General features: G+C 28.0%; 8 protein-coding genes across 8 annotated transcripts in view; 4 read left to right on the top strand and 4 right to left on the bottom strand.

Moving 5' to 3' along the window:
* Window positions 1-13,156: 13,156 nt before the first annotated feature.
* Window positions 13,157-17,783, top strand: LOC124936634 (transcription factor BIM1-like). The gene is made up of 12 exons (XM_047477147.1): window positions 13,157-13,403; window positions 13,624-13,790; window positions 13,947-14,024; window positions 15,031-15,420; window positions 15,909-16,032; window positions 16,118-16,245; window positions 16,340-16,448; window positions 16,532-16,601; window positions 16,683-16,772; window positions 16,860-17,218; window positions 17,298-17,430; window positions 17,515-17,783. The coding sequence occupies exons 2-12, from the start codon at window positions 13,754-13,756 to the stop codon at window positions 17,584-17,586; spliced, it is 1,590 nt and encodes a 529-aa protein (XP_047333103.1). The 5' UTR covers window positions 13,157-13,403; window positions 13,624-13,753; the 3' UTR covers window positions 17,587-17,783.
* An 8,717-nt stretch (window positions 17,784-26,500) lies between these two features.
* On the top strand, window positions 26,501-27,438 carry LOC124936722 (dof zinc finger protein DOF5.4-like). Its single transcript, XM_047477242.1, has 2 exons — window positions 26,501-26,994; window positions 27,057-27,438. Exons 1-2 carry the CDS (start codon window positions 26,625-26,627, stop codon window positions 27,338-27,340), a joined length of 654 nt encoding a protein of 217 aa, XP_047333198.1. The 5' UTR covers window positions 26,501-26,624; the 3' UTR covers window positions 27,341-27,438.
* Window positions 27,439-29,029: 1,591 nt separating this feature from the next.
* Window positions 29,030-31,403, top strand: LOC124936816 (protein MICROTUBULE BINDING PROTEIN 2C-like). Its single transcript, XM_047477338.1, has 5 exons — window positions 29,030-29,259; window positions 29,375-29,458; window positions 30,170-30,421; window positions 30,496-30,717; window positions 31,102-31,403. The coding sequence occupies exons 1-5, from the start codon at window positions 29,104-29,106 to the stop codon at window positions 31,261-31,263; spliced, it is 876 nt and encodes a 291-aa protein (XP_047333294.1). The 5' UTR covers window positions 29,030-29,103; the 3' UTR covers window positions 31,264-31,403.
* Window positions 31,404-32,408: 1,005 nt separating this feature from the next.
* Window positions 32,409-38,291, bottom strand: LOC124935895 (truncated transcription factor CAULIFLOWER A-like). Its single transcript, XM_047476329.1, has 8 exons — window positions 37,997-38,291; window positions 34,811-34,889; window positions 34,650-34,714; window positions 34,349-34,448; window positions 33,532-33,573; window positions 33,396-33,437; window positions 32,842-32,960; window positions 32,409-32,755 (listed from the first exon to the last, which is right to left on the bottom strand). Exons 1-8 carry the CDS (start codon window positions 38,179-38,181, stop codon window positions 32,632-32,634), a joined length of 756 nt encoding a protein of 251 aa, XP_047332285.1. The 5' UTR covers window positions 38,182-38,291; the 3' UTR covers window positions 32,409-32,631.
* Window positions 38,292-48,305: 10,014 nt separating this feature from the next.
* On the top strand, window positions 48,306-50,053 carry LOC124936919 (zinc finger CCCH domain-containing protein 29-like). Its single transcript, XM_047477450.1, has 2 exons — window positions 48,306-48,410; window positions 48,493-50,053. The coding sequence occupies exon 2, from the start codon at window positions 48,508-48,510 to the stop codon at window positions 49,963-49,965; it is 1,458 nt and encodes a 485-aa protein (XP_047333406.1). The 5' UTR covers window positions 48,306-48,410; window positions 48,493-48,507; the 3' UTR covers window positions 49,966-50,053.
* On the bottom strand, window positions 50,029-52,714 carry LOC124936920 (sm-like protein LSM8). The gene is made up of 6 exons (XM_047477451.1): window positions 52,457-52,714; window positions 52,203-52,253; window positions 52,068-52,108; window positions 51,900-51,974; window positions 50,436-50,488; window positions 50,029-50,347 (listed from the first exon to the last, which is right to left on the bottom strand). The coding sequence occupies exons 2-6, from the start codon at window positions 52,237-52,239 to the stop codon at window positions 50,257-50,259; spliced, it is 297 nt and encodes a 98-aa protein (XP_047333407.1). The 5' UTR covers window positions 52,240-52,253; window positions 52,457-52,714; the 3' UTR covers window positions 50,029-50,256.
* Window positions 52,715-61,224: 8,510 nt separating this feature from the next.
* On the bottom strand, window positions 61,225-63,275 carry LOC124936090 (cytochrome P450 78A5-like). The gene is made up of 2 exons (XM_047476548.1): window positions 62,262-63,275; window positions 61,225-62,067 (listed from the first exon to the last, which is right to left on the bottom strand). Exons 1-2 carry the CDS (start codon window positions 63,240-63,242, stop codon window positions 61,471-61,473), a joined length of 1,578 nt encoding a protein of 525 aa, XP_047332504.1. The 5' UTR covers window positions 63,243-63,275; the 3' UTR covers window positions 61,225-61,470.
* A 7,539-nt stretch (window positions 63,276-70,814) lies between these two features.
* The window catches only part of LOC124936249 (cytochrome P450 78A5-like), a 1,768-nt gene continuing 493 nt past the window's right edge, over window positions 70,815-72,089 (bottom strand). Inside the window, exons 1-2 of the mRNA XM_047476733.1 lie at window positions 71,592-72,089; window positions 70,815-71,427 (exon numbers count right to left, since the gene is read on the bottom strand). The exon at window positions 71,592-72,089 is cut by the window's right edge and continues 493 nt beyond it. Of these exons, the coding sequence (XP_047332689.1) occupies window positions 70,831-71,427; window positions 71,592-72,089 (1,095 nt within the window). The 3' untranslated portion in view covers window positions 70,815-70,830. The remainder of the gene's footprint in view (window positions 71,428-71,591) is intronic.

Genomic DNA, 72,089 nt, shown 5'->3' with positions numbered 1-72,089 from the left:
TCTTGTAATCTCAGACCCGCGCACTAAAAGTTGTTTATTTTATTTTTATAAGCTATAAATTAAATTAAAATATAAATCTTGTAAGCTCCTTAATCTAATCCATTCATCATATAATATTTTATAATACCAATATAAAATTTGCATAATTATTATCAAATCCATAGAAATGAGTTGTTTAGTCCATATATACTTATCCTATCCTAATTCAAGTTTGAATTATTAGAAAGAATCATTAAAATAAATATTTAACAAAAGACAAAGCCGAACAAGTCTACCACAAAATTTGGAAATACTACTACCAAGCTCATCAAACTTAGGAGTGGGTGGAAATATTTAACTATTCTTGTTTTGTATTCTCTCCTGAAAAGTTGGTCATTTGTAAAAAAAACCTTAAAAGATTAATATTTAATTAAAACAATTATTTGCTTAATAAATAAATAAATAATATTTTAGTTAATAATGGAGTGATTTACTCTTATAAAGAGACATATGAGAGTATAGTGAATTATTTAAATAACTCAACCAACGAAAGCATATCAATAAAAAAAAACATTTGAAATCATATCGATCATCACGATGTTGTCAGATATTAGATTCAAAAAAGTATCTCCTCTTCTAATCTAGCGGTCACATATAATGTGGATATTCTCAGTCTTTTTAAGGTCCTGAGTTTGAGTTTGTCAGTCGACAAATTATACGCTTGATTAAATGTGTTTGCGACTCATTCCTTTTTTTAGAAACTTCGAACCAATTAATTATTTTTATAAGATCAATCGTTTTTATTTTTAGATATCATCAGCCTATAAAATTGAATTAGTCAACACCTCAACATGGTATGGTATGAAAATGAACTAATGACCAAATAAGGGGCAAATACTTGTTGAAAGTTTTCTATTAAGAGATAAGTCTAAATATCAAACCAATATAACCTCATCATCTATTTATTAATATCAAAACTTATGAATGAGAAATGTGCATCTATTTTTTAATTCTATTCTCTATTATACATGTTTTTAACATCTCTACTCTCTATCATTGGCAATTATATAGAACCCTTAATAGATGACTTGATTTTATTATTCTCTAAATTCTTTAATGGTTTGAGGAGTTGAAGCCTTGAAAACTTTTATTAAATTATATTTTATTAAAAATGTTGTGATATTCTTTGCAACTTATGTGTACTGATCTTTATCTTTTAAAACATCAACAACCGAGACCGTCGAACCAAAGACAAATTTATTGTGGACATGTTATACCCAGAGGAATAGAGAAAAAGTAACAATCAAAATATTTGTTAAGCTCTTAAAATTTGATAGTATGATGATATATTTTAGCTAGTTTTTTTTTTGTTTAACATAATGGTAGGTAAACCTTGATATCATCATTATCCTCGATTGACTAGCTAATTGACCAGTTGGATTAAAGAGATAGCTTGAGCATTGGAGGGCTGAACAAGAAAGAAATATTATAGTATTATTGTACTTTTATCCTTTTTTAAAAAAAAAAAATAAAAATCACTTTTCATCTACCATAGCATGTTAGCAATAAAAAATTACAAAATCTCTCATTTTATTTTGATATTGTAAATAAGAATTGGTTTGAGGCTTATTGTGATAAACAATTTATACTGATAATCATATTACAATTCAATAGTTTGGCATCATGTTTTTTGCAGTTGTAAACTACAAATTTCATTTTTTCAAACATGATTATATTTTATTGATAACTAAATCGGAAATGTTAGGTCAAAACATACAAGAAATCTTCTAATTCGAGGTTGTTAATTACCGGTTCAACAACGATAAATTTTTTATTTTTTATTTTTTATTTTTGTTAAAGTTGATATGGTGTGAGCAAGTATTATCCTTCTTTATGTTAAAAGAAAAATTGAAGTGTGGCCTAAAGAAAACACCATATTGAGAATGTGATACATGTTAAGTTTTCTTTTTTTCAAAACATGTTAAAGTTTAAATTAGAGTTTAAGCGTAAAAGGACATTTATTAGTGGGTCTTTGTTAATGGGTCTAGGCATTAAGTTTGATTAATATTGTTAATTTAATATAAATAGTTATATCTAGTTTATAATGTCACTTTAATATGTATGAAAATATTGATATAATATATGTCTATCCTCTAAAGAAACATATCTTCTATCTCCTTCTTTATTGTTCCTCTAATATCTTACTAAATAGATAGTACTAAACCCTAAATCTATAATTTTACATGTATCAAAATGCTCCTTATACCCACTCAAATAGCTAATCCAATTCATAATATTTTATCAATAGCAATATTATAATATGTCCTAACCTATATAAGTTTATAATCTCAAGCCAATAAATTTATTTTTAAAATATATCTATACAAACTGAGTAACTGACTATATAAGATTCATATTCAGATCATTAATTTGGTACCCATATTGTATCAAAAATCAAATTAGTTATTAAATATTAAACTTAACAAATTTTGTATAATGTTTTAAAATGTTAATTGCACAATTATAAACAATATTATTATAATATATATATATATATATAAGATTTGGGCTGATCAAAGTTAAAGCCCAATTTTAAAATCCAAACCCGTTAGTCAAAATAAAACCCACTGTGAGTCAGAGGTTTCAATTAAATGGAAAAAGTCCATTGAAAATTCATTACAAGTTTTATTGCAAAATTATTTATTTTTATTTTATTTTTAAAAATTTCAGAGGTTTGATAATCTTGACTCTTGTCACTTAAATTAGTTATTGAGTTATAAAATTTCATCGTCCCTACTACCTAGCACATTTTTTTATTTAGTTATTTAGTTATTATTCTAATTTATTAAATTAATAGTTTTGCTCATATAAATTAAATTTTATGTAACTAGCCTTACACTTATTATTTACGGATTTATTTCTAGTGTTTCACTTAAATCTGAATAAATAATTCCAAAAATATATATATATATATTTAAAAAGAAAATATCAAATATCTTAGTTAATTTTATTTTAATTTAATTCTATACAATTATCAGGTTAAAATGATAATTATAAATAAGAAAGATTACAAATTAAAAGGTGGATCTGCTTGCTAGACTTGTAAGCCAATCGGTCAAGAGTCAGACTTTAAATTGACTTTATTCAAGTTTGAGTCAGACTCGAACTCATATAATAATTTTTTGATTTAATCGGTCAAAAATTTGACTTTAATCAAGTTTGAGTCAGGCTTGAACTCGTTGGATGGATTATCTATCTTTTTTTAACCGGATAATAAATTATATATATATATTTTATTTATTTTAATATTAAAACTTAAATTTAAAATACATATTTTTTCTTCACAAATATTTAAAAATTTAATTTTAGTTCAAGTTTATTTAGTCGAGCCGAGCTTGTAGGTAAATAGTCGAGACGAGTTCAAATTTATAAATTTGTTCGAGCTCGAGTTTAAGCTGGTTTAAGCTCAGCTTAATTCGTTTGTCGTCCTAGTTTGACACATAATTTGTGTTAGAGAAAGGAAAAAAAATGACAAGAAAGTGTAGGGAAATGATGTGTCATTTCTTGAGTGATTTAAAATTTAATAGGAGAGAGAATTTTCAAATTTTCAATCCACTCATGAAATGACACATCATTTCCGTACACTTTCTTGTCATTTTTTCTCATTCTACCGTTACCTTGTTATATATTTAGGTATTTTTCCATTCACACATAAGTCAGGTCACTTTATAAGTTTAAGCTATCAAAAAGTAAATATATTTATATGTTTAATTGATACATTTAATGTTAGTCTCAAAATTGTCTACGAATAACTCTTTCTTTTGTTGGAATATAATTCATATATAGTTAATTTGATCGCGCGTGTTAAGTCTTTCACGGAACGTCAACTACAAAATAAATTGGTGTCTAGGAATAATTTTTGTGGACCACACTAAATGGGACCATGGAATCACCTCCCTTCTATCGCGAACAATATTCCATGTCAATCCCGAGTCAAACCTGCCTTAATTTTCAACACTCCAAACTCGAGAATCCTCACAATTATTAAAGTGACAGGAAGACATAATATTGAGGATCCTCGTACTTTCTATAATTCTCCTCAAAATGTTATTTCATTCGCTGTTTTTGACTTTTGAATAGTAGTCATTTTAAATTGTTTGACAACACTTTAAACAATCATGTTTTTGTCATTATATTTAAACGATTTCTTATTTTTATAATAATTAATAAAACTTTGAAAAAAATTATACATAAAATAATAATTAAAATGTAAATATATATATATATATATAAATATAAATAATTAAATTTATAAAATAATAATTTAATATATCAAAATATAAATAATTAAATTTAAAAAATAATAATTTAAATATATATCAAAATATAAATAATAAAATTTATAAAAATAATAGTTTAAATATTTTAATAAAAATAATAATTTAAATATATATAATTAATAATGATTTTAAATGTAAATAAATAAATTTTTAAAAAAAATAAGAAAACAATTGGTTTTTGACGAATATGTTGATTATAAACTGAATCAAAATTATCTAAGTTAGTTTTCCACATGCTATTTAGCAATAAAATGTTTTTTCGGAATTACCTAAGCCCATAATAAAATATATTAATCGTATTTTTATTTTACTCACCCAAAATTTTAAATAGGCCCATATTTATTAACTTTGCTAGAAGGACTTTATTCTCTCATTAATTGGGCCTCTTGATCCATACAAGAGTGAAACGAATCATACAGTTCACAAAATTGAAGGTTATTTGAAATTGTAAAATATATTTTTTTAAATTATTAATTATATATTAATATTATTATTATATATAATTATCCCACTAGGCTGTTTAAATGATAAAATTCGGTGTCTAAAATAAAAATAAATTATATAAAATTAATTTATAAAATAATAATAAACAAATGATAGCAAGCTCACTACGAAAATTATTGCAATAAAATATCAAATAATGGTAAAAAGATGTTTATAATTTTAAAATAAAATATAAATTATTAAGTCAACTCGTAAACAATTATCTTAGTTATGTATTTTAATCATGCAAACTTTTATAAATAAAAAAATGATAAAATTGTTATTAAATAATTTAACATTAATTATATACTCATGTCACCATTACCAAAAACAGTTCTCAACTTTTATAATAAAAATTTGGTAACCCTTGTGTCATTTTTGTAAATAAGTCTCAAACCCATAAATTTTCATAAATACATAAAAATAATAAAATTGTGATTTAAGGGTACAACATTATTTAGAGGTCTGTGATCAATGTATCTATTTAAAATTTCAATTTAAACCTACATTTTATTTATAAATAAAATATCAAAATTGTAAAGAGAAATTTAATATCCTACACTAATAAAACTTCACTTTTTATAAATAGGTTTAAACTTCATTTTGAAAAATGTCAAATTCATATTGAAAAAAAGAAATTGAAATAAAACTTCTCATTTGTAATTCATAACATGTGTTACTATTAAACTACATCTTGCAATATTTTATAATAGGGGAGTGAACCCCTTATTGAGATAAATGCTGATCCTTATTTTAATTATTGTTTTAAATTTTATTAATCTAATATTTAAAATTTATGTAATATTTTAGTTTTTTTTTTTTTAACTTTACGGGAAGAGGCTTTTACCTGAATCATTTAAAAATAAAAATATATATTTTGAAGACACGTGTGAAGGAGGACATAAGCCACGTTTAGGAAATGAAAACCAGAGGAAGAAAGTGCAAGCGATGCCGACAGGTAATATATGCCACGTAGGATTAGGGCAAGGAATCCGAACCTATGTCATTGACAGGTCACTTTGTAAAACGACAGCACGTGCCTCTCTCCCTCCTTCCACCAACTCTATATGTGGGGCGGTGAAAACTCCACGTGACACCGTCATTATTTGAATTTCCTATTTTAACCCCACTTTCAAAACACGTGATCACGCATTCACGCTTGTTAAATAATTGTTTTCTTAAAATGGGTTTCAATTATTTTCGTTAAAAAATAAATAAATAAAATGGAAATGAGAGTCGCCGTTAGGTTTGACGGTTTCCGTTAAGAGGATAATAAATACAGAAAATGAAAAAGGGTCCCCACCGCACGCGAGCCGGCAGTCAGTTGTGGCAGGGGATGGGAGCACGTGACCTGCTGCCTTAATCTCTCTTCCACTCACGTGCATCCTATAAACTTCCGTCGTTTCCTGTGACAGTCACTACCCACAATCCCCTATTTCCCGTTTTCAGTAAATTTTTATATTCAAAAAATATTTCAAAGATAAAATTAAATTAAGTACACATTCTTCTAGGAAAAAATAAATTTATTTAAAAAAAATAAAATTTATTTGTGTTTATCTTGAACTAAATTTTTGGCCCAACATGACATAAAAATGATCAAACAACTTTAAATCAAACTTGATAAAAAAAAATTTGTTTCTAAAACATTTTTTCTTTTATTTTATTATATTTTTATTCTTATTTTAAGATTTTAAAGATTTTTTTCTAACAATAATTTATTTCCCCTAACTTCTAATGATAAAAAAATGTCAATGATTTAAAAATGAATTTCTTTTAATCACTATTACTTAAGTTATTAGTTGGTCATCAAAAATTGGGTTGGAACTTGGAAGTAACATTTTATTTTAGGTATTTATCAAACTCTAGATAAATTATTTATTTTCTAAAACAAATGCTAACTAAAATGTCTTTATCTCACTATTTCATTAGCTCAATTATTATTTAAAACTCGAACTTCGATTATTTTTATCGAATAAGGCTTAAAGTGAAAATATAAGGCTTGAATAATGATTTTTTTCATAAACAACTAACGTTTGACTTTTAATTTAACATATTAGTTTTATTTTCTTAATTAATTCATCACATTTATATCAACAAACAATCATTCTTTTTTTCTTCTAATTGTATTATATTTTCACACATTACACATTTTTTTAAACATTCAAACCATATTCGGTAATATTACACACAAATTTCTCAAAAAATTATTAAATTTAGATCATAAATACGTTCAAATTGAAAGACCGTAACACAATGTTACATCGTTATAAAATTATTTAAAATATATATATTCAAAATATCTCAAATCTCTCCACAAATTACACATTTTTGTAGTCATATAAATCAACCATAACAAAATATAAGGTATAAAACTTGAAAATAATACGAAAACAATACTTAATTTTAAAAAATACGTCCAAAAAGTCTTTAAATATAATTTAATTTAAAAACGTAATAAATTAATTAAAACATTAAAATAAAATATTAAAATAAGATAACATATATATTTTTTTTTAAATACGAAAGGATTGATAATTCAACACAATTTAAAGTTCCAATTTTAATTAACAATTGGGAATATTAAATTATGTTATTTCATTTTTAATATTTAAAAAATAATTTTTTTTAAAATAATAATTAAAAAAAAGTAAAAGAATAGTGGGAGGGAAGAGGAGGAATGGGATAATGGGATGTGGGTCCATGGCGTGGAGTCATGAGTTGGCCACGTGATTTGGTAGGTGGGGCCCATAAAGAGGGACCCTTTGTGGTAGGCAGACGATTTTTAATCACGTGATGCTTCCCGCCTTCCACGGTAAAGTTGACACGCGTCAGCTTTTTAGCAATTTGGATTAACAAAAAGCATATTAAAAATTAAAATTAAATAAATGGTCTCCGTTCAATTATTTGAGTGACACTTTTATATTTTTAATACAATGTATGTACTCTAAACAGATCATAATTAATTAATTATTTAATTAATTAATAATTAAAACAATTGTTAACTGATCCCTAAACAGATACCCTCTGATAAAAGAATGTCCTCATACAGGGAAGCTTCCCTTAACTATCTATTTTTAATCATATCCCCTTCATTATTTAATTTTTATAAATTTTTAACTATAATTTATTAATTAATGAGAACTTTTATTTAAAAAATAAATATAAAGTTATTAGTGGTGAAAGAGAGTGCTGAAAAGACATGTCATAACAGCATGCTGTTCATGAACCTGCGTGCGTTCGGTGCATGTAAATTATTTTCTTTTATTTTTAAAAGGTATTTTTTATTAATTATTGTGCCTGTAAATACCAATTTTTCCTTTTTATTTATTTTAAATATATACATTTTTTTTTAAATTGGCCAGTGGAAAAATGGAGAGCAGATTTGTATTCTATAAAGTTAAATTGGAATGATAAAGCTTATTAAACATATTTAAAAGAAAATAAGATAGACTGAATAAGTTAGAATAAAATATCACTAATTAAACATGTTTTTGTTATGAGATCACATTTTCATATGTTATCTATTTCAACTTGTATAATAAGTAAATTCAGCTGACTCATCATTAGTACAATTAATATTACTGAAAATTTGACCCCTACAATTAGACTATTTTTAAAACCAAAAAAACCTTGAAAGTTAATACAATTAAATAAAAAATAATATAATCTTCATATGCAAACTAAAAAAACATTTACACACTTAACTTAAGATCCTAAAGAGAGGTATCAATGGAAAAGAACATGTTTCAACAAATTGGTTAACTTAATACAAATATAAGGTAAGGTCAATAAGGCGGTAAGGACTAGTTAGGCACGCTTAGAGCTTCTCAAACACGAATACCCGAAATCAGAATAATAGAAAATAAAAACACTAACAAAATTTAATTGATAGGCTCTATATTATTATCTCTATATATTATTAATAAAAATATTTAACTAACTAAATTATATTATTTTTTTTATTAAAACTAATACAAATATATTATATTTATTTAATAAAACATAAATATCACTATAGAATTAAAAAATAATAATAAATTTTTATTTTTTTATTAGGCACCTCAATCCACAAACTATTAACGATAAGTACATGTCTCAATTTTAATTATCCCTAAAACAAAGCATATGATTTAAATAAATTAATAACTTGAAGGATTATATTAGTCAATAGAAGAATAAATTCGAATAAAAATAAACAAATATCACAATCAATAATTATAATATATATAATGAAAAAAAAATGAGAAAAAAAAATTATTGTACATGATTAAAATAACATAAAATAACAATTTAAGAATAATCTTATTCCATAATGTTGTTACAATAAATTGAATTGTTTTGAAATGAATAAAAATATAAGTTGTAATTTAAAAAAAAAATGAAGATTCTAAATCAGCTTGAACAGTATTCTCCCGGCAATATGGTTTTGGTAGTTGAGGGTACAACAAAATGCCCTAAACAAAGAGCACGTGACTCGCCCAAGGTCCCACCCACCGGACTTTGAGTTGAGTTAAAGTGATTTAACAACAATGTTAGGAAAATTATTATTATTATTATTATTTATAAAAATGTAGTATTAAGTAATGACCAATTTTAAAGTGACATTATTAATCATAACTATTATTTTTTTTTTTATTTTTATAAATGACTTACGCTGTTAATTAAAAAGACTCGAAAATGGTAAAAAGAGTATTAGAGTTGAAATTGATCTTACAACAATTTGTTCAAAGTCAACACACGATGGCTACGAAAAATCCACATTTGGCTTAAGAAACGCACACAACATAAAATCAAAATATAAAATTGAATAAGGAATGAAACTAGCCATTAATCAACTAAAACATGACGATAGGAATTAGTTTCTATCGGACTCGAATATATCTTTATATATAAACATGGTGAATAAAAATTTAAAAAATATATACAACAATTACACTTCAAGCCATATTTGTTATGATGTTTTCAAATCTTGTTATTATGTTTTTATTTGACAAAAAAATATATCTATGAACTTGTTTTAACTGATTTTTTTTAAAATATACCAATTAAATATTATTTGTTATTTTATCATATTAATCACGTCACTAATTTTATAAATTAAATTATTAAAATACCTATTACATTTTTCAAAATAAATTATTTCATATCTTTTAACTTATTTTTCTAAATATATCATGATTTATTTACATAAATTTCATCCTAACACACTCGATTATGTTCCTCAATGTCTAAAGTAATTGCACATTTTTAAATTTTTGAAGTTATTACTATTATTGTGATTGTAAATATATAATTAATATGTTAAATACTAGACAACGAGTTACTCAAAAGTTTGAATTTATGTGATTAATATTTACTTAATTATTTTAATTATATTTTTATATACTATTTAGCTGAAAACATTTGATAGTTGTGTTTTGGCCATTGATGTTATATTTTATTATAAATCAATAATTTTCAAAAATATATTATATCTTAATTAAGAGTGATAACTCAAATTAAAAAAAAATACCTTAGATTTTTTTAAAAAGTTTGCAGTTGAAGTGAACCGTGTTCCTATGTGGATTAATTTTTAACAACAAAATAACTCTAATTTAAAAACAGTTATAACACTATATACTATATGTAATCAAGATATTTGTTAAAAATTGTCCAATTTTGAAAAAATAATATACATCAATATATATGTTGTCACCAATTATTATTGAATCCCACTAAATTTTATATTTGTTGAGCCTGTTGGTAAGCAGTTATTCACCTAAACCAGATTCTTCCAAATAAATTAAATTTTAGTTTTGATAATTTATTTTGTGACAAGTCGATTTTTGAGGCTAAATTATCAAAATGGGTTCATCCTTTAGAACCATTTATATCACTGTCGGTTTGTCACTATCTTATCATGTTGTTATTATGCTAGTTCAAGGGTGTTTTAGTAATTAACAATTAAAAATGTTAGAAGACTGTCAGAAGACGGTTTCTTTCAAATAGACAAAAACCAATATTTGTTCTACATCTCATCAATAGGGCATATCCAAACAGTTTTGTCTGAACAGTACATTGAAAAAAATTACTTTATTCCAACATTTTTTACTTATTATTTGACTTATAATCTATGTTCAATTTGGATATTAATTTAACTGATTTTTTTTTTAAAAAATGTCAGATAAAAAAAAACTTAGCACCCATATAACTTGAATTTAAATTAAATAAAAAAAAAGTTATAAGTCATTTCAAACTATAGAAGTATGATTTTGATTTTATACATTTTTGTTTTATTGGTTATAATTTTAATGTTTTTATTGAATTTCATTATATTTTAAATTAGTTTCAAACACTTATGGTTGTGAAGCTGCAATTGTTTTTTTCTTAAAGTTTGTTTGGTTGGAGTTAATTTAAAAAAAAATGTTAATAGATTGTGATTTTGAGAATATGAGTTTATTTTATAAAAAGATTTAAAGTTATTAATATATAATTAATAAAATACTATTTTTTATTTAAATATAGAATATTTGATTAATGTGATTAATAAAAATAAAATGAATAATATTTGATTAGAATAAAAAAAAACAAACAATTGATAAGGTCTTTTTCAAACATGATATTTCAATTAAACATCATTTCATTCGTTCAATCATCAAATCATATTATATTGAATTTATTAATTAAAATATTTTTTATTTAATATATATATATATATATATATTATCATTTAAAAAAATTATTAAAAGTTTTTTCAAAATATTATATTAACTTAGTTATTTGAAAAAATAATTATTAGTAAGAATTTTAAAAATTATTTTTTTAGTAAAAAAATTTACAAGATATTTATATAATGGTATAATGTAAAAAATAATTTAAAATATAAAATAATTTAATATTTTATTTAATGAATTAAATATATAATAAATGAGATTCAAATAACCCAAAATTAACAAGCCCAACAACTTTTTAAATAAATCATTAACGAATACCTCTACATTTCACTTATTCTTTAAACGTAAATTAGTACTGTTCAAAAATAAATAAAACTATAAATTTCAATAAACTATAATTCCTTCCAATTCTCTTAGGCCTTGTTTGAGGAAGTTGTTTTTTTGATTTTGTCTGGTTTTATCTGAAAAACCCTTGTTTGATAAAAAGTAAGAAAAAACTGATTTTTAAAATTTAAAGACTAATTTGTCCTTTGACTTTAAAAAATATGGTGTAAGTGAGAGAACGATGGTTTAAAGATAAGATAAAATTAGTGGGTAGTTTTGATATTTAAATGATAAAATTATTTAATTTAATGATTGATAAAATGTTTGGATTTTGAGATAAAAACTGAGTTTTATCCCAAAAATCCCTTTATCAAACGAGGCCTTAAAGAAAACAGTTCTCCAAAACTATTGTTTCTAACATAATAGGTAAACATATTAAATATATTTTACCATAAACTCCTCTTTAATTTATCATCAATTAATAGTATCTCAATTACTCAAAAAAGAATCTCATTTCTAAAAAATTTAAAACATCTCCCAAATAGACATGTGAGGTTTTGGTCATCCCCAGACTATCATACACAAAAAAAAAGTAATAACTTTGTTAATTTTTTGTAATCAAAAACTGAATTATTTAAATAAAATAATATAAAGAATTCGTATTTATTAATTATTATGAGATATTTTGAATAAATTATAATTGTCTTTTAAAATTTAACTAATATAATTTTACGGTGGGTGTGAAAGGCTGTTTGAGAGAATCTGGACAGCACATGGGAACTTGATATTTCTAGAGAGAGAAACTAGAGAGAGAAAAGACCCGCATTTCCCGATACAGGTGAAAACACGTCACCATCGTTGTATAAGAGAGAGACCAGCACGTGACCTCCTTTTACAACCCATCCCAACATTTATTTATTTATTTATTTATTAATAATAATATTAATTATAATTAATAAGGATAAACTCGGGATCGGTGCACTAATCATATTACTCAGATAATTAATTTCCTTTAATTAATTAATTAACTTCTTTTTTAATTACATAAAGTGTATTCATAAATATTTAAATAATTCGGGACGGCTCGATTTCCGAGAAGATAGTGGATCGAATTAATAAAAAAAGAGTACTAATTTATTTATATTTATTTATTTATAGGGATCATCAAAAACATTTTTTATATAATTATTATTTTAATTGATAAAAACAATGATACATTTCATCTGGGCCCCACCTCATGCGCCGTTAGAAAGTCAGTTTTCCTTCTTAACGGCGTTACTGGAACTGAAATCCAACAGCAATAAAGTACTCTCTCTCTACAGAAGAGAGAGAGAGAGAGCTGTAATATCATCTATGGAAGCTCTGTTCATTTCTCTGTATAACATATTTATATAGTTTCTTCATATATATATATATCTAAATCTAGTGAGAAAGAGAGAAAACAGAGTTTGCGTATGATGATAATGGCGGTTTGAAGTGAAATACTAGTTTTGGATCCCACAGGACCTACCATCGGTCATCGAAGCTCGCTTTTCTGGATCGTCTTTGTTTGCTGTCAACTTTTCTAAATTCACTTCTCTGTTTGAAGAGATATATATATAGTGAGCGTGATTCAGATCGGAAGGTATTTTGTTCATCTAATGCAAGTTTTTTTCTGTAGATCTTACTTGTTCTTATTGAATCATACTTGTTTGCGACTTGCGTGGTGAATGACTTTACTTAAATCTGAGTTGAAGTTCAGTTTGAAGTGATTTTGTTGCAATTGAATTGGAACTGTTCATAATTCTCATAATTCTTGTGGCGACGCAGATCTGATATTCTCTTTCGTCTGAATCTAAACGCAGGAACGATTCGATTATAATTTGAGTTGAGTTGGAGAATTTCGAGAATCTGAAGTGGAATTAAGAATATCAACACAATTTTGTCGAATTGACGAGGAATTTAGCTGGAAGATCTATTTATTATTATCTATTAATGGAGCTTCCTCAACCACGTCCTTTAGGAAGTGAAGGTAATAATAGTAATATACGATCATTAATTCATTATTCATTCATGTATATATTAGGTTAAGGATGACGAAAAGCTAGGTTTATAATAGTACACTAGATTTAGAGATGGAATTGTGTTGATGAATGTTGAAAGTTGTTATTTGACTGATCGTTTACAGGACGGAAACAAACGCATGACTTTCTCTCTCTATATGCACCTGTTCAACAAGATCCAAGAACACCTCCTCCTCCACAAGGTAAATTGTTTAAATTTCTTTCTTTTTGATTCAATTCTTTCCATATTTTCATTGTTTTGATTCAGTTTGAGGTGATGCATCAATAAATTCTGTTCAAATTCCTTTTTAATGGAGTTAACAAACTTACTTGATATATTGTTGTATCTAGATTCAATTTATTTTCAAATCATATCACAAATTTATCTTGGATCTAAGAACTTAATAAGGTAATCTAAGGGTTTATCCTGTTTAGTGATGAGTTGAAACGGGGATCATAACTTGATGATATCATAAGAAATTTATGAGTACTGAAATGGTACAAAATTTCTTTTTCAAATGAAGCTTTTGGTCTGGTTTTGATGTTGAAGGGTTTTTATGTGCATGTGACTATACAATGAATTTATTGGGTCAAATAAATGTAAGTAGGAGTAACTATTGGGTAAGCATGAAATATGTTTTATTTTTTTTTTGGTATGAGGCATGAAATATTAATTAGTTGTACGTTTTCTTTTGGGTGCCGGGTTCTAGATGCCATGTTCAAAATAACAATATTAATTTATAAAATAAATAGAAGTGGTAAAATAAATACATCTTTACACGTGACTCCAATATAGTCGTGTGGGATTGGGCCATGTGCATAGGGTGGACCCTTATTTTTGATTAGGCTGACTTTACCGAATCCGAAAAGGGCGGTTTAGGGCTTAAGGGGCCCCCGCACCATCAGATCGGGATCGGGATTTGGTATTCCGGTATTCGGCATCTGGGTTGGGTGTTTTCTTAGTGGGACCCAGATGAGTTAAGGCTTTTGATTCACGTTGAGAGCCAACCAGTCAGTCATATATTTGAGCATCAGCATGAGGGCCCATGAAGGTGCACTCGATTCAGGTTTTCAATATATTATTTGTGTTGTGTCCCACCCTTTTCTCTCTTGAAGACTTGTTAGTTATAATAGACTTATAATAGTTAAAGGGTACCCTTTGATTGATTGATTATGCTGAAAGCTTATACTATTTATAATATGCAACAGGAAATTTCCTTCAAACCCATGACTTTTTGCAACCATTGAGTTCAATGGGGTTGAGTAATGGTAAGGAAGGGACTACTTTAACTACTACAGAGAGAATATGGGAGAAGCCCCCAATTATACCAGGTCCTTCTCCCCCTCCTACGGGAGAACACTTTCTACCTGGAGGGATAGGTACTTACAGTATAAGTCACATATCCTTATGTAACAAGGTACCAAAGGTGGAAGGAAGTGTGTTTACAATGGCTCAAACTAGTAGCATCAACAAAAATGATGTGAACTCAAACTGCAGTTCTTACCCTGGAAATGGTTTCACTTTATGGGAAAGATCTGCAATGAAAAAGGGGAAGACAGGGAAGGAGAATATTGCAGGAGAGATTCCTGTTACACCAGGTACAAACAAAAAGAAGTCTTTTTGGTTTTGGTTTAACCTCTATGCATATTAGTCAATAATTGATTTCCAGAAAGAAAACATGCTCTTTTTTCTATTGATGTTTCTTAATGATCATTGAGATTATTAACTAAAGCATTACAGGGTAAATTTGATAGACACAACAGTAGAATGTTTCTCATTTATCCAACCTGATGAATCATGTAAATAACTGAAGCTAAATGCTAATATCTAATCCTTTGTCTTCATGCAAGAACAAAGTTACTGTTTAGGGACATAATGGAGGTATCCCCACATTTATCTAAAGAGCTTCTTAGGGACATAACATAATGACATTCTTTAATTGCAAATAACTTTATCTTTATTCTTTTGAATGATTTTGGAGAATAGGATATGCATCAATAAAACTGAAAATTAAATGTTGAATGATGGGTATAATTATTTATTACTATAAATGTTTATAGTTTTCGATTCATTGAAATGTTATCAGAGGCTGGAATTATTCTGGGAGAAGGAGAATGGATGACATCGGAGCGACCTTCACAATCTTCTTCCAACAACAGCAGCAATCACCATCTCACCAGTACCACCTACAGCTCTCTATCTTCTTCACAGTCAGTCTTTTTCTTGCTTGTTGCTTAATTATTAGTTATAATAACCTTGAGGAACAAATTGTTTTAATACTTCTTTGATAAACAGGCCTTTGTCAGCCAAAAAGAATCAAAGCTTCATGGATATGTTAAAATCTGCACAGGTTGCCCATGAAGAAGATGATGAAGATGAGACAGAGTTTCTCATCAAAGAGGAACCTTTATCTCATCCTAGAAGTACATATATCTCCTTAATTTCATTCTTCCATTCATTAACTCTGTTACACAGAAATGACAGAATCACTAAAATACTCCTTGTTTCCGAAAACAGGTGATTTAATGATTGTTGATCATGGGAAACGAGATGATCAGAAACCCAATACTCCAAGATCAAAGCACTCTGCAACTGAGCAACGTAGAAGAAGCAAAATTAATGACAGGTGAGTAAATTATATCTTCATCCATTTTTTCATCGCCAAAGATTTTTTGATAATAAACAATATGGAGAATTTGGTGAATGCAGATTTCAAAGGCTGAGAGAACTCATCCCTAGAAGTGACCAAAAGAGAGATAAAGCATCTTTCTTATTAGAGGTATATGAACATGAAAAATGACAGACAAGAGACAACCTTCTTAATTTCTTATTTACTAAACATCTAAAATATGATCAACAGGTTATTGAGTACATTCAGTTTTTACAAGACAAAGTCCAGAAATACGAAGGACCATACCAAGGATATGAGCCATCAAAATTGGGGCCATGGGTAATCATCACATCTGTTTAGTTTTAGTTTTGAAATTGTTTTCGTGTGTTTCATGCTAATCAATAATAACGGTGGATAATGAATTAGGCAAGCAGTCATAGGCCTCCTGCAGACGAAGTAGAAGTTGCAAACAGTAGCACATCTCAATTGATGTCTGTTTGCAAGAATGATGCTTATAACGAACCAAAGTCATCGTCAATAAATAATAATCCACTAAACTCTGGTTTACTATTGCATCCGGATGAGAATGAAAGTATGGTAATGTCTACAATGAAGACAAGAATGGGAGTTAATGCATCTAATAGTTCTCCGCCATTAGCCCAATTATGGACAATGAAAGAAAGTTTAACCGACTCTCATCAAAAGCACAAGGGTCAAGAACAACAACAACAACAAAATACCGTTGAAAGTGGTACAATTAACATCTCCACTGCCTATTCTCGCGGGTTAGTATATCTCATCCATCCATATTATTATTTGAATTAAGATACTAGAATCATAACTTGTATTTCTTTTATTGAACAGGTTATTAAATAACTTGACACAAGCACTGCAGAGTTCTGGAGTTGATTTAACGCATGCAACTATATCTGTTAAAGTTGATATTGGAAAACAACCAAATGGTATATTAACAATCCCACCAATACCAAATTCCAAGGTAATTAATAGTTACTAGTTTACTATAACATGATCTAGGGGATTGAGTTATTAAGCACTAAGTTTCTATTTTTCGGCTAATCAGGAAAATGTAAACCGACGTGCTAGGGTTGAGGGAAACGAAGCCACGAAGAGACTAAAAACAAGCAACACTTAGAAATTGAATGCAGTATCTTTTTCAACACGTCTTCTTTTATCAATCTAATGTAATATGTTGTTATTTTTTGACTGTCAACGATTGGGGTGTCGAGGGGTATACCTTTTTGTACATGCGACAACAACAGGTTCCGGTTTTCTTATTTTATTTATTCAAGGTATTTGTCACTTTTATATTTTTATTTTAGAGCCTTTTTTCATTAACATCCTTCACTATGAAGCTAAGCTGCTTTTTAATTGATGGCTTCCATTAATTATGTTATATGTAAGATAAGTATATGGTTTTCATGCATGTAACAAATTCATTGAACAAAGACATTTATTTGAAACACTCATGTTTATTATTACTATTATTCATATGTGACATATATCTAGACAAGAGTGAAATTTGAAATAAATGTTTGTAACACATAGAAATGAAAATGAAGAAATTTCTAGAACCCAAGAAGTTACTAGATCTTGTAATAGCATTTGTCTCCAATAAGAAGAATCTGATAGTTTTTTCCACATTCACATTTGAAACTAACGTCCTTGGAACCTTCTTCAACAGTAACCGCCGCCTCTGCATGTTCTTGTTCTTGTTCTTGGCTAAAGCTCATAACTTTATCGCACAACAGCAACATTTCTCTCATTCGTTTCTTCATTTTCTTAAGAGTGTTTAAATCATGACAATCTCTAGTTAAACCAGACCCCCGACGTCCTCCTCCTCCGGTAGATTTTACAGTCGCCGGAGAACACTGCAAGTATGCTTGAGTAGGATCGGAAAAAGAACGTTCGAGATTACTCCGGCCAGAGAGCGGCGCCGGAATTGAGATGGGTTTGTTATCGATCTTGGTATTTTCCGGCGAGGGGGTGATGGGGATTGGGTCGGAATTCCAACGGTGGAGATGAGGGAGGGGGAGGGAATCGGGCGGCGGAGGAATTGGATGGTTCTTGAAAACGGAGCCGCAAGAGGTGCAGGGATGAACGGTGGTGACGCCGGAAAATGGTGAATGGAAGTTGACGGCGGCGTGATCTTGATCGGTGGTGTCGATGTATTGCCGGAAACTCTCCATTTGTGAATTCTGTTGTTTTGAATTTTGTATAAATGGAAGAGCGGCTAAATGGGGTTGGGTTTCTTGTTTTTATAACTTGAGAAATTTATAGTGGTGTTTCTTTAATTAATCTTGTAAGTTTTATTAATACTTTATTATACTCTTTATTTTTAGTGATTAGCTAAAGAACTAAGATGATTTTTGTTTTGATAAGAAGAAATAAATGATTGAGTTTGTTTATTATAATAATTTTTTTATTTAAAATATAAATTTTATAAATAATAATGTTTAAATAATTGATTTATAAATTAAATAATTTTATTAAAATTATATTAGTGTGAGATAGGGGTAACTGCTAAGCAAAAACGATTATAAAAACCGACCACAACCATGACCAATTTGAATCTTAGCATTTATTTATTTTAATTTAATTAATATTCTAACATATTTATGGTAAGTTAAATAGTTGTTTTATTATTTAATTTATTAAAATTTTATTAAATGAATATTTCTTAAATATTATTATTTTATTATTCTTTAATTTGTTATGCATATATATATTTGTTAATTTTATAAAGTAATCTAACCAAATTGAGCTGAATTCATCTGTCAACCGAAAGATAATTTAAAAAAAAAAACAACCGCAACTATTGAGATGAATTTTTAATGGAAAATATCGACCAAAATACTTACACACATAAGATAAGATTGTGGGAGGAACAAACAATGACATGCATAGGAAGAAGATGCACAGGTAGAAGAGTAAATAGATTAGGATAATATAAATATTCAATTATTCAATTTTTAAAAACCATTAAATTATCTCACTTTATTTTATATAATTTAAATATTAAATATAAAAATATATTATAATATTGAACCTAAATATATATATATATTTTTGAAAATAATCCACTTAAACACAACGATAAAAAAATGACACGATAAAAGTTATTTACAAATTGATTACATTAGATTAATTAATTGTCTCGAAGATCTTCAAAAAGGCAATAAGATCTCCACACGAATCTACAAGTTTTTCGGAATCTCCGACATCGTCATAATAATGACATTATGAATAATCCTTAACAACATACCTTCATTGTTAAAAGTTCTCCGATTTCTTTCCAACCAAATAATCTACCAGAAAATTATAGGGATATAAACCCATCTTCTAAGTCTCACATTTTTAGTCGCCCTAATTCATGTCTCCCAATAGCCACTGACAGTTTCCGGCATAACTCACAGTTTCCGGCATAACTCATTGTATTAAAGTCAAATTTCACAAAAGATTCCATATACTTGCAACAACGTACAATGTAAAAGTATATGAGAAATTGTCTCAACCTCTTTATAACACATACGACAACGACTCACAATAATCATGCATTTTTTAATACATCAATCGTCAGTGAAAATTCTGCAGTAAATAACACTCCAACCAAAAAAGGAGATCTTAGTAGAGATCTTAGACTCCTATAAATTTTCCCAACAAAGATCAATCGGGCTAACCATATTGAACAAAGTGTAATAATGTCTCACGTGAAAGTTATTTAGATCACGTCATCGCATAGAATCTCGAGAAGACGGGTTTAACCCCTTATTTCGAACTATTAATAAAAGTCTATCATTGGACATGCTTTCCTCACTATTCAATCTACTTCTATATCTGATACGATTAGCAAAACCACTAGACCAAATGTCAAACATATCATTGACTGGTGAATCTCTACAAATAGAGATAGAAGAAAGCTCAGGGAAAACCTTTTCCAGGCATATACCACCACACCAAGTGTTGTCCCCAAAACTAATCGAACTTCCATCACCCACAATAAAAATCGAATGCTTCCGATAACCTTTCACATGGTATAAATACCACCCCAAATGTTGCAACCCACGGGGGCTATAAGAATTTTCGGTGAACCAACCAGACTTAACCTGACCATATTTACATTTAATCAATTTAGCCTAAATACTATCTTGCTCAGTTGCAAATCTACTACACCATTTGGATAATAAAGCTTTATTAATAGAACAAGATCGCAGATTTCCAACCCTCTGCTCTTTTATTAATTTAACCTTATCCCAACTCACTAAATGAGAAAATGAGGAATCAAACGATCCCCATAAAAATTTACATATAATTCTCTCCATATTCGCGGTCACAGACTTAGGGATGACAAATACTTGGTGTTTTTAGCACCTTCCCGCAACCAAATCGCTCTATTGCGTTGTCTCGCCACAATTTCCTCCACTTTACATAGTTCAAGCAACTCGCTCACTAGATGAATTCGTGTAGAAATTTCCGTACTAGAGAGATCACAAACTTCCTTTGCGCCATCAATTGATAAAATTTTACGACTTAGAACATCAACCTTGGAGCAAAACAATGCACGATCCCCCACAATCCAACTCTTTAGCATCTTCCGTAGATTTTTAAACTTAATAAATAGTCTAGAGGATGGGGAACCAAACACGACCTCCCTCGTCCACCACCATTTCACTTTCAAGATAAAATCATCTCTAGTGAACCACTTGTTCTCGAATCTGAAAGGTCAACTAGTTGGAACCATCTCCTTTCGCTCAATGAGGATAGGACGATGATTAAAACAACTCCACGGTAAGACCTTCTAAAATACATTAGATACACCACGGAAAATTGAGTTACTCGCAAGAAATCTATTAATGAGGGATTGCACACTCTCACCGTGTTTGTTACCTCTTCTAAATGTGAATTTCCCTCTTTCCAAAGGTAAATCAACGAGCTCCAAATTTTTAATTGTCTTAGAAAACTCACGCATATGCCTTGTGAGCCTTCGTGCCCATTTTTTCTCGGTAGGAACCATAACTTCATTCATATTCCCCGTAAAATTAATAGGTAGACCCCAAATACTTGTCACCTCCAAAAGCTCATTAAAAAAACTAGACTTAAGGTTAGAAAAAATATGTCCGTACATCGCAGAAAACACCCAACGAAAATTATTCTCACGGTTACGAAACTAAATACTAACAGAAAATCGACCTATATTAACGTCAATTTTCTCAAATAAATCCTCATTCTAAGTTACCAAAATCCCACCTGATGCCCCGATAGTATTAAGAGACTCTCAACCACAAAATCTCCAATTACATAAGTCACGAATAATCCATTGATTCATATGATGCATCTTAGTCTCGCTAAAACAATAAATATCACAGTTGAAAATGACAACCAAATACTTTATCATTTTGCGCTTTGCATTATCGTTAATCCCACAGACATTCCATGCCACAAATTTTCCAATCATTAAGATAAATTAATTAGAATACGCCCTATTAGGCTTTGAAACGCGTTTTCCATCAATAATCTTCTTCATTTCACTTCGAATATAACAATATGGAAGTGGGGGAATCTCACGAATCTCTGTTCAAACCTCATTCTCACACCTCAAAACTTTTTGCACCAGAGATCTATTCTCATTCAAAATAATATTATGAGTTGTGAACTCTGCGCAAACCTCCTCCTCGACATCATACTCATGATCACACTCAACGAATTCTTCCTCAGAAACCTCATGAATGACCACAGTCGGCTCATCAATGAGATAAAACGATTAGACGTACTAGAAAAATGAGGACCAAATATCATCCTCAAACCTTTCAACATTATCCAAATTATCAATTAAATTTGAGATTGGATGTGAGACTGGGGGCACCCTAACATGGTATGAGACCAAATGTAGATCATTTCTCATAGGGGAACTAACGGGAGAACCATGGTTAATAGTCTCAAGCACGTGTAAAAGAATAGAAAAATGCTCGATATTTGACTCAATCGTGTGCATCTCAGACGAATACTCCATAACATTGACATGACCCTTATATAAGGCGGGACACTCATGAGAATGATGAGTCGAATATAATGGTGGAATGACCTAGGATCCAACCTCATGACCGACCTTTTCGCATAAACACACTGTGACATCCTCGACATATAAGGCTTCAAGACTCAATACCCGCTTATTATCCTCCACAACGGTTAACCATTCAACATTAGTGAGCCCAACCAAACGAATCTGATCCACATAGAAAAGAGTTACCACTAATTCCTTAACATCTGCTTCTAATATCATGAGACTCGTAGGATGAACTGTCGATAAATGTTTAATATTGGTATCATTGTTAAGATCATAACAAGAACTAGTATTCGTCGTTATTAAAATCTTAATAGAGCGTTCTGGCCAACCCATAACCTTACAATCATGTGTTCCGTTATCCATAAGAAGGACTTCCAAATATCTAATGTTCGGCTCAAGATGGGCCACGAGAATTCGGACTCATCCTTCATCGTTTCTGCTTTGATAACTCTCATCACACTCAATAAACCCACTAAGATCATCCCCCTGCTCTGGGAGAAGATTAGAGTTCCATAATAATGTAGACATTCCAAACAAACGAATCCAGATACCATTCTGAGTTGAACCTGGTTCAGACCTCTTAGCCACATATTTTGTTTCATACACTTGTCTATTCATATTCACAACATTAGAAATGTCACTCTTAACCTGTAATTTCTTAATAACGATCGATTGACTATTAACAAGTCGACGAAGTCCATCCTCCACCAATGGAATTACACAATTTGCAATCGGCATTATAAATATTGTTTTGAACTCACACCATAAAATAATGTACCTTCCATGTGAATTATAGCTTGACCAAAATTCTCCATTATTAGAACTAGAACCAAGTCGCTCCTTGTTCCATGATGATGATCGAAGAGATTTACGGATCAACTTCAAGTGATTCTCATTCACTTCATTCGATCTTCTTTTGCTCATCTTAAATTCTGAAATAACCATAACTCCAAGACGACCTAATAAAGTTTGAAATTTGAAACACTCACCACCAACCATTATCTTTTCTGTCTAGTCCAACCATATAATGCGCCTTACTAAGTCAACCTGAATTGCATATGATGGTGCATTGACGACGTGAGAATCCGACAGCGTGCAATTAGGAATTGTGTTGATGCGAACCGACATCTTCTCCACCCAGTATTTTCGGATTGGACGGGTTGGACGGACTACCAAATATTGACTCCTTCGACTCTCGTTAATAATATTTTTAATTCTAGTATTTGATTGTCGCATATTCACTCCAAAACCAGATCCGACATGCGCCACATACATTAATCTATTTTTCAAAAAAAAAATCTTGCCCACCCAATTTCATTCAATTCCTGAATCCTTTAATGCTAGTACTTAAATTCAGATTAAAAAAATGACAAATAAACACTTAATTGATGAACAAAATAAACTCCAAATAGCTCAGAGATGATATGACCGACAATTTGTGAGCAGTTGTTACCGACAAATCAAGCTTTACTCCTATAATGACTTATTAAATGTACCTAAACTAACTAGCCTTATGGTTTTTAATCAATTATTATATAAGTAGATTCATATTCTTCGGCTAGAGGTGTGTTTTTACCATAAAAAATAAATAAATAGATAGATAGAGACAAATAAACAAATGTTAATTTCTATCTATGTCCAGTCCTTATCCAATTGTGTTAATGACAAAGACAAACTCTGAAATACGACCCCATTTCTCAATTCATGTCGTGGTCTCAAACACAGTACACCATCATGCTCTTCACAAGAATTGTCGGTTTTAACGTTCTTAACTTATTCTTGTTTATTTCCGATAAAAGATGAGTATTCACACCGAACCATTTTCAAAAAATAAAAAATTAAACTTAATCTGAGTAAATCAATTGTGAATTTCGAAACAACAACCCGAAAATGCAGGGCATTAATCGATTTGAAACCAAACCAGCGGTTTTTAGATGGGGACGAAGTCGATGGATTTAATTAACAAATGTATAATTCAAGATTTTAATACAAATTGGTTCAACAAAGGTATAGTTTTGATTGATTTATTTTCCATTGTAGCTGTCGATATATTTGAATTTGTTCAATACATGTCTTTTCTTTAAAAATAAAATAAAAAATTAAATGTATATTGTTTGTATTCATAGTTAGTTATCATATATAATAGCTGGATTTTATATTAGTTTTGTGAAAAAAAATTATTTGATTTTTTTTTTAAACTAATCTTTTAAAGTTTTATAAGTATTTTATTCTCTAAATACTTGAGAGAAAAAATAAAAAATATTTTAATAAATAAATTAAATAATAAGATAAATAAAATTAACAAAATATTGAATATTAAATAATAATAAAACAATATTAAACAAGCTCTGATATCTTAAACACACATAATGATTTTATTAGTCTTATAAGTATGATTTATTTGTAATAGAATAATATAATATTTTTTATAAGCAAATTATCATGTATATATATATATAAATAAGAGTAATACTATTTTTTTATATTAAAAAAATTAAAATAATTGTTTTATTATTATATATAAATAAAATAATATTTTAATAATAAATTAAAAGATTTGAGAGAAAATAAAAGGATAAATTTAAATAAATTCAATATTAACTATTGAAATAAGTTAAAATATTATTTAATACACTAAATTTCAATAAATAATAAAATTAAATCAATAATGATATTAATAATCTTGTAATTATTTATATTTTAAAAAGAATGAAAAAGCAAGGAAACAAAATCAAATCTGCTGACAGACTGTTAACCAATGAAAAGAATCAACGTGGCAACCTCTGAACCATATCAGGAATTCCGGATTAGGGTGGCCCACAAGTATTGAGTAATTACTAACTACGAATCATCCCCCACCGTTGATCTATCCACGTGTCGATCATCTAAACCCTAAACCCTACGACACGACAGTAACAGTCAACTTCCATCAACCACGTCAACTATCATTTACTAAGGAGAGAGACTACTTGTAGCCCTGTTTGTTTTTTTTTTCAGATATTTCTTTTTATTTTTTATATTATTTATTAAATATCTACAATTATATATATATATATAAATAATAACGTTTTTTTTTTATCTAAATTACTAACTATTAAAATTATTAGTATAAAATATAATGGAATAACTAATATTAATATATTTTATACTATTTTAATCATTTCAATTTATATTTTATTTATGATTATTCAGTTTATTCCCTAAAGACTATAATATATTTGATTTAATTTACACGCTATAATTTATTCACTAGAGCTTGTTTGATCTGAGTGAGTTTTAAGTTTAAAAAAAATATAATTTTACTTAAAATTTAATCATCACTTCATTCATTTTATTATATTTTTTATATGTTAAAATATATTAAATATTTTTTATTCAATTATTTAAATTATTTATTCATACTAGATAAATACAGAAATTAATAATATTTTAGTATTTAATCTAGAATAAATTAATTTTTTTAAAAAGTTTAATCAAACAATTTTGTAAGATTTTTTTTTTTAAAAACTCAAAATCAAATCAGCTTTACAACAAATTTAACAACTTAACTAATAATAGTGATTTATTCCATTTTATAAGCTGAATTAACTTGATTAAGTTAGAAATGATTATGTTTTAAAAACAATAAAAAATATGACTTGTTTTATATAACTTATTTATTGAGAAACATTTTATTATTATTAGCCTGTTTTACAAGAATTGTTAGAGAAGGTCATTAGGAAATTAATCGTTATTCTAAAAAATTTACTCCTGAAATAATAATCGGTTACATCCTTGAACAAATTATTTACTTCTTTCTTTCTTTATTTTAATTTCCTCTCATGTTGTCTGTGTAATGTCTAAACAACATTCACTATTTTTCATTATACATTAAATATTAAGAAACTAAATTATATTAACAAAAATAAATAATATTCTGTTTGGAAATCCAAACAGGCCTTAAATTTGAGATAAGCACACTCTTCTCGCCTAGAGAGAGAATGATCTGTCATAACAATAATTGTTTCTCTCCCTCTTCTATAAATTACGACTTTCAATAAAATAACCGCTTCACACGCCACCATTTTCGATTCCTTTCACACTCATCATCAATCTCCGGCCATATTCCGATGCAAGATTTCATCTCCGGCGACGGAGACGGCGCTCACGGCCGGAGAATACGGCCGCACCACCACCAAAACGATCATCGAAATCAGGTTATCAACTGTCCTCGTTGCGATTCCACCAACACTAAGTTCTGTTACTATAACAATTACAACTTAACTCAACCTCGTCATTTCTGTAAAAACTGTCGCCGTTACTGGACTAACGGCGGTATTCTCCGTAATGTTCCCGTCGGCGGCGGTTGCCGCAAATCTAAACGTTCTTCCTCTGCGTCCAAACAGATCTCCGATCTCTCCTCTGCTGCAGATCTCAACAGAGCTTCTTCTTCTTCTTCAAGTAGCGTTCATCAAATCGCCGCTGAAACCGCTTTCTCAAGTATGTATATTTTTAATTACTTATTCTAATTTATTATAAATCATAATGGAAATGTTGATCAGGTGAATCGAGATCTTGTGATTTATCATCGGCGACGGAGTTTATGTTTCCGGACGTGTTTTCCGGCGGTTGGAATTTGAACGAAGAGAGTGATATTGGAAACAGAAAAGATGATTGGTTGTGGCCGTCGGATATGAGGGAATCGACGGTGAATATTACGCCGGAGATTACGGCTATGGATCCGACGACGGTTGATTTAACTGGAACCGTTGATGAAGAAGCTTACTGGAGTCAGTTGCAGTGGACTTATAGTGACGGTTCAAACCAGTCATTTTATCTCCCTTAATAAAAACTTGGAATTAGAAATATAAAAGTTTTAGCGACTATAGTTTTGTTTGTTGGTATATTGCTTCTATTGATGTATATAATTGTGTTTTTTTCTCGAATTGAATTACACATTGCACATTTTTTTTTTGCATTTAGTTAAAATGAATGTTCTTTAATATAGTAGTAACTAGGGTCTTTTTCATTAAATGGAAGATTGTGTAGCATAAGGTCAAAAATTATTAAAAAAATTAGTCTAAATTAAATATTATCTAAAGATGTTTTAAACTTATATATATATTTTTAAATAAAGTAATGTTTTCAAATTTTAATTTATTTGAGTCACTTACAAAATTGTGGAATATTATAAAAGATTTTAACAATTTATACCTTATTTATTTATTAATTTTAAATTAAATTTTTATTTATTATTTTTAAATTAATTTTTTTTTATTATTTTTTTTATGATCTCAAAATTGTCAAATATGTAAGAAAATAAAATTAATTACGAATGTGTTAATTTAATTAAGAAAATAAAAATATTAGGTTAGAATAACTTTCTTTATTTCACTTTTAAAAATAATTTGTCATATTTTATAAATAAAATAATATTTTGACATGATTTATAAGTTTATTTAAATTTAGAAATTTTAATTTGTCAAAATTAGTTTTAAAAATTAAAAAAATAGATTTATGTATAATCTAATCATTTAGACTATATTTTAATTAAATATATTTTCAAGATATAAAATACTCAAGATTTTTGATTTTATATTTTTTAAATGTCTACGAGTAATAAGAAAAATGGAAAAAAATGAATTACTATTTTATTTTTTCAAAGTGCTAAATTAATTGAAAAATATTGTATTAATGTAAAATAAGAGTGTTTGTAAGAAAATATTAAATTATTAAAATTTTGTTAATTTGTTAAAAATAATGGAACCCAATTAATAAAATGGACTTAAGTTTTAGACCCAAATTACAATTGGGTTTTAGTTCTTTTATTTATATTTATTAATTAAAAATATCATTACTAAAACCTAAAATTTTCTATTATTTTTAAGTTAGATAATGTTTAGTTAGAGGCCATTAACAATTGATATAGAGTTATGGACAATAAGTGAATTAAAAATTAATATAACTTATTAATTTATATTTATATTTTTATAATAAGTTATAATTTCTTTTTTTATAATTTTTTAAATATTTTAAATCTGATATAAAAACATATTTTAAAACAAATATTAAATTAGTCCTTTTTTTAAAAACTATTATATATATGATTACTTTTAACAATTGATATAGTTTACTTTTAAAAACTATTATATATTTGATTCCTTAATTAAAATTGTGAGGATGATTGAAAATTAGATAGATAATTTTTATACTTATTAATTTTATAATTTTAAATTATATATCAATTTTTGATAACAAGAAAGAAGAAGAGTAAGATTATGAGAATATATTTTTTAATTAAAGTTGTTTTTTTATATTGTTTATACTTATTTAACTCCTAGTTTAAATAAAAATACGTTTATTTAATATTTAGTAATAAATTTGAATTGATAAACGAATACGTTTTTAGAATTAATTTATTAGAATTAATTAAGTTACCTTTTTAAATTACGTTAGTTTTATACCATATATGACAATTTTAACCCCCCAATTGAAAATTTGAAAACAAATTTCCCCCCTTTCTCTTTAAGTTATAGCCGAACGGCGATTAGATAAGCTAAAGCAAAATCACCGGTTACTGATTCTGTTCGCCGGCGACGGCCAGTAGAAATGTCGGAGTTAGCCGATTTACCGGAGTCCTGTCTTGCCGGCGGAGACAATTCGCAGTTGGCGGATCTTCATCGGAATCTGTCTTCGCTCTCCAATGTTGATCATGCTCTATACAATGACCTAGTCGGGATGGTTCCTATGGTTCAATCTCTAATTGTAAGTCTTCGGATTCAAATTTTAGGGATGTTTTCAATTTGGGTTTTCTCTTTGTTCTTGGAACTGATAAAATTGGACAACATTTAACTTTGAACTGATTCGATTGTTTATGCAGAATCAGAAAGCGAATTCATCGTTTACGCGTCGTGGATCTGTTGTATATACTAAGATGCCTTCAATTGAGTCACGTTCTAAGAGGGTAAGGGTTTTTTTTTTCTAGGGTTTTTGTTTGTATGCTCTTCTTTCCATTTTCTGGTACCCTAATTTCTTGCTTTTGTTTATTTTTGAATTGTTAATGCATCAGAAGTTATGTTTTTGTACAAGATTTGAAGATGCAATTTTAAATTCATTTTGGTTATCATGACTCTGTTCTTGATATTTCACAAGATGATGAATACAGTTAAACCAAGATTTTGTTTTGCATAAGACCCTGAAAACATGAAAATTTCCCATTGTTAAATGCTTCTTCTTCCGAATGTTTGATGGATTATCTGTGTTGGAAGAAGAAATAGAGAAAGATAACTTACTCTGGATCAACAAGTCCTTTATATGACTAATTGTTTGTACTTAAACAAGTCACAATTTCTTAAAGATGATCACATTTGGTAACTGTGTGTAGATAAATTAATTGTCTGTTCTCTCTCAAATTTGGATTGAGATTCTGAAACAAGTGTTACCAAATAGGGTTTGTTGTTTAGCTTCATTTGGAAACACTGTTTCTGGAACATTCTCATTCAGATGGGATCACATTATGTATTTGAACTTAGTCATGCCTAGACTCATAAATTCATTGAAGGTTACTCTGTTAGATCCAGATCTGGATCCAAATCGATATTCAGAAAGTAACAAAAGTGTTTCCAAATAGGAATACATGTTTATTATGATTTTGAGTTCCTTGTGATTGTTTCAGATAAGTAAATCTTTTCCAAGTAAAAAGGCATTAGATGAGGAGAAGGAGAAAGAGGAGTTAATAGCCCTGAGGCAAGAATTGAAGGAATTGCAAGAAAAGTTGTTGGAGAAGGATGAGTTGGTCCTGAAATCAGAGGAGGATGCTAAGATGGAGATGAATTCTCTTCAATCAAAACTTGATGAGATGAGAAAGCACGACATTGAGAAAGATTCCATTATTCGATCTGCTAAGCAACAACTTGTTGATACAAAGGTTGGAAATTTGGAATGAAGAGAAAAATGAAAAAGTGATTGATTTCTACATTATTAACTATTTGGTTTGTTTAGCTTAAGTTGGCAGATAAGCAGGCTGCAGCTGAGAGATTACAGTGGGAAGCAAAAACCTCAAGTCAAAAAGTTGTGAAGCTTCAGGAAGATCTACACTCCCTTGAAGAACAAATGTCATCTTTTATGTTATTCCTTGAAAACAACTTCTCCAATAATCTCCCTTCGATCATAAATCCCTATGACTTTGATGTTTCTCCCTATAATCCGGCTGATCCTTATCAGGTAACTAACTATTTCGCTTTGTATCTCTTCTAAGCCCATTTAAATCTAGTAATTTTTTTACATACTATTATTTCAGATCATGATCTAAATTATAGGTGTATTTCATTTGCCATACAATTATGTTCATGATCTAAATTATATGGCCCATGTGAAAACACTTTCTTGGACAAGATTCTAATCTAGAAGAGAAACCATTAATCAGTTTATTTAGAACCATTCTTTTGTCTATAGTTTGAAAACAAACTTAATTAGACATAGATTCATAATTCTTTTGAATATTTTTCTTTTAGATCCAGATCCAAAAAGTGATTCTATGTTACATCATTTTGAGTTTTGACAAACATAGTAATGTAGATTTTTCATATGTTGGTTTTGATTTGAAAGGATTTTGACGATGTGGAAACACGAGAAATGGAGTTGGCACACAAAACTTATGTTACTGCGGTCGCTGTTGTGAAAGAAAAACGAGACAAAGAGTCTATTGCGGCTGCAGAAAGGGCGAGGTTACATCTTCAATCATTTGTTTTTAGATCCAACAATATGTAAAGAAAGGTTGTGTTATTTAGTTTTTCTGGTTATGGAATGATTCCAATTGATTCAACTTAATTGGATTTTTCCATGCTTTATGGATTTATAGATTATTGATATTTGGAAGATAGTGGATGAGCTAGGTATGTTTAAATTCTTTGTTTTGGAGAAAATAGTGGTTACAAGGAAAAATCCAATTTGATATAGATATCAGTTTGAAAAAGTGTTATTTTGTTATAATCTAAATTATTTTTTTAAATGTTCAAAAATAGAATTGATTTTATTTGAATTTGGTACACAAATGAGATTCAACTCTTTTTAGTTTAAAATATATTAAAAATTATAATTTTCTTTTTATTATGCTCAAAATTAGTTTAAATCTAGGTATTCAAAATAATTTGTTTTACCTAAATTTGGTTGTCATCTATCAATTTATCAAATTGAAAATTTTACTATACAAATTGTAAATGTATTTTAAAATAATAATATTTGTATATTATTATTATTAATTATATATATAATTAAGTATAAAAATAACACATTAAGATAACACAAGTGACAAAAATGGTTCTTAAGAGACTAAATATTACGAGTTCGATAAAAGTCATTTTAACTTCCAAAGTATAATAATTTAAAATAATAATAATAATAATAAATAAATAGCACAAAAAATAAGACTTCATTTATATGAATAAGTGATTATTGTTTTTTAAGTTTGTAAATATATATATATATATATATATATATATATATATATATATATATATATATATATATATATATATATATATATATATATATTATTTCCTTGTGTAAATTCTTATAAATTTGTAAAATCGAAATAATTATAAACTCTAGTTTTAAAATCACAAAAGTCTAACTAATTTAAAATTTTAATTAAATCAAACGGACAACTTTCATTAAAATTGTAAAATTTTAAAAATACAACTCAAAATTTTAACTAATTTAGATCATATATTTTCGACCAAATATTGTCATCACACTCACACCACACCTTAAACAAATGATTTATTTTCTCGAACCCATCTAATAACAAGCGAAACAAACTGTCACATTTATAATCATGACTTATAAATGGATACTATATAAAACCAATTAATATATAGAAATTAAAAAAAAAAAAACATATTAACATGCAGTTGTTATTATATAGCAATATTAAAAATATATGAAATATTTGCATGAATGTAATATATATAGTGTTCCATTACATGATCCAGATTAAGTTTAACATAATAAAAATTATAGACATGACCAAATATACATACATACAAGACATATATGCCTGATCTCTCTATATCTATATATGTATAAATATATATGGATTAATAAGAAAGATCTTAATTATTTTATAAATAATTTCAATTAATTAGTGGTATTATAAGCATGATGATCAATATGAGTGATCATCCAAAGTGGAATTCCTGAGTTGTTATTACATTGAGGAGCTTCTGTCTCACTTTCTTTAGTATTATCATTAATAATATTACTGCATTATATTAAAACTCGTTTAATTAGTCAAGTGAAAAATCATAAATTTTAAATTAATTAACAATCTTGTAAAATAATACTAACCTTGTATGATTAATAATAATGTCGTTGTAATTAGGAGGTGGATGCATCATTTGATCATTAAGGCCAATTGGGTGTTGCCATTGAACTACCACTTCCCTCTCCTTTTCCTTTTCTTTTATCTACAAAATAAAATACATTTTATTAAATCATAAAATTAGCAATATAACATGAAAATTCATTAAAAAAACGGTTCAATTCAATAAATTATTCATAATCTATTTAATCTAATATAAAATATCATAAACATTTCTGTCTAAAAAAAACCCACATACATCATTTTTATTACGGAGATTTGATAATAGCTTCCATAGAGAAAAACAAATGCAATATACATAATTTTCAATAAATTAATGGGTTTGTTTTAATGAAAATCTGTAAAAATTACAGACCCTAATTCATTTAAGTCTAGGTTTAGAAAAAAACACTATTTTTAAGTAGACTCAATAACTAAAAATAAATAATGGAGCTAGCAACCTATAAATTAATTATTGTTTTTTATTCACATTCAGCTTTTATTTAATAAATAAGAATTAGGATAAATTAAATTTAATCACCTTCTTGGTAAGTGAGTTGTTGTGCTCCTGCAGTGCCTTATCCTGTTTAATGCCAAGAAAATTAAAACTGAATCTAATTAAACATGCTTATTTTATTAAATCATTAAAAATAATGAATACCTATATTTTTTCTTACCTTCTTTTGGAGCTCTGATATTGACTCAAGCATTAGCTGATTCTGCAATCAAAATAACCGCAAAAGCTATAAAAATTATTAAACCGTTATACCGACTCAATCCTATCCGAAAAAGATTTGAAATATAATGTGGGATATATGATTTTAATATAATAAAAAATGATATATTAGAGTTGCATATAAAATTTACAAATCACTAAACTAATTCAATCCAGATTTAATATTTTCCGTCCTTATTAATAACAAAATTGATTGAAATTGTTAATATTTGTGTTTTTAAGTTAATTTTGTTTAATTAATAAATTGAAATTAGTTTATAAAAATGTCAAATATATGTATGATTAGATGTATATATAGGGTTGTAAATCTAAAAATTATCGAAAACCAACTCCGTTGCATACAACAACCCACTTGATTTTATAGGTCCGTATGTAGAATCTTGGTAAAGTATAAACACAATAATATAACCTAATTTAAAACTATCTAAAAACCAATTCAATTTCATGGCGACCACCCTAATCCTTTGTAATGATAGTGTTTTTTCTAAGATAATGTTATTTGAAAAACAAAAGTTAGAATGAAATTGAGCTTATATGAAAACAAAATGTGAAGTTTTGTTTCACTAAAAAAACAAAAAGAAAACTGTCAATTTTTTTATTATAGAAAATATGTATTTTGTTTTTAAAATCACATGCACCAGTTATTTTGTAGAGTAATAAGTCTGTATATATGACCTTATGTCTACTTTTCCCACACTAGAGTTATTTTAAAAATGGTTTCAATTAATAATAAAAAAAACCTAAATATTATTCATCACCTTTCTGGACCTTATAGTCTTAAGTCCACAGTCCATCTGATTTTCCAAGCTTTGAAGCTCTCTTAAGCTCAATGAATCCAGTTCTTCTCCCATGAAATGCCTAAATGAAGAAATACTCCATTATATGTAAAATAAATCATTTGAAAAACAACTATATACAATTAAGAGAATAAAGTAGAAACAAACTTGCTAACAAATTATTTAAAACCGTTTCGAAAGCTTCAACCCTTGAATAGACAGTTGACATGGTTAATAATTATTCAATTATAATTTTACCTGAAGAAAAGTAAGTTTTTCTTACCTTAGGTTTTTTTGCACAATCTCTAGTCTTGATTTGAGCTTAGAATACTCAAGGTTCCAGCTTCCCTGCAATATTGAAATTGTATTACAAAAAACAATAACCTTATTCATTTGTTTTGTGATAACATTATAAGTTTAAAAGGAAATGTATAACAATAGTACATGAGACTCTCGATCGATTGCATGTAGTTGTCGGTCTGCATAAGAGCACCTCTCGTGCCTTTCAAGGATCTTTTCCATACTGAAACAATTATTTTTCAAAGAACTGTTAAAAAATACATTAAAATGGAGACATAAAATGTAACATAAAATGCACATTGACATTAACATCATATATTAAGTATTAAATATATATATTAAATTTGGATTAATTTTTCAATCTCTATAAAATGACCTTATTTGAAAATTCTTGTGTATCTTTAAAAGAAAAACTATTTTTTTTTAATTCTTATATTGTCTTTAATTATGATTTTAAAACAAATCAAAATCAAAATATATATTAAAAACTACAATGTATTACATTGTTTCTATATATAATATATATTAAAAAAAATTGAATCAATATTATAGACTATATATATAAGGATTTCAAATAAATGTGTATCCTACTTCTAAAAATGAAATGGTTAAGGTAAAACTATAATTCTAACCAATTTAAATGTTGAGATTGGTAAAATTATATCTAAACAATCTAATTAATACAATTTTTATTTAAAATATATAAGAGAGAGAAATAATGTAAATAATAACTATATTAATGCATATAATTTTATTTGTACAAATTTTTGTGAGGCTATTCGTTATCTAAATTTAATATATTTTAAATGAGAATAAAAAACATAGTAAAATCTTTAATCTAAATCTCTTATTATTCTAACTCTCTTATAACTAATTATAAAAATAAAGCATGATTCTATTTATTTCATAAATAATTAGTTGGCAAGACTGTAATTATTAAGTGATCTACAATTTTGTAATAAAAAACTATAATTTTGATATTGAACTAACTAAAAACTTAATATGTGGTTAAAATTTTTAATTTTTAATTTATCACCATAGTTTCTTATTAATGTATTAAATATTGTTTTCATTCAACTTAAAAAGTTTTAAGAATACTGCTAACTTGATAAATCAGAAAAAAAAACCATTATTTTCAGATAACTCAATTTAGTGTATATATATATATATTTGAGTTTAATTAGAAGTTAAACACTAAAAATATATTAAGAGTATATTTGAAATCCACATTTACATTATTGGAGCATGAAATAAGGATTTTAATTTTTTATTGTGCCATTGTGCTGATCATATATGATTTATTAATTTCATTTCTACTTTATAAATGCTTACCTAACTTGTACTTCAGGTAGATGTCATACATGCAAAGTTATAAATTTTTTTTATACAAAATTGCATTATTTTTTTACTATTTTTCTACAATAAAATATTGATAAGAAACATGAGAAAACCTAGTCCAACTACTACTAGGTACTATGATTGAATTTAATGTTAATAAATAGATATTTTGTATAGAACATTACAACAAATATTAAATGCAGGATTTTGACTGACACCTTAAGTGTAAATAAGGCCAATATATATAGTACAATATCACATGAACATGCTTTTTACATCTTAAGGTTTAGTTTGGTTTCAACTTACACATCACACTCTTTTCTTATTATTTGGTCAAACTTCTTTTATGTACTCCGTACTAGTGTTTATATTGTATAGTACTTTTGTGATTCAACTTATAATTTAGACATTCTAATCTTAAATTTCAATCTGAATTATCTAATGAAACTCTCCAATTGCATGATGAGAATTTCAAAACAAACCGTTGATCAAATTTTGAATTTAATACATTTTTTTAAGTAAGAATTCAACTTGAACCTTTAATTTTTTAGACAAGATTATTTTCATTTAATCTCCTTAGATAGAGATAAATGATCATTTCTTGTTTGAAGTATAAGATTGATTCTTCATATATTTCAATATGACCTAGTTTGATCCACAAACACAAAGTTTTAACCTTTGTCACTAGAAAAAACAATAAAAACGACCCTATAGTGAAAACATATTTAGCTCTGAGGATTAAACTAAAGTCTTGTTCGGTATGAGTTTATTGTAATAACCTCAAATTATTGGAATAATGTTGAGTGGTGTTGATTTTGTAGAGAAGAATATATTTTTGGTAAAAATATTTAAAGAGTATTAATATATAATGATAAAATAAAAGATATTTTAGTAGTTTGATTATTAATTTAAGTGATGTGATTGATTAGAAAGGAGATGAAATGATGTTGATTAGGGTTGAATTTTTATAAAAATAACAACGGGACGACAAGATCTAACTAATCAATAATTTAAACCGGAACTAAACTAAAAAGGTTAACCAGATCTAAGTGTAATTCCAATGACATGAATCTAGTTAGGTTAATTAATATCCTTAACATCCCCAAATTAGTGTTTGTAATTTTTTAATGTTCACAAAATATTATGGTCTTATGTAAGAAAACAAAAAAGCTGCTCCACAAGAGAATAATTTTCTATTCCATCCCTTAAAAATTTACTTTTTATAAAAAAACCTAAAGAATTCTTGAAGGGTACGATGATCAAATAGTATGTCCGTATTTTCAACCTGAGATTGAGCCAGCCTTTCTCTTGGTCGGTTCTTTGTTGAGATTTTTGGCTTACTTTCTCATTTATTATTATTTTTATAAAAACAAAACCCACCTCAATTCTAAGTTTATTACATAGATTTAAGTTAAGAAAGAGTAAAAATTAATTAATAATTTAAATCTTTCAATATATATAATTCTAGAGATTAAGAAGTAACTCACTTTCTATATTAACTTAAGGTTGATTATATGAAATGAGACAGCTTGTTTTGAAGAGTTAAATATATTAGATTTACAGTTTGTTTTACTTATTACCTGTAAAAATGTACTTTTTTTTAGTAAAATGGATCTTATTATATTTCACAAAATAAAATTAAGAGCTCAAGAACTATATATACATAGACTAAAACATAATTAATCTATTTTAATTAAGGGATTATGAATTAGATCAATGAGTGACTCAAGATTGAAGCTAAGTCTCATAATTAAAACTTCTGAAATGAATTGAACCAAGAATATATATACAGTTAGCTAACAACTGTTTATTTGGAAACCTAATTCTTGATTAGCAATAAGACAGAGAGAAGCTAAAGCTACTATATATGGTAGTATCTAAATTAGTCATGTTTTTCGATGATCTTAGGTTTTAATATATACTATGTTTTCATTCAATATATATATATATAGAGAGAGAGAGAGGAGAGAGAATAATTTTAGAAAGGAATACCAGGAATCAGTGGAGTACTGAAAGAGTTTGCCTTTGGGAGAGAAGATGATCAAGGCAACCTCAGCTTCACAAAGAACAGAGATTTCATGGGCTTTCTTCAAAAGACCAGATCTCCTCTTTGAGAAAGTAACTTGTCTGTTAATCTTGTTTTCAATCCTCTTCAACTGAACCCTTCCTCTTCCCATCTTTATCTTATCACTTTCTTTCTTTCTTTCTTTCTTTCTTTATTAGATCAAAACAACAATCTCATCTGCAAATTAATCATATATAATCATCATCATAAACTATATATATATAGAGAGAGTAGAGAGATGAGAGAGATGAGAGAGAGAAGAGAGAGAAGAGAGAGAAGAGAGAGAAGAGAGAGACCCTTTATGTTGTGTGGGGAAGATGGGGGTATCTTGTTCATCTCTGTGTTGTGGGGGTGGCAAACGAAAGATAGATATACGGCGGAGAATTGGGAAGGGCTTATAATTTTTTTTTTTTTTTGATGAGGGGATGTAGTGGTATTGAAAAACCAGGGTGGTTTTAGTAAAAGCCGTTGTCGAGTTCTTATTGGTTGGTTTCTGTTTCCTTAGTTACTGTCTACTTCTGTTCACCTTAAACTCACCACGTACGCGCGTGTCTGTTTTTATTATTATTCAACTAGTAGAAAAGTAGAAAGTTCCCATTTTTATCTTTCAAGTCTTGTTTGGTTTGCTTGCCAAAAAACAAACTCAAGCAACCAATGACCATCAACAAAATTAAAATAAAAAGGAAATACAAATCAAGTCAAGAAAAGAAAAAAACTATCTAGTTCTATGTTTTCAAGAATATTAATAATGGATTATCTTATATTAAAAATTTAGATAGATAAAATTTTAATAAATAATAATAATAATAAATTTGAAATATGAAATGGGATATCGTAATAAGAAACTCGCAATATGTCTTGAATCAATTAACTAAATATGAACTACCCCAAAATTGTGTTAATACCCTTAGTGAAAATGAATTGAGAGTTAAAATGAACGTAATTTAAAAAAGAAGCGAATATATTAGTCGAAATAAGCCCTAACCCAAATATGAGAAACACAACAATTGAAACCTTAAAAGATAGATGATTTTAAATTGTTTACTAGGAGAGTTCAAATTTCGATCCTATAATAAGAGTTGTTACTTGAACTTATGTTTCATTTTACACCATTTGAAGGAGCCTAATTATTTCTCGAAGCTTGGGGGAGTTCCATTGATTGATTGATTGAGGAGAGTAGACAAAGGAGAAGAAGACACTGATTAATAGATATGAGAAAAAAAAGTTAAAAATTAAAATAATGTTAGTGAGAGAATTGAGAATTTACGATAAAATATAGATCAAAGAACAAAATCGTATTAAAAGATTGAGTAGACAAAATGTAGTAGGAGTCTACTTTCCTTCGACCTCAATAAAAAAAATCACGAGAATAACTTGAGAGTCGTCATCTGAAGATAGATATAAGAGCTTTGTAAAAAAACAAAATTAATATATTTAACACGTATAAGAAGAATTTGTATCTATTTTCAATACTAATTAACAATGTTATAATATTTTAAATGATTTTACATGTTGATAGTAAATTCAAATTAAAACAAATATATAATGAAAAATTTCAAAAAAAAATATATATATATATATAAAGAAATATTTCAAACTTAATTAGATTTATAGGAAATGTAATACATACTAACCATATATCAATAATATATTGACAATTAGTTATTTACAAGGAATAATACACTTAAAACCACTAATTAAAGTATCTCTAAGTGAGAAAGATACTTTGTAAAAGACTAAATTTCACATGTTTAATTTTTAATTACTATCACAGATATTCCTTGAAGTAGAAGTGAAATGTGGGGTTAACATTACAAAAAAAATTTAATATACTTATAATTTAAATATTTGAATGCACTCAAGTAGGAGCTAAATTTATTATTAATAGTTTTCAATCTCCTGAGTAAAATAAAATTGTCAATTCACACCTCTTATAGAACTCAAACTGGGCCTCTGAAATGGGTAAGCAATAATAACTTAATTCCAAAATCAGGGTGCTCCATATCCATACAAGATCCAATATCTGAAAAGTTATAAACATACAATCTTATATAAATTTATGTTTTCTGAAAAAAACAATTAAAATGATTCCAAATAGATCCACTTGATTATAGAAATCTAAGGCTTACCTTCTTTTTATATATCAATTTGACACCACAAACACCTTATCTATTAGATTAAGATATTTCATTAAATTGAATTTGTACTAATGTCATGTTATAATTAAACAAAATGTCTTTAAAAGAAATTAATTAAATTATTAATCAAAATTTTCTCACAAGAAAAATAACTAATAACAAGCCATTACACGTACACTTACGGACATAACCTATTTTAAATTAGTTTTGTTTTAAGTAAAAATCAAATTTAAATTATTAATTTTTTTTAAGTAGTTTAGTGTCACTTGAACTTACATAGTTATTTTTTAGCTAACTATTTAATCGAAGTTTAATTATTTAATTAGTTAATTTCATTAAAATACAATGTTAGTGTGGACCACATCAAATATTATAAAACCACAAACTTACAAAATTAATAAATTGTCCATGGACACAAATTTACTTAGATAATCATTTTATTAAATAATAAAATTAAATATTTTATTTTTTCCATTGGTGAAGATGTGTCTCCATTGGTGACAACGGTAATACGTTTTTTTGTTTGGTTTTCTTCAGCTTATTTTTCATTATATTTGTACTTAATTGTCGTTTTCTCAGCTTAATACAATGACGTTTAAAAAAAGAATAATTTATAATAAGTATTAAATGTCTTGTAAAAAAATAATTTAAACATAAATGCAAAGACAAAAAAAAAAACTATCAAATCAAGAAAGGTTGATTATCAAGACATAAAACCTTGTCATGCCAATTGCATAATAAAAACAATTAATAGAGTAATTGGTTTTTGATGGTTATGCTTTTGATAATAACACAATAAAATGGATTAATTAGTATTAAGTAGTTTATCTACAATGACCTTTTTCTATAATCTTTTTATTTTAGTTAGTAAATATATAGTTTATTGTTATTTATAAATAAGTTCAATTGACACAAGAAGCTTTGTGATTTAATGTTAAATTATTTTTATCTTCTTTTAAATAGATATTCGCAATTCTTATGGCTTTTTAAGCATTGGAGAGAGTCTGGTTTATCTTTCCATCACTCAAATTTGAGTTGATGTTGCATTTTGTTTGGTCTGACATCCTGTTTAGTTGAATTGATTTTTTCGTCTTGGATTTTTATAGTCCAGATAATACTCTCAATTGTCGGTGGGTCGTTTGCTGCTCATACCTCCGATTGTGTTGGTGATCATTTATCGAGTATGTGTCTCTCTCCTACTTAGCAACAATGAAGACGAAATAATCGGATTTTGAAGTTATTTTTTATTTTTTCAATAAAAAAATATTTGATTTGATCTTTCATATGGAGGACCTCTTTTACATATATCTTTCCATGATTTGTATAGATTTCTCAATATTTCGGCCATATGTGTAGATGGTTCATTTTCATTTGACAAGACCTTTTTCGGCATCGCTTATCAACCCTCGACTAATGATAAGCTCAGAATCTTTAATAAAGATTATTTCGACACCGTTTTATTGGTTTGTTCAACTTGCTTTACTACAATTTTTATCGTTCAAAAACTTAAATGAGTTCGTCTTTAGAGAATCCTCGACAAATTACATCATCGTTGAATCATTTCTAATAAAAGTTTTATTTTCGTAAATTATTTATTCAATTTAATATCTAGATTATTAATTATTAATTTTATTTTTTTAAAAACATTATTAAGTATTATTTACTCATTAATATGTAACTCCTATTTAAATTTAATAAGAATTAATGCTTTATCAAGTTATTATATATAAATAAATTCTTATGATTGATTGATTTTTTTTTAATGTATAATAGAATTCAAAGGTTCTTCTTACACGTTTTCTTTTCATCACATTCATTTTTCATTTTTCACTTTTTAAAATTATAATTAATTAATTTATTAGAATAATTCAACTGATAAAGTGCTTATCTTTCAACTTAGATTACAACTAATTAAAAACGGTCTAAACTAAAAAAAAATTATAAAACAAAAAATGCAATTTAGTTATATTTTAAAACTTTTAAATATATTAAAAAAAATATTAAAATTTCCATTTTCAATTCAATTATAATTTGGAGAACCAATGCCTTATTTGATTTTAATTATTTAAGTAATCTCTAATAAATTCATAATCAGGGGCAAATATTTGTCATCCCACCCCGAAAAATGTTTTCTTTTAAGGTGAATATGCGACTTGAAATCTTAATTTCTTATTTTGTTTTCAATTTAATTAATTAATTAATTTTTTAATTCATAAAGAATTGAGCAAAACTTAAGATTATTCATACTTTTTTTGTTTTTTTTACGTCATCCCAAATTTATTTCAAAAACATCTCAACTAGAAATCCTAAATTCCTGGTCATTCAAAACACCCTCAAAGGTAAAAAAAAATCTTCGACAAAAACACAACCATTAAATATAATTTTGCTTTTATTTGGGTTGAAAGAAATTTAATTTTAATAAAGTATTAGATTTGAAACTTTTGACCTCTATAAATTTTGTTATAAATTAAATCATAATCAAATATCATTCCGTTAAAGTTTTTAATCATTAAATCATTCAATTTATTGATAAAAATAGTAAAATAATTTATATTTCTTTTTATAAAAAAATAATTTATCATTATCTTTTATAAAAAAAAAACTCACCTACTCACAATCACCCTAATAAACTTTTTTTTTAAATTAATCAAAGATTTATTTTAAAACTCTATTATCCAAGAAGAAGCACTAATATTTGATACTTTGTTTTATATATTGACATAATATCCTCTCTATCTATAGGTATAGCTATAGCTAGGAATATTGAAAACTAGAGAAGTGGGATACAAAATTAGGCAAGCTTGTTTGGGATATGATTTAATTAAATTAAATTATTAACCTAATCTAAAATCTCGTTAACAAAATTATAATTTTGGGGTTGAAATACCACAACATATCCTTCTCCTCTTAAAAAAAATAGAATAACCTAAAATAATCTAAACAAAATTAACCCCAAACCAAACAAGTTAAATTTCTTAGTCAATAATTGTATGTTTCAGGATTGATATTTTAACCCAATGTTTGTGGTTAATTACAGAATTCGACAGTTTTATATGCTGTCTCGTTATCCTTTAAGATGCTCTTTGGCCAAGTTGACTCACCCTAGCCAAAAAAGAAAAGAAAAACAAAATTAATTTGAACAACTTGCAATTGAAAAGAAAAGAACCTCTATGTGCCATCAATTCTAATCATGCATATTTGATAAAGTAAAGAAAAAGGATTGGATTGGGTTGTTGATATATAAAACAAACGAGTGTTTGGATGTTTGGGGTAGGGTTTCCTAATTTCGGGAATGTTTCTCTGTGCATTTCGAGGATATGAGTTGTGACGAGGTCGGGTGTAGGATGATTGTTTAATCTCGAGATGAGAAAATTTTAATTAATTGTTTGTTTCAAGAATATACATAATCTTGTTGAGATCGATCGAATATATAGTTATTTTCGATATTGATAAAGTAGAGCTATTCTAAAAATAAGATCTCATTGAGTGGAATAATAATATTATTTGGAGGACTAATTGATTCATTGTCTATTGTCTGAAAGGTTGAGAAGTTTGTGGATGTGATTTGTGTTTGTTAAGTAACATTCATTAAATGATTTTTTAGGGTAAATAACAATCTATAAATTCTTTAAAACTTAATTCTCACAAATCTTGCTAAGGTATTTTTTGATTCATCATGTTTGCTTCGAGCTATTATTGACCTCTTCGAGACATTATGGATAAATTAGTTTTTCAGCCTTTCATGATTGTTTCTTCTTTGTAAAATGTTTTATTCTATATATAACCAATTATTTTATAAAATGATAATTGTTTATTTTTTTTATATATTTATCTTAAATAACTAGTCACATTTAAACCAGATTTGAATTTTGAATTAGTTAAATACAAATGTTTCACTAAAACCTTGTTTATAAATATGATTGTGATGGATCTATGTTAAGATTTTATACTTCAATACACCTTAAAAATAAAATAAAATAAAAAATGAGGTAGTATAATATTATTTATCTCTTCCTCTTCCTCTTCCTCTTCCTCTTCCTCTTCCTCTTCCTCTTCCTCTTCCTCTTCCTCTTCCTCTTCCTCTTCCTCTTCCTCTTCCTCTTCCTCTTCCTCTTCCTCTTCCTCTTCCTCTTCCTCTTCCTCTTCATAATTTTTTAACATTTATCCTATATAATTTATTATTCAATTCTAATAATACCAATGTTATTTTTTAATTACTATAATATAAATATGGAGTAAATAATATTTGTACGTATTATTATTTCTTCGACAACTATAATATAAATATGGAGTAAACAAATTTGTATTATTATTATTATTATTATTATTTAATAAAGAAGAACTAACATGATATTTTACCGCCATTACCTTGTTTAAACTCAAAATGACATTTTTTAGTGAGATTTTTACAAATTCTTTTATTAGTTTTAAAATTATTTATGATTTAATAAACTTATATTTTTTTCCATATTTAAAATCATATACATATTTATTAGGATAATGTGATATCGAAATAAGATAAACAATTAATTGAGAATGATGATACAAATAAAGATACTCATCGAGTTCGGGGACATGGTCGGATAGTAAAATAGACATGCATCTATTGTTTGGCTTTTCTATTTGTATATGCCAAAAGTTTTAGATGGAAATCTATATAGAAAATTATGTACAAGCAATTCCTCACAATCTATCTTTTCTCTTCTCTTTTAAATTTTAAGGTTGTAATAGATTAGCCTAATTAATATACAATATATATTTGGTTTAAGTTATTTTATCCCGTTGAATAATATTTTGGATGATATGAATTGAATTCTTTGTTTCATATAAAGATATAATGTGTTTGATAAAACAAAAAATCAGTTATTAAATTGTTTTGTTAAAACTGAATTTTAAGTGAAAAAAAATTACTCATTAAATATGAAAAATGTAAAGATCCCAAATAATAATGAATGAGATTATTTCATATCTTTTAATATAAAAAATAAAAATAATATGAAAAATAAATTTAATTTAATATATTAAATTTTAAAAAAATAATATTTATATCTAATAAATTAGCTTATTAAAAATGTTTATATAAGAAAAATAATAATAAAAAAATAAAAAATTATAAAAAATTAAAATTTATTTTATTTATTTATTATTAGATATATATATATAATATAATAAATATATTTTTAATAAATTTTAAAATTATTTAAAATATTTTTTTTCTTAAATAATATGCATATTAAAATATATTATTTTTTAAATAATTTTTATGTTCTTAAGAAAAAAAATAATATTAATTAAATATATTATAATAAATTAGAGAAAATAATTTTAATCTTGATTTATTGATTCATAATTTTAAAAAAATAATAAAAAAATTTGTAAAAATATATATATTATTGAAATTCAAGAAATTAAAAAAATAAAATAAAAATTAATAATATAAGTAAATTAATATTTAAAAAAATCCAATATATTTTATTTTTAGTTAGAATTATTATGAAGGACATAACTTTTTAATCTTTGAAAATATCCATTCTCGTTAATATAACAAATTTAACTAAATTAATAATAGTTAATGATAAAAAAATTTATTATGAAATTGTTATAAAAACTAAAATAAAATATTATCATAATTATTTATAAAATTTTGATTTTTTTTTTAATAATTTTTTTTCTAATATTATAAAACCTATTCTAGATTATTTTAATCTAATAATAAAAAAAAGCAAAATAATAACTAATATTTTCATAAAAGTTTTATAATATGTATTGAATTATTATAAAAATTATAACTATTTATTAATTTCAAAATAAAAATATATATTATTTTTTTTAATATATATTGTTTTACTATTAATATACAAACTTCAAATTTATTTAAAATAATATAATTATATTTTAATATATAACATAACCTACATATTTAAATATTAAAAATATATATTAACTATAAAATAATGTTTCTAATATTTAAATAAAACTAATTACAAACTTATTAAATAATATTTTTTTAAATTTAAATAATTATATATATAATTATATTTTAATATTAAAAATAAATTTAATTTTTAAAAAATAATAATATTTTATATTATTAATAATAAAAATTATAGTTAAATAAAATAAATAATAATATAAAACGGTTAAAATTAATAAGTAAATAAAAATAATTTAAAAATAAATAATAATAATAATGTAAAATTTAAATATTTTAAATTTATTAAAAACTAAAAATATTATTTATAAAATTTTAAATTTTTATTTAAATATTTTTATTTTTAATATATATTCTTTTTACCAATATTATAAAAAAATATAAATTTTAATTTATATATATATTTTAATATTATATAAAATTAATAAATTATCATTTTATTAATATTAATATTTATATATTTATTTTAATATAATATAAAATTAATAAATTAACATATTTTTAATATTAATATTTATATAATAAAAATTTAGTTAAATAATATATTTAATAAAAAAATTATTTATAAAATTATAACATTTAATATTATACATAATAAAATTATATATTTAAACTTGCAATAAGTAATTATTTTCAATTTCAAATATTTAAAAAGAAAATTAAATTATTTTAATCTAATAATAAAAGCAAAATAATAATTGAGTTTTTCAAGAAAAAAATAATTTTATAATTTTTTCTAATTTTTTCATTCTAAATATTTTTTCGTGTAAAATTTTGAAAATAAAAATTCAATCATACGAGACATGAATTATTTTATTATTATTTAAATTAATTTCACCTAATTTAATTTAGAATGCGGGTTAAAATTGGAAAATGTTGCCCCAATTAATCAATTAATGAAGAAACGAAGAAACAACCATTTTCTTTATTTATTAAAGTATATTAATATGGAATTTTATTTGGGATGATGATTATAATGAATCACTCGTGAAACACAAAACTTAATAATATATTATTATATCATTTATTATTTTATTTACAGATATTGATAAATCTCTAAATATTAAAAATAAAATAATTTGGTGATAATTGAATCGGAGAGTATATATTCAAAATTTATTGGTGTGTATATATTCAACTCGTGCAATTATCAAAATTTATACTTAAAGTCAGTTAATTGACAATTCTAGACACTCGCTCAAATTCTCTCCCAAACTTCCTCCGAATCATTTCTCCTAGTAATATTATAAACACTTTATTTTATTTTATTTTATTTTATTTTAGTTGAATAATCATAATGGAATATAATATTTAATTTTGTTTTTTTCTTCTGCTTTTGTAGCAGAGAGATAAGAAGAGTGTAGAATGGCCACTTGGGTGGAAGGATGACACTACTACTATTTACCATTTGTTGTTTGTTAGTGTCTGATGACATATTTGACAAGAAAACTCAAATGAAATTTATATATTTTTTATTTAAAATTTTAGTAGACACATAATTATTGATAAATTAATCTGTAAACCTTATTCTTACGATTTGAATTATCATAATGAGTTGAAATTGACGTTATTAATATTAAAAATCCATAAATTAATAACAAGTCAAAATAAAACAAAATCAATATATCCCATTTTATAACCTACAAAAAAAGTTGAAAGTACTTGGATTTCGTTCATTTAGTTAAATTATTTGAGTATATTTGCGGGCTATGTACTTAATCCTGCAGGAATTAGTCGCACTCCGATTCGATATATATATATATATATATATTAGTTGTCTAAAAATATAAAATTCTCCAATAAAATTCTCTCTAAAAATGTCTTATTTATTAAAAAAAGACTTTAAAAACAAAATCATTCTCAAGATTCAAAACATATTTTCAACTGCTTGGTACTAAATTTTCATTATAAAGTTATAACATTTATGAACCTTATTTATGAACACTCCCAAATAAATTTTAGAAATTCTTTATAAGGTATATAGATGATAACTATTTCATTTCATTTCTATTTGAGTTTGGGTTTCATTTAGGAAAGCAGACCAGTAGGGCATCAAGTAAGTGTGTAACAAGGTGACCCACCAATATCAAAGGTTTGAACTTTGACTTTGACTTAATAATAGAAAGACAAGTCACACTTTCCTCCTTCCTTCATTCATGCTAATCGCCCGCCCACCCTTACTACAAATACTCAACCATCTTTCCTTACATTCTTCTAATCATTCTTCAATTTTTATCAAGACTTGGGAACTCAAAGCACTTACTAACTAAGGTATGTATCTATAAACTATCTATAATGGATTGAATCGAAGATCGTAGATTGATCTTTGTCCTCCTTTCTTGTTTTGATATAGGGGTTTGTAGACGACATGGGGGTTGAATTGCTTGAACTTTGTTCTATGGACAATCTTTTCGAATTCAAATCGGCAATTGAAGAAAAGGGTTTTGATATTGATGGCTCAAGTCTTTGGTATGGAAGGCGAATTATTAGGTCAAGAACAACTAGCATGGCTTTTGAGGAAAGGACCCCTCTCATGATCGCTTCCTTATACGGGAGCCTCTCCGTATTGAACTACATAATCTCAACTCGAAAAGTTGACGTATCTCGCCCTCACGGTTCTGACAGAGCCACCCCGTTGCATTGCGCAGCCGTTAGCGGATTGGATTCGTCTCTCAATGTTGTTGAGCTCTTACTCGCTTCTTCAGCCGACGTCAACGCGACCAATGCGAATGGTGACACTCCTGGAGACTTGATTGCTCCCAAATTGAAATCCACGGATCATTCCAAACGGAAGAAGCTAGAGTCGATGTTAATTACAAGAGGCTCGATACCAGAGAAGAAAGAGTACGCCTTGTTGCCAGATATAAACGTGGGTTTGTATGGGACCGATGAATTTAGGATGTACTCTTTCAAGGTGAAGCCTTGCTCAAGGGCATACTCTCACGATTGGACCGAGTGTCCATTCGTACATCCTGGCGAGAATGCCAGGAGGCGAGACCCGAGGAAACACCAATATAGTTGTGTCCCTTGCCCTGAATTCCGTAAGGGGAGTTGTTGTAAAGCTGACAATTGTGAGTACGCACACGGGGTTTTTGAGTCTTGGCTACACCCGGCTCAGTATAGAACCAGGCTTTGTAAGGACGAGGTTGGTTGCTCCCGGAAGGTATGTTTCTTCGCACACAAGGTCGATGAGTTGCGCCCGGTTTATGCTTCCACGGGCTCTGGAATACCGTCTCCAACGAGTTCGATCGACGTGACGATATCGAGTTCTCCGCCCATGGTTGGAACAGGAAGCATGTGGCCGAGACCAAATAGCCATCAGCTCAAGACTTCTATGAGTGGTCGAGACCTAGAATTGGAGATGGAATTACTCAGTTTCGAGACCTTACGCAACCAACAACAAAGACGACAATTGATGAACGAGTACAACAGGATAAACGGATCCATCGGATTCAACCAACTGCAATCTCCATACGCATTGAGTTTAAAATCGGCTTCTTTTGCAAACCGTAGTCAAAGTTTCATCGACAGAGCCGGATCTGGAGCCATGGCCAACCCGAATTGGAGCTCGCCAGATGGGAAATTAGATTGGGGATATAAGGGTGAAGATTTGAATAAGCTAAAGAAATCTGCATCTTTCAGTTACAGAAATGGAAACAACACAGCAAAAGTGGCGATGATGGGGCCACCTCCGGGCATTAACGAACAGATCATGTCTAGGGTTCGTTCTTCATATAATCCGAAACTGGATGATGGAGGTGTTCATGATGAGCTTCCTCCATGGTTTGAGCAGTTTTACATAGAGCAAGAGCAAGTGGTCGCATAATCCGAAGATCTGCAACTCTTTCTCAAGATTATCTACAAATTCTCAATGTGACATAAATAATAATAATAAAATAAAGAGGTTTTTCATTCAACAACAAAAAATGAAGAGCAATCCTGCGATCTTAGAATAAGAGATACCTGAGTTCATGTTGTAACCAAACCAACCGAATTTGCAACAATGGCTAGAAACAGTAACATTTGAGATCATCATTATCATATTACAAATTGGCAAAAGTTTAAACTCGTTTAATTACTTACTTACTAAATCCGGTATAGTATAGAAACTACCCGATCAATGAATAACAGGTTTTAGAGGATGAGCTCTGAGATTTGAGAAGTCGAGCTGTGAATCTAGTTCTTCATCTAACTCGCCAATAATGCTTCTGCAGAACATATATAATGATAACAAGATAAATCACATAAGGAAAGGAGTTGTTAATTAGAGAGCATCATATAAAAAACACTCCATACATATTGTCTCCCCTAATGATGTAAAGACCTAGAACAATTTGCTGTACTCCTTCCTGCAAGTAAGAGCAAAGTTCATCATGTCAGTCTAAATTCTCTTTGGATTGAAAAGAGAATTACAAATTTCATGGGTTTCAATACAATTTTTTTATCAGTAATTACATATAAGAAGGAAACAATTAACTTCTCTGGCCATTAAACAGTCCTGAATAGCAAGTTGGATTATGTGAATTTTGTTCAATTGTTAGTATGTGCCCTAGGCAGTTTGTCGAAAACAAGGAAAAATTTAATGGAACAAATTCAATTGATCCAATTGAACAAACTCGAGGGACAGCTTGAGAGGATAAGATTGGTTATTAATTTTTTCTTTTTCCATTTAAGAAAATGGAAGTTGAGTATTAGTTACTTGTGCTTAACTTCAACACTATCCTCATCCATATTACTTTATCTTGAGAATAGAACAATTAGTTAGTGATGGAAAGGATATTCCAACACTCAATTTAAAATTTCCAAAGCACTAAATATATAGTTTCTTTCATGAGATAATGGTCCACTTTAGAAACACTTTATCATTGTCTCTAACTAAGTTTAGTTTACAAACATTTTTGCATCTGAATCCAAATCTAGTGTTTCCAAATGGTGTCCTATTGTAGTTGGATGTACAATGACACCCCTTAATCTATCATATTGTTCCATTGGTATAGAATAAGATTTGATAGCAACAAGTGAAATGGACATTTGTTGGGGCCAAATATACCTCAAAATTGTGTACGGATATTTCTTTACCTAATTGTTCTACCATCTTCTTCTTCATACAACTATGCATGTCCAGGCTTTACAAATACATGTCCTCTTGAAACGTTGGATACAACTCAACTCGAGGATTCTTAGATTTAAATTCACATTAGAACCATAGAAAAGATTTCAAGCTGATGAGAATATGGAAGAATTAAGAAAATATTTCAAGCTCATGAAATGATGGTATAGAATAAGGTTTGATAGCAACAAGTGAAATGGACATTTTTTGGGGCCAAATATACCTCAAAATTGTGTACGAATATTTCTTTACCTAATTGTTCTAACATCGTGTCCATGTTTTACAAATACATCTCCTCTTGAAACGTTGGATACAACTCAACTCGAGGATGCTTAGTTTTAAATTCACATTAGAACCGTAGAAAAGATTTCAAGCTCATGAGAATATGGAAAATTTAAGAACATATGAAGAAATGATGGAGTAGACAAGAGCATAAACAACTATCAATAAAAAAGAAAGATAATAGGCTTATATAATGAATCTATTTTTTCTCTTCTCCGGCTTTGGACCATTCCTGTCTCATTTGTATTTATTCACGAATCATACTAAGTCTGTTAGAAGATGTAGCATTATACCTAACCTAACTATAAGAGCTTAGAACACATGAAAAGCATGAAATAGGAAACATATGAATGATTAAAACACCTAACCTTGGTGGAATAAACGCGCTCATGGGATTCATCGAGAATTAAGTTTGTAGCTTGATCAAAACCTTTCAGAACTCCCTAGTAAAAAAAGTAACAAACATATAGTTAATATCCATTGTACAAGACAAGACTAATACATTGCAATGTTAATGTGCTAACTGAATATCTTACCACAATGTTCCTTCCATCATTTGTGATTACTGAAATTTGTTCTACATGGAAAGCAAAGGAAATTTCAGTAACCAAGTCAAAACATCAATATCTAATGGAGAAGATATCCATGGGATGGGAGGAAAATTTGCATACGATCAACAAGAGACTCAAGCCCTGTTTCAGTTGCCATTATGTGAATTCTCACTGAAAAACAAAGAAAATTGAAATAAGACTACACGTAACACTCAAATATCACAATCTGTAATCAAATTAACGAAACAGTCATGTATTCCTGTTACGAAAGAATGATGCTGACGCCGACGCCGTCTGCTGTTAGTAACTAAAACATAGTAGAGAAGATGAACTTGTTTATAGCAAGAAATTAGTGAATATAGCATAATATTAACCTGTTAGAAGCTCGGCGGTTGTAAGCGAAAGAAACACGAGGTGGCTGTGATTCTGCTGAGATGCAGCGGCGCGATTAGGAATTCAACGATCGGAGAAATCAGTATGCCGTCTATTGCCGGCGCCTTACCTTTTTCCGACGAGAGATTGCAGATTTCTGAAGCTTTTTCCGGCGATTCTGAGATCGGGATTCTCAGTTTCTCAACCGCGAGCGAGAAGGAGAGAAACTGATAACAAGATACGGGTCAAATGCTTACTTGCTCCACCCAAATTGTGCCAGAACCCGGAAACCAAAATATTCGAACCAATAATAACAATTGAAAATAGATCTAGCCCAAAAGAAGTAGATAATCCGGTCCAGCCTATTTGAGGTATTGGGTTCGAGTATGTGAAACGACAAATTTTGCGTCTTATTAAATTAGTTGAATGAATTTACGAGTTATCTGCTTAATCCACGAGAATTAACCGTATTCCGAAGGAGTTACGGAACCAATATTAAAAATAAAATAAAAAATAAAGGGTATTTTGATTTTACACAGACCTAATTGTTTTATTTCACAACCCATAGATAGAGGCCCATAAAGAAATTGAATTTTTTTAACAAGTCTATAAAATTGACTATTTACTCTATTGAGAAATGATACAGACAGCTACTGGGAGAGCGATTCTCCCAGCGAATGTCTACGTGGCCTGCCACGTAGGCCAGATAAAAAAAAAAAAAAATCTAAAAACCCAAAAGCCCAGAAGCCCGCCCTTTCATCTTTCATTTGCCATTTTCATCCTCTCAAACATTTTAGGGTTTCTCTCTCTCAAGTTCATCTGCAATTCTAGCGATTTTCGTCCGTTCTCCGTCGAATACGATTTTCGACCTCTCTCCATTCTCATCTTCGGTTGTCCGCTCTCTAGCGCCTTCATTGTCTGCAATTTCCGTCCGATTTTTGACTTCCGTCCGTTCTCCATCGACTACGATTTCTGACCTCCCTCCATTCGGTTTGTCCGCTCCCTGTAGGGATTAATAATGATACTTGGACAAACCTCTCTACATTCAGGGGTTACAAACTGGAAGCGGGAGATAGGGAGCGGACAACCGAATGGAGGGAGGTCAGAAATCATAGTCGATGGAGAACGGACGGAGGTCAAAAATCGGACGGAAATTGCAGACAATGAAGGTGCTAGAGAGCGGACAACCGAAGATGAGAATGGAGAGAGGTCGAAAATCGTATTCGACGGAGAACGGACGAAAATCGCTAGAATTGCAGATGAACTTGAGAGAGAGAGAAACCCTAAAATGTTTGAGAGGATGAAAATGGCAAATGGAAGATGAAAGGCCGGGCTTTTGGGTTTTTAGATTTTTTTTTTTTTTTATCTGGCCGACGTAGACATTCGCTGGGAGAATCGCTCTCCCAATAGCTGTCTGTATCATTTCTCTTACTCTATTTTTATTTTGATCTAACACATAAATTCAGATTAATATTTTATTTGTGAGATTTTTTTTTTTTTTAATTTAATGTTTTTTTTCTAATAATTAATTTATTTGAATTAGTTTTCTTCTTATATAAGTATTATTAACTTATTGTGGTAGTCAAGTGAAAACAATGTTCTATAACGAATCAAATATCTTCAGTTTGATTTTCTACTTACAAATATTCTATGTTTAAGTGAAAAGTGATAATTTATTATGCTTAATCCTGTCAAAAATATAATATTATTACCTACTAAGTTCCATAAAAAAAAAACTATTAAGCCCAATTCTTTTTATTTTCAGCCCAAACAATTTTTTCTTTAACTTCTAACCACCCAACTAAATATAAGGAAATAAAAAGAATCGAAAATTTAGAATAAAATTGTTAATAATTTGTAATTTAAATAGAAAGAATTTAGTTTAGAAAATATTAGCTATATATTATTATTATTTTTATATATAATTAATTATTTTATATATTAATAGTTAAATATATATATATATATATTTAAATATAAAATTAATTAAAAATAATAATAAGTAAATGACATTATAAAAATAAATTATATTTACAAATAAATTATATGAATTTATTAATTTGAATAAATAATAAAATTTTAATTTATAAATATAAATTTATCTCTTTAAATGTAAATTCATATCAAATCGTAAAATCTAAATTATTTATAAATTTTTAACATCGTAAAATCTTATTATCGTAAAAACTTAAGTATTCAAGAGTTTATCTAAAATCGAACTCGTTAAATTTTAGAGTTAACTTAAGATTTTAATCCTCTTGATCTTGCTTTCTTGTTCTAAATACTTAAATCTCTATTTAAGAAACTAATTAAAATAACTAAATGAAAAGAATTCTTAAGAATCAAAGTCACCAATTCGAAACCTAGTTCATGCTGACTTATTATATTAAAATATATTAAAGAAATAATAGATTTGTTCCATAGATTTAGATTAGCTCAAGGAATTGATAGTGAAACCTATAATATAAAACAAAAAAATAAGCATTTTTTGTAGGAGAAGATGAAAGTAAGGACCCATCTTTTTGCAACGTTGATTGTGACTTTCAAACTTTTTATCTTCATTCTTTTGCTATCATGCATGCTTTGTTGTTATCATTACATTTTTCTTTGCATAAATAAAATATATGGCTAATATCCTCCCCTCAATATATTGAGGGCATATATGGGTCTTATTCTCATTTTAAAGGGTTGATTCTCTCTATATTTTTATTTGGAATTTAGAATGTTAATGTTTTTATTAATATATATTGTGAATATGTCTTCTAATAATACAAATAATATAACCAGTTTGAACACATGAGCTTAATTGAATTAAGTTAAGTTTTTTCTTAAAATCACATTGATATATGCTTCTTCTTTTTTTTTTTACCAAAGATTGTGCTTATTATTAACATCTTATCCCTTTGGTAATAAGGTGCTTATTATTAACATATATCTTTTATTTTAATATATATATATATATATATATATATATATATATATATATATATATATATATATATATATATATATATTTATAGTTTATGAGAGAATCCCAAATTTTGATATAAAACAATCCCTTTGGTCCTTTTCCCGGAACCTTATTCTCCATTGCCTGTCCTTGAAAGATAGGGAGAGATGATTTTGACATATGTACTCATTATTAATGTTGTTATTGAGTTCATTTATAAAACAAAAATAAATAAAAATAAAAAATAAAAAAAAAAAAACAAAAAAACAAAAAAAATGTTTATATAAATATATAAATATCTGCAAATTAAACTTAATAAAAATATATTTAAAAAAATCAAATTAAATTAAATGTAAATATAAACTTAAAAGTAATTTTAAATTGAGTCATAATATGACTAAGTTCGATAAAAATAAAATGCCTTCTAATCTTACAAAATATAATTAATTAATAATATAACAGTGATAATAAAATAATTTGAAGACTCATAACTTAATTGTACCAAAAAAAACTCATTAGTTAAGATCATCGTTTAAGTTTTATTCGAACAAACAGTATATAGTATATATAGAGCGCTTGGGTTTGAATCAAACTAAGCCTATAACTAATGCCATATATTTTTGTTCAAAGTGGAAAAGAATGATAATGAAAATGATGAGCATTCACATGTTTGATGATAAAAGGGAACTTAGATGCAAAATAACATAATATCTCACCACTAAGGGATAGTAATTGAAGAGTGAAATTATATTCTAATTTAAGTTATTTTCAGTGAGTGATGGATAGCAATTGAACAATAAATTGTATTCTAATTAAGTTATTTTCACTATCATTTCAATTATCAGTTAATAAAGTTAATAGAGAATACGACAAAAACGGTTAATAGAACAAGGAAGTAAGAATAAAAGAAAAAAGAAATACTTATATTATCGATGTTAAGAATGAATTTACAATGGTACAAGAAGAGTATATTAACAAAATAAAATTATATATTTTGTGTATAATCTTGATATTAGAAAATAAAATTAACATAATAAGAAATTATATCTTTTGTTAAGAAATACAATTAGGATAATACAGTGAGAATATTTTGAAAACTTTATGAGAGTTTTGGACAAGATATTGATATTGACATAATTGAAGATTATTTTAAGGTGCAATCGAGCACTTTAGAAGGTCAAGTCTATGCCTTGAGAGCATCGATTCCTTGTGAGTTTTTTGTGAGCTTTAATTATGAGAAAATTATTATAACACTTTTGTAACATTCTTGATAATAAATTTGAGAGTTTTTTGTGTTTCGAAAGTGGATGTGCATGTTTTGGCCGAACCACTATAAATATTGTGTCTGCGTTCTTTAGTTGTTTTCTTTCGTTTCTGCAATTGTTCGGTGTTGTTATTGTCTTGCATTATTGAGGAATACTTATCTCTTGGTATCCCAACAATCGAGTGTACAAAATTTTGTGAGAAAAAGACATTGATGTGATCATAACTTTAACGAGAAAGTGTTAAAATTATGAAACACTTCATTTAAAATTTGAAAGCTTAAACAAACCTAAATTAATTATGATGTGATCATCATCATGTCAATGTTACTTAATTTGTATTATATACATATAGAGAATCACCTCATTAAATATAGGCCATGAAGAAGAATCATTATTGTCATTTGGGAAACTATGAGCACACAATTGATGGAGCATCTGAAAATGGCCAAGGCAGCTGAATTGTTTAAAGATTTAATTAGCAAGTAGTTAGGAAATAAAATCTTACAAGGATATGGGCATATGGAGAGAAATGGTCCTAACCAACTTAATTAATTTTTTTAATGACCCATAAGGATCTCCCTTACTTTTCAATGTGGCCCCTCACCCTTTTAATTATATCACTAATTACTCTAGAAATCAATTTATTATAAATGTAAATAAAGTTTTTGAGTTTAAATACTATAAATTAAGCATATAGAATAGTTTTATTTAGTTTAAATATGATAATTTGTAGTGCTCCATTTATTGCATTCTTGGTAATTTACTGGTTTAATTAGTATGAGATTTTGTTGGATTTAGATTTGATTATGTGTGTTATGCTTGTTTCTTAAAAGTTGGATGTACTACCATTCTTTAGGAACCAATAAAAGTAAAGATTTAATAAGTAAAAGAGAAAAGAATGTAGAAAATGTAATAAGGTCAAGGGAATAACTCTTTGGATCACTTAGTCCATACTTAGATTTTCCTTTAGGGCTAATATCTTCCCATCCTTTATACCCTACAGATTCCCAAATATTGTTGATATTTTTACAAAAGCTTATTTATTCTTTAAAGTTTTCTATTAATATTGTTAAGACTTAGTAATTTTGACGATATAAAAGTGATCATTTAGGATAACTTAAGTATTAAGATTCATGATTAAGATATATAAGATTATGAGTTCGATTCTTATTTAATCAATGGAGAAACAAGCTACAAAGGAAATTCGACCCAACTACCTTACAATGAGCTCTTCACGAAGAGTAGCGATAACATTATGTAAAAGAAACCAGAACCGAAAGCACTTTAGCTCAAGCTTGAAAGCACTCTAAAAGTCTAACTAGAGTTATCAATCTAATTTTTTTCTTAAAAAGATATGTATTTCTTAACCAAACAATAATACATATCAATCAACATACAATAAACTCAATATATGTGTTTCCTTCCCTCTAGTACATAAATCGACTATGCATTTTCATATAACATGAAAATGCATGTTTTTTAAACAAGTTAAAATAGATATTTAAATTTGTCTATTACCAAAAGAAGAAGAATTAAAAATCATCAATAACCAAATTTTATTGACACAAAAACTAACTTAATTATATAGTTGCATAATTTGCTAAAAAAGGAAAGTAAAAAAAACTTTTATTCAAAGGAGGAGCATAAAAATGTCTTTATAGTATTAAATAATATGTAAAGATAGTAAATGAAAATAGGTGGAAGTTAAACTTTAAAGCAAGTTGGGATTTGGGAGAAAGAAATAAGCAAAACAAAAGTTATGCTTATAATTATTAATATTAAAAGTTATTTGGATATTCAAACCCCCATTTACATATCTTCTTTATGAGTTGGAAAGGAGATAGTCTTTTTAATAAGGCTTTATAGCTATAAACATATTGGCTAAGGATTTGGATCCCACCAAAGAAGGTGAGCCATATCATCATCATCATCATATCATTCATTCACTCATCACTACATCCCTTAGGGCTTTTATTCTTCAATCATTTGAACCTTCTCTATTTGAGAAAATATATGAAAATATCATTAAATCATTGACAATGTTTGATATGCCATCTTCAAACTTTTTTTTTCTTATTTATACCCTCCAAGTTTTGAAATTATCCAATATCCTTATTTCATTTTTGTTGAGTGTTATAACATGTAGCAATCTAATTAAAATAAATAATTGATATATTTAGTCAAAATTAGTATGAAAAGCTAACAACTTTTTTCAAATCAATGTACAAATTATATCAGAATCATATCTACTATGACAAATGACTCACTTGAGACCAAAATAGTATTATATATATCATTATTTACTTGTTTTGACTTATTCTTCACTAGGGATTAGATTCCTAAACTATTATACTAATATATTTTAATATTTAATAATAGCTAATATTAAGGCAGTTGGGTAGGGAGTTATTTAAATAACTTTTATTATTTAAAAAATTATGAATTACGGTGATTTTAGGATAATTATTTTTTAATATTTTTTTTTAAAGGGTATTAATATATAATAATAAAATAAATTATTATTTTTAATAAAATAGTATTTTAATTTAATAAATTAAATGATATGATAGATGAGAAGATATTTGATTAGATTGAGATTATTTAAATATAATTTAATATTGATTTTTTTTAATTATAACTCATATAAATATTTTCTTCTTCTAATTATTTATTTTTTTAATTAAAATATTAAAATATTTTTTTTATAAATTTTAAATAAAAAAATATTATAATAATTTAACTAAATAAAAAATTAAATATAATTTTTTTCAAAAAAAAATCTAATAAAATTATAAATAACTCAACAATCTCATATCCTAAAGTTCAAGATTGAATTCTCTTAAAATGAGGTGTTTTAAGTAAATTTGGAATAATGATTGGGTAAAACTAAGAATTTGAGAAAATATTCTTTTTCTTATTTTGTTTACAAAATATCCTAACAAAATGAAATAGTTGTTGAGAAAGTGTAAATTTTATGAGAAGCACCAAAGATCATGCTGTCTTGGATGGACAAAAGTGGTTGGGACAATTGGTGATATGATTATTATAAATTAAAAAAAAACACCAAAATTAATTATCATAATATATATATATATATATATATATATATATATATATATATATATATCAAATTAAATTTAAAATGTATTTGGTACTCTGAGATAACTTGTTTTTCACAAGTGTAATCCGTACAAGTTTTTTTTTTAAAAATAAATTTGTAGAGAGCACTTTTCTTTTTGGTATCAATTTCTATGGGCCTAGTTTGATTCTCAAAAACATGAAAACGACTCTTATGTTATGTTTATTATTTCTAAATAAACAAATAATTCACTCCCTCATTGAATAATATTATTTAGGTAATTTTAACATATTCCATTTCATTAAAGTCTCTTAAAAAAAAGGAAAAAAAATTCTAAATACCGACATCATTTTTAACGGGTCACATGGTGAGACACATCAGATTCTCCCCAAAACAAATTTTAGTCTTTTATAAACTTTTTATTTTTATTTTGTGTTACTCTAGTATTATTATTATTTTTATTTGAACTATTATAATAAATAATTTAAAGTAAATATAATAATAAAAAATAATTCAAAAAATTCAAAATTCAAAACAAAAATTATTTAAGTAGAACTCAAAATCAATCTAAATATAACCTAAATTATATCTAACTACACAAATAATGTGAGAATATCCTAGTCTTTCTAAAATTCTGTGTTTGAATCCATGACAAATTTCGCTTTAGTAAGTTCTGGGTTCGAGTCCGATATGTGGCAAGTTTTGTTTTGGTTAGTTCGGGTTCGAGTAGTCTATTTGAGATCCTGAGTTTGAGCTTGTTTAGGGCTGGCCCTGAGAAGCCCTCAAAATTTGAGGTCCTCTGCAAATTTAAATTTGGGGCCCCTAAAATAGTAAAAAAAATAATAATTTAATTTTAATTAATAAAATAAAATATAAATAATTAATATATTATAATACGAGACTAAAAAAGAGATATAAAAATTATTTTTATAATATATATTCAATATTAAAGGAGAAAAAAGAGGAAAAAATAATATTAATAATATAATATTATTAAATATAAAAAAATGGGGGCACTATAAAAGTAGAGGCCCTATGCAAGTGCATTGGTTGCCTTACCTTAATGCCGACCTTGAGCTTGTTAGGACTTAGGTGACAAGTTTCGCTTTAGCCAATAGATACGTGCTTAACGGCTGAGATTGGTTGTACTCCACTCCTAACAAGAAGTAAAAATTAAAAACATTGTCAGGTAACATTATGTTGGTGTTTTTTAATAAATTTAATTTCACTCTAAGTAGTTGTGTTCTAAGCATATCATTTCTTGCTTTCTACCATTTCTAACTTCAAAATAAAACCCTCTTATTAGGGTAAGCCAACCTATTAGCCTTGTCTACACCATTAAAATGAAACATTCAATTAATTGATCCAAACCTAATTAATGTTATCAACTAACCACATCTATGATAAAAAAAAAAGTTTTGTTTGATTAAAGACAAAATACAACCCTTTTATAGTTGACACATAAAAGAAATCATCACAAACCAAAAGATAGATAATCCATTTATATCATAAACCACAAAACATACAACAAACCAAACACCTTCTTCGTTTTATTTCAAACCATTAATCATATATTATAGTTATATGATTCTATATCCCTAACACATGACACTTAATTACTAAAAGACTATGATCTCTTCCATACACACAGCTTTCAAAATCATGGTTGAGATCAATTCAAACAAACCACCACCGCCGCCCATCACCGCCCCACCTTGTTGTCTAAGCCCTAACGACGGCCTTGCAGACCAGAGGGTGTTCCATCTCCATGGAAAGCTTAAGAACCTCAGACAAATCAACAGCTTGATCCTCGACAGGCATCCATTTGAAGTTCTGAAGCATCTGTCCAAGCCATAGTTGAACAGTTGCCAAACCCAAAGCTTTCCCGGGACAAACCCTCCTTCCGGCGCCGAAGGGAGCCAACCTTAGATCAGAACCCATGATGCTAACTTCCTCCTCAACAAACCTCTCGGGCCTGAACACAGCGGCGTCAGCCCACACCTTCTCGTCGTGGGTTATAGCCCACATGTTGACCATGGCAGTAGTTCCGGCAGGGATAAAGTGACCGCCGGCGAGTTTGGTGTCGTGAATTGCCAGCCTTGCCCATGAGAGCAGAGGACCCGGAGGATGCATCCTGAGTGTCTCTTTGACAATAGCCTGGAGGTATGGTAGGTTTTGGATGTCCTGGTCGGTTATCGGTCGGTTTAGGGCGTCGATTTCGGCCTGAGCTTTGGATTGTATGTCGGGGTGAAGGACCATTCTTGCGAGAATCCATTCAAGGAGAATGGCAACTGTGTCTGTTCCTCTGAAAATCATTTCCTGAAATAAATAAATAAATAAATAAAGAGTTCGTCAGTCAAGTCAGAGAGAGATTGAAATCTTGTTTTCTCCATCATATATCATATGCTGCTGCTGATGCTGCTTATAATTAATGATTCTGATTCCAATGTCGACTTAATTTGGATACAGATTAAGAAGTAAGAAGAAAGAAGAATAGAGAATGATATATATACCCAAAGAACAGCAATCATGTCAGAGTCACTAAGCTTGTTCTCATTCTCCAAATCAAGCAAAACATCAACGAAATCGCCGGAGCTTTCGACGTCGGTTACAGCACCGTCATCATTCATACGCTTCATCTTGTGATCATCAATGATCTTACCAACAAAAACATTGACCCTGTCAACCAAAGCCTTGCATCTCTTCCTCACACCTTGAAGATCCATCCAACCCAGAAGTGGGAAATGATCGCTCCAGTTAAAGATACCCAACAGTTCATAACCTTCGCTAACAAGGCTTTCAAGCTGAGCAGACTCGGCTCTGTTTTGATCAAACTCGTAAGATTTCCCAAACACGGTCATCATCACATTGTTTAACGATCCGAAATGCAAGATGCTTTTGATTCCAACACGACCATCTACAGCCATCGAGTTCTTCACCTGATTAACCATCTTAAGCCCAGCCTCAGCGCGGAACTCACCCGCAGCGTTGATACGTCTGGGACTGAACAGATAAGTGGCCGAAATCCTTCTCAGATTTCTCCAGTACTCACCGAACGGAGCGAACCCCATCGCCCGGTGAAAAAGAAGCTCGTAAGCAGATTCTTTCACCGGACGGTCGGCGAAGGCGGAGCTACTCAGGATTTCTTTGGCCGTTTCGGGTTCCGACGAGATAATAAAACGGGTGAAACCGATCGAAAACGCCATGAGCTGGGTGGCCTTTAAGCTTTCGGACAGCTTAGCCAGGGCACGGTGAGTGAGAGAGCCGGTGAAAGTGAAAACAAGGCCTAGTAAAGGTAACCCGGATGGGCCAGGTATGGCGGAACCCTGCTGGGACCCTAGTCGGCTCTTGGAAAGAGCCCATGCTAGACCGCCGGGAGCTAGGAACAGAAACGAAACGGCGGCGAAGAGAGAAGCAAACAGGATGAAATCAAAGGTCAGTAGAGAAGTGTAACCGGCCAAGGGCCCGAACAAGGAGAGAATTTCAGGAGTCATTCTTTTGTTATGGACAGTATAAGAATTTTCGGTGCAAGGAGTGTGGAGAAAATGATCAGAGAAGAATACGCTTAAATAGAAGAGGGATGGAGGGAGAGGGTCCCACATATAATGAAACACCCCTTTGTTAAGATTTAACCAAATCACTTAGGCACCTTTTATTTATTTCGAGCTCACTCTTACCTTTCAAATTAATTTTTGAAATAAATCACACCTTTAACTTTTATAAAAGTTATCCTTTGTCGTTCGGTCAACTTTTTAAGTTATATTAACTTTTTAATTAAATATAACTCTTAAATTTAAAATATATATTTTTTTATATATTATCTTTAATCATATATTTATATATATAATTATTAAATTGTTTATATATAATATTATATATATATATTATTATTAAAATTTATTTTTATTTAATTATTAAAACTTTTATATAATATATAGATAATATATATATTATTTATTTTTATCTATATTTATATAAAATAAAGTTTAAAATCATTTATATATATTATTTTTAATTAATTTATATATAATATTTATATAATATATATTTTAAAAAATAATTTGAGGGCTAAGAGTAATCGAGTAGTTGATAAGTTACTATTATTTTTAACCTTTAAATTATTTTTTAAAATATATATTCTATAAATTATATATATATATATATATAATTAATGATTAAAGATAATACATATAATTTATTTTTAAATTTTGTTATATATATAAGTAAATAATATATATATATATATATATATATATAAATAAAAGAGATTTAATAATTATATAAATATAAAAATTAATAATAATATATATATATAATATTATATATAAACGATTTAATAATTATATATATAAATATAAAAGATAAGATTAAAGATAATATAAAAAAAATATTTTAAACTTATGTCGTTTAACAAAAAGGTGATGAAAGGGCCATGGGTGACCTTTCTAAAAGTTGGAGAAGCGATTTGTTTTAAAAATCAATTTGAGGACTAAAAATGAGCGATCAGAATAATTTGAGGACCGCTCAGATAATTTTCCCTATTTAAATTAATAATAACTTTTACATTTACTTTTATTATTCATATAATTGAATTAAACTTATTAATAAAAAAATTACTCAAATTGAAATAGGTCATCTCTAAGATAACATTCATTATTCACAATTTTCTTTTTGTTAAGTCTTATCTAAACAATTATTAAAAAAAAATCATTTTTTCATTCACTTTTTATCTTTTAAAAAAGTTTTACTATTTGAAGTTTATCTAAAATTTATTTTTTTTGATTCACTTTTCACTTAAAAAAGTTTTATATAAATCTTTAAATCAAAAGATTATATTTATTATAAAAATTATAAAATAAAATAATAATTTAATATAAAAATTTATTTTCCATCCACTTTTTAACTTTAAAAAAATTCATCTACAATCTCAAATCTTTAAATTAAAATTAATTAGGTATATTATAAAAATTTGAGAAACATTGAGTAACTTATTTAAAGATTTATTAAAAATCTATTTTTTATTTAAAAATATTTTATCTAAGTCAAATACTTTTTTTGATCGAGTATGGAATTCTGTTTAATCATACAAAGCATAACATGAAAAAATAAAAATAAAAAACATTACTAAATAAGTTATTGAACCTGTAAGTTTTCGAGAAAAATGCTTAACTCTCCGACCGACTCTACTAGTTTTTCAAAATGAATTTCAGAAAACGTCATCATAATAACATTATTAGTGATACAAATCGGACGACTATGATCATTGAAAATTTGACGATTTCTCTCTAACCAAATAGTCCACCAAAAAATAATTTGGATGTTAACCCAAATATGTAGGTCTGTCATATAAGCCGCATCAATCCAAACTTACCAACAACTATCTAAATACTCGGGCATCACCCAATGAATCCCAAAAATACTTCACAAAAGACTCAAGATATTGGTCACCCCTCAACAATACAAAAGTAAGCGAGTTACCGATTCAACATGTTCGTAGGGGTGAGCATAATATGGGTTTACCTAAACCCAACCCTAACCCAAACCCAAAATATTAATTTGGGTTGATTAATATGGGTTGGGTTGAGTATGGGTTGGGTTGAGTATGGGTTGAGTTTAATTTGGGTTGGGTTAGGGTTACCTAAATTATATAAATTTAGTTTAATTCTCTATTATTAATCCAATATAAAATAATCATCTTCCAACTTTAAGTCGAACACGTTTTTGACATGTTTAACATATTTTTCATACGTTTAACACGTTTTGCACACATCTAACACGTTTTTAATATTTTTAACACGTTTCACTTATAACATGTTTTTCACACGTTTAACACGTTTTTCACATGTTTAACACGTTTTTCACACGTTTTCACATTTTGACACGTTTTCACGTTTTTGACACGTTTTCACGTTTTTGACACGTTTAACACGTTTTTGACATGTTTAACACATTTTCACACTAATAACACATTTTTCACGTTTTTGTCACGTTGAACACGTTTTTGACATGTTTAATACGTTTAGCGCGTTTTTGACAAGTTTAACACATTTTTTACGTTTTTGACACGTTTAACACGTTTTTAACATATATAACACGTTAACACGTTTTTGATAAGTTTAACACGATTTTCACGTTTTTGGCACGTTTAACACGTTTTAAACACGTTTTTGGCATTTTTGATACGTTTGACATTAAACGTGTGAAAACGTATTAAACGTGTCAAAAATGTGAAAAACATGTTAAAAGTGTAAAAAACGTGTTCAACGTATCAAATGTGCCAAAACGAAGAAAATGTGTTAAACGTGCCAAAAACGTGGAATATGTGTCAAAACGTGTTAAACGTGCCAAAAACGTGAAAAACGTGTGAAAACATGTTACAAACGTGTTAAACATGTTACAAACGTGTTAAACATGTTACAAACATGTTAAACGTGTTAATAATGTGAAAAACGTGAAAAACATGTTAAACATGTCAAAACGTGTTAAACGTGCCAAAAACGTGAAAAATGTGTCAAAATGTATTAAATGTGTCGTAATCGTGAAAAATGTGTCAAACGTGTTAAAATTGTGTTAAACATGTCAAAACATGAAAATAGTGTCCAACGTGTCAAATGTGTTAAACGTGTTAAATGTGTGAAAAACGTATTAAACGTGTCGAAAACGTATTAAACGTGTCGAAAACGTGAAAAACGTGTCAAAAACGTGTTAAACGTCTCAAAACATAGAAAACGTGTTAAACGTGTCAAAACGTGTTAAACGTGCCAAAAATGTGAAAAACGTGTGAAACGTGTCAATAATGTGAAAAACGTATTAAACGTGTCGAAAACGTGTTAAACGTGTCAAAACGTGTCAAAAACGTGTTAAACGTGCCAAAAATGTGAAAAACGTGTGAAACGTGTCAAAAATGTGAAAAATATGTTAAACGTGTTAAAACGTGTTAAACGTGTTAAAACGTGTTAAACGTGTTAAAACGTATTAAACGTGCCAAAAATGTGTTTAACGTGTCGAAAACGTGAAAAAATGTGTCAAAATGTGTCAAACATGTCAAAAATGTGTCAAACGTGTCAAAAACGTGTTAAACGGGTTAAAAACGTGTTAAACATGCCAAAAACATGAAAAACGTGTTCAACGTGTCAAAAATGTGTTAAACGTGCCAAAACGTGTTAAACGTGTCAAAAACGTGCCAAAGCGTGTTAAACGTGTCAAAAACGTGTTAAACGTGTGAAAAACGTATTAGAAATGTCAAAAACGTGAAAAACGTGTTAAACGAATAAAAATGTGTTAAACGAGTCAAATACATGCTAAATAAAAAAATAAAATAATTTGGGTTACCCAACCCATACTCAACCCAACCCATACCCAACCCATATTAGTAAATAATATGGGTTGAATTATGGGTTGGGTAAATTTAATTTGGGTTGAATATGGGTTGGGTAATACGAGTTGGGTTTACCCGTTTGCTCACCCCTACATGTTCGTGACACATACGACTAACCACAATATAACTTTTTTTAGGCACATATCATCTGTAATAATTCCACCATGAACGAGATTTTGGATAGAATCTTTGACTCTTAAATTATATGGAATCATCTTAGTGCACAACTTGTAAAAAATCCCCACATGAAAACTATTAATGTCTTACCAATGCATAACGTCTTGTTCAGACGGGGACACTTACTTACGTCTTACAAAAATTAAAATTCTATTATGGGATTGTAGACACCTCATTTTGCACCCATAAACTTTAAAAAATATGCTCGGTCTAGTATGATGATCATACTTGATTGTTAGCTGAGAGACAAAAAACAGAAGCACATTTCAAAATTGGCCCGCTTTTCCATTTTGAACTTGGTCCAAATGTTATTTTTAAAAATACTCAAATGTGTTCTTCACATGGCATACTCTAGCTGAAGGAAGATCAACCATGATCCTTATCTTTTAAATAATGAATTTTGAGTATATTTGGAGATGACATCATTGTGTCAAAAATGAATATTTTACAAGTTAAGGATCATGGCTTCAGATTGATCGGTTCGAAAATAATGAATTTTGAGTATAAATTGATACTTGACAAAATGTATAGAATAATTATTTTAATGCATGTTTTGTACTCTATACGACATTTGTCATAAATAGTTAGAATTCAAGAAACCTAATACATTCAAATCGACCGGTTTTAAAAGTTATGAATTTTGAGTATAATACTGTTGTTGGAAATATTGTACCGAAGGTGTTCAAAAAAGCTAAAAGATGAAAACTAAGTCAAATCGAGTGGTTCGAGGCATGATCAATTCAAGTCAACGTAAGTCAACCGCGCCAAAATCATTTAAACATGTGAAGATGACATCATTTTGACATCAGCAAAAGCCATATTTGAATATACACAAATGTATTCTTCACATGGCATACTCTAGCTGAAAGAAGATCAACTATGATCCTTAACTTCTAAAAACTGTAAATACCTCAATACTTGATGGATTCAAATGGTTTTGAATATTTTGGAAATCCTAAAGAGTTCTCTACAAAGTTTGTTCAACCCGATCTTAGATTGAAGCTCTTGATCGCGAGGAATCGTCGATGCAAGACAAAGTGTCCAAAATAGGATCAAACAAGACATACCTTCAATTTAAAATTCATAACTTGAGCCACATGGCCTAAAAAATGAATTTTTACCTACGATTGGAACGTTGAGACACGACTTGATCGAATGGCACCAGTCACATGCTGTCATTCGATGTTTAAGTGGGTCTGCACATCCATACAAGTTGATGCAAGTGCACTAGTCTCATTTCAGGAGTGACCTGAAGCTAGGCGTGACTCCAAAAATTCATATCTTTTGATTCACTCAACCATTTTGTACAAGTGAACTATCATTGAAAAGATCTTTGAGTTAGATTTCCAAAGACACCAAGTAGTGCCCATGGCTCGACCTACAGTCCACAACAGGTGGTTTCCCGTAAGCCAACGTGTCCAATTCAGGGTCAATAACATTCCATCGGAAAATACATGGATATGCAACTTGTCTTGACATTGATGAGAAGCATGAGAGTTATAGCTAATTGGATCACCTTTCCAACAAGCCCAAGCTTAGCTCTTGTCATGGCCTGATTCGTCTAGGGTAGCTCGACAAAATTTTTGTTTTCACAAAATGGCTGGAAACAAATTCTAAAAAAAGACTAAATTTGAAAAATCACAACTTGAACTATAAGGCATGGAACTGGTGATTAAAGCTTGACTTGTTACCTACCCATGCCACTTGACCAAAACTCATCCCAAGGCCCAAGTCACCACCCAATTGACTCGTTGAGCCGTTAGCCAATGTAACCGGCTTATCTAATGCCGGCTTTGTTGTTGATTGTTGAGACTTTTAAATTTAGAATATATATATATATATATATATATATATATATAAAAGATGTGTTTAGTTTTTGTCATAGATATAATATGAATGAATTTAAATTTATTAGTAAGTGTCCATGCATAAGAAAAATAAAATACAATAATATATATTGATTTTTTGTTTATTCATTCAAATATTTTCCCTTTCTTCTTTTTATTTTATTTTATTTTGATACTTGACTTTTGTAACCTCGGAAATCAATATTTTAATTTTTATTAAAATTACTTTTATACATTACTTTTTATCTTAAAAAAGTTTCATTAAAGTTAATGAAAATTTTGTATCAAATACAAACAAAATAATTTTAATATTTTGTTGGATAATTTTAAAATGTAATAGAGTAATGATGATTGTGATAAAATATTATTTTTTTAATTAATTTGATAGTCTAATTAGAACATTTTTTTCAATTCCTAAGAAGCCCAATTTAGGGATTTGAAAATGATTATTTTGTTGATAAGATTAAAATAGATGATCTAATACTCATTTCTCTTCTAAAGTTTAATAGGATTATTAAAACCATCTTTAACCGAATCCAAACTCATACTCAAATCCTTTTTTCCCTCAAGCATACTAATACTTAAACCCAAACCCAAACCCAAAATGAGTTTTTCTGTTTTCTTTCTCTAAAAAACTCATATTTGTATTTGTACTCTAGTTAATCTCAAAACTTTTTTTTTGTTTTTAATTTAACCTCTAGACTTAATTTAGGTACATTTTATAAATTAAACTTATTATACAATTTGTTATTTTAATTTATTTATATAATTTATTTAAATAAAATAAATTCATTTATATAATATTTTTTATATAACATAAATTTATAATAATATTTTAAAAAATTATAATAATGTTAAAAAAATTATAATAATATAATTTTTTTTAATAATTTAAAACAATTATAATAATAAACAATATTTAATGATGTTTATTTTTTTTAATAATATTTGTTTTATTATTATTTTGTACAATATTTTTTTTATAATGTTTATTTTGTGTCGTATTTTTTTTTTTATTTAGATGTAATTATAAAAATTATAAATTATAAATTATAAAATACAAAATATAATTATAAAAATTACAAAATACATTACCATAATAAACAAAATATGAATAATTTTTATTTTGAAAATTTATCTCCTTTTTATATGTACGAATAATTTTTATTTTAATTTTATGTGTATAATTTTTAGTATGTGTATTGTAATTTTTGAATTTTTATAATTAATTTATAATAAAATTTAAAATAATAAGTTAATATTAAAATATTGTGGTGTAATTTATAAAAATTTAAAATATATGGGGTAATATTAAAAGTTATAAAAGTTGATATAAGGAAAAATATTATAAAAATATTTTTTTATTTTGTAACGAGTTTTTCAATTAAAAAAAATTACTATTAATATAATATGACATTTATACCGAAATGAATTTAAAAATAAGTTTTTCCGGTTGGAAATGGTGTAAAACATGTGTCCTTTAAAACATAACATAAACCATTACTAACCAAAGATAGAAAATCCATTAATATCATAAACCACAAAAACATACAAACCAGTTACATCTCCTTCCGTTTTATTTCAATATCCATAACACATGACACTTTACAAAGTCTGATATCTTCCCTACACACAGCTTACAAACTCATGGTTGAGATCAATTCAAACAGAGAAATTTGTCTAAGCCCTAACGACGGCCTTGCAGACCAGAGGGTGTTCCATCTCCATGGAAAGCTTAAGAACCTCAGACAAATCAACAGCTTCATCCTCGACAGGCATCCATTTGAAGTTCTGAAGCATCTGTCCAAGCCATAGTTGAACAGTTGCCAAACCCAAAGCTTTCCCGGGACAAACCCTCCTTCCGGCGCCGAAGGGAGCCAACCTTAGATCAGAACCCATGATGCTAACTTCCTCCTCAACAAACCTCTCGGGCCTGAACACGGCGGCGTCAGCCCACACCTTCTCGTCGTGGGTTATAGCCCACATGTTGACCATGGCAGTAGTTCCGGCAGGGATAAAGTGACCGCCGGCGAGTTTGGTGTCGTGAATTGCCAGCCTTGCCCATGAGAGCAGAGGACCCGGAGGATGCATCCTGAGTGTCTCTTTGACAATAGCCTGGAGGTATGGTAGGTTTTGGATGTCCTGGTCGGTTATCGGTCGGTTTAGGGCGTCGATTTCGGCCTGAGCTTTGGATTGTATGTCGGGGTGAAGGACCATTCTTGCGAGAATCCATTCAAGGAGAATGGCAACTGTGTCTGTTCCTCTGAAAATCATTTCCTGAAATAAATAAATAAAGAGTCGTCAGTCAAGTCAGAGAGAGATTGAAATCTTGTTTACTCCATCATATCATATCATATGCTGCTGCTTATAATTAATGATTCTGATTCCAATGTCGACTTAATTTGGATACAGATTAAGAAGAAAAAAGAAGAATATATTACCCAAAGAACAGCAATCATGTCAGAGTCACTGAGCTTGTTCTCATTCTCCAAATCAAGCAAAACATCAACAAAATCACCGGAGCTTTCGACGTCGGTTACAGCACCGTCATCATTCATACGCTTCATCTTGTGATCATCAATGATCTTACCAACAAAAACATTGACCCTGTCAACCAAAGCCTTGCATCTCTTCCTCACACCTTGAAGATCCATCCAACCCAGAAGTGGGAAATGATCGCTCCAGTTAAAGATACCCAACAGTTCATAACCTTCGCTAACAAGGCTTTCAAGCTGAGCAGACTCGGCTCTGTTTTGATCAAACTCGTAAGATTTCCCAAACACGGTCATCATCACATTGTTTAACGATCCGAAATGCAAGATGCTTTTGATTCCAACACGACCATCTACAGCCATGGAACTCTTCACCTGATTAACCATCTTAAGCCCAGCCTCAGCGCGGAACTCACCCGCAGCGTTGATACGTCTGGGACTGAACAG

Source organism: Impatiens glandulifera, chromosome 4 (genome assembly GCF_907164915.1).
Source record: "Impatiens glandulifera chromosome 4, dImpGla2.1, whole genome shotgun sequence".
Lineage (NCBI taxonomy): Eukaryota > Viridiplantae > Streptophyta > Magnoliopsida > Ericales > Balsaminaceae > Impatiens > Impatiens glandulifera.
This window is presented reverse-complemented; position numbering and strand designations above follow the sequence as displayed.

Coding starts and splice junctions, on each gene's coding strand:
- LOC124936634 (XM_047477147.1), top strand. CDS start 13,754: ATGGAGCTTCCTCAACCACGTCCTTTAGGAAGTGAAG. Junction 16,449..16,531: donor AGAAGCAAAATTAATGACAG/GTGAGTAAATTA, acceptor TGGTGAATGCAG/ATTTCAAAGGCTGAGAGAAC. Junction 16,602..16,682: donor AAGCATCTTTCTTATTAGAG/GTATATGAACAT, acceptor TATGATCAACAG/GTTATTGAGTACATTCAGTT.
- LOC124936090 (XM_047476548.1), bottom strand. CDS start 63,242: ATGACTCCTGAAATTCTCTCCTTGTTCGGGCCCTTGGCCGGTTACACT. Junction 62,068..62,261: donor ACATGATTGCTGTTCTTTGG/GTATATATATCA, acceptor TATTTATTTCAG/GAAATGATTTTCAGAGGAAC.
- LOC124936816 (XM_047477338.1), top strand. CDS start 29,104: ATGTCGGAGTTAGCCGATTTACCGGAGTCCTGTCTTGCCGGCGGAGAC. Junction 30,422..30,495: donor AACAACTTGTTGATACAAAG/GTTGGAAATTTG, acceptor TGGTTTGTTTAG/CTTAAGTTGGCAGATAAGCA. Junction 30,718..31,101: donor ATCCGGCTGATCCTTATCAG/GTAACTAACTAT, acceptor TTGATTTGAAAG/GATTTTGACGATGTGGAAAC.
- LOC124936919 (XM_047477450.1), top strand. CDS start 48,508: ATGGGGGTTGAATTGCTTGAACTTTGTTCTATGGACAATCTTTTCGAA.
- LOC124936722 (XM_047477242.1), top strand. CDS start 26,625: ATGCAAGATTTCATCTCCGGCGACGGAGACGGCGCTCACGGCCGGAGA. Junction 26,995..27,056: donor CGCTGAAACCGCTTTCTCAA/GTATGTATATTT, acceptor AATGTTGATCAG/GTGAATCGAGATCTTGTGAT.
- LOC124936920 (XM_047477451.1), bottom strand. CDS start 52,239: ATGGCAACTGAAACAGGGCTTGAGTCTCTTGTTGATC. Junction 52,109..52,202: donor GCTTGAGTCTCTTGTTGATC/GTATGCAAATTT, acceptor CTTTCCATGTAG/AACAAATTTCAGTAATCACA. Junction 50,348..50,435: donor ATCATTAGGGGAGACAATAT/GTATGGAGTGTT, acceptor TATGTTCTGCAG/AAGCATTATTGGCGAGTTAG.
- LOC124935895 (XM_047476329.1), bottom strand. CDS start 38,181: ATGGGAAGAGGAAGGGTTCAGTTGAAGAGGATTGAAAACAAGATTAAC. Junction 34,890..37,996: donor CAGTACTCCACTGATTCCTG/GTATTCCTTTCT, acceptor TAATTGTTTCAG/TATGGAAAAGATCCTTGAAA. Junction 32,961..33,395: donor ACAACTCACTTACCAAGAAG/GTGATTAAATTT, acceptor TTTATTTTGTAG/ATAAAAGAAAAGGAAAAGGA.